This window comes from Megalobrama amblycephala, linkage group LG15 (assembly GCF_018812025.1).
Source record: "Megalobrama amblycephala isolate DHTTF-2021 linkage group LG15, ASM1881202v1, whole genome shotgun sequence".
In the NCBI taxonomy this organism is placed as follows: domain Eukaryota; kingdom Metazoa; phylum Chordata; class Actinopteri; order Cypriniformes; family Xenocyprididae; genus Megalobrama; species Megalobrama amblycephala.
In genome coordinates this window covers 353370-425458 of record NC_063058.1, presented here as the reverse complement: position 1 = coordinate 425458, position 72089 = coordinate 353370, and the positions used below count along the sequence as shown (strand labels likewise).

Sequence of the window (72089 nt, the reverse complement as noted above, 5' to 3'; positions counted from 1 at the left end):
GATAAAGTTAAGTTGATAATAAAGATCAGATTTGGAAGCTCTGTTTGGTGCTTATAACTGATTTGAGTAGAGAATAACGGTGATAAGTGAGCTGCATGCCTTGTAAAAGCATTAGAGGTGGTTATGATTGGACAGGTTTAAGAGTTCGGCTAACAGAGACTGACCACACGATACAGTTTTACTATATTCAAGACACCAGAGGTGTGAATCTCAAGAGGCCTGTAAATTCTGCCTAATGCACACTGTATTCATGTCATTTCCTTCCAGATGTTTGTGTGATACACTGTAAGCATGTTTTCACCTAGACTGGTGATAGATGTGGGGAAAGGGGATCAAACACAAAGAGCAGGGTCAAGCTGGAGAGTTTTGATATGTTCATGAAGGGGTTGCCAAAGCTTGATGGAAATGGTGCTAGGCCGGTGAAGAGAGTACCTCATTTTCTCTAGTTTCATCAAATAAAGAACATCTCTTATCCAGCGAGTGTAAGATGGAGGGTGAGGGCTTTTCCCATTCAATAGAATTAAACGCCTAGCTAAAAGAGTCAGAAAGGCTACAAAATCTGAAAAGTGCAAAGGCAAAGAACCCCAAATAACTGAAATGACTGGACAAAGTAGAATATCTGCAGAGGTAATGGCTGACAATGAGACAAAAATTTGCCTCCAAAAGGAAGACAGGGCAGGACCAGAACATGTGAATTAAAGTGGCTGAACCCGAATTACACCTGTCACACTCCGAGTCAATAGACGGGTTAATGCATGCTAACCTGGTCTCAGACCAGTGGACTCTATGCAACACCTTGCACTGTATGAGCCTGTGATGTGCGCAGAGAGATGAGGAGTAAACCCTGTTCAGGACTGCCCTCATGTCTCCTCGTTAATATCAGTACTGATGTCCTGGGACCAGACAAAGCGTAAATTATCAGATGAAAATTGCAAATGAATAATTATATTCACTAACTTACAAATTGACCCTTTAGTACAAGAATCCACACTCAGAATGGTGTCCAAATCTGAAGGGAGAGGCGCATTTGGAAAGTTTTTTTTCGTACAAAATCTCAAATTTGTAAATATCTGAAAAAAATGGGTTTTTTTGGGAAATATTAAACTGAGCAGTCAACTGTTCAAAAGAGGCAAAAACACCATCGATGTAAAGGTCAGCAATAGAAACCAACCCAAGGTCCTTCCAGGAGGCGCAAGCACTGTCCAAGATGGAGGGGTGAAGCAACGGGTAAGAATGGATTGGGGATAACAGGGGAGTATTATGAAGACCAAAATGCCGCAAAAATTGGGTCCAGATTTGAAGATTTGAATATTTCATTGGGCACAATGCATATAGGAGGCATAAAAGAGCCGCCAGGGAAGAATATTCTCGATATGCAGCCAGAAATCACAGATTTCTTGTTCTTGTTCAGATCTTGTTATTGTATTTATGTATGTATTTTACTGTAAAATATATTGTTGAAATAATTTTACCATTTACTTTTTCTCTCTTTCCTTTTCGATACGGTTCACTCGCATTGCTTCAGATATGCTGATGCTTAAAGGGTTAGTTCACCCAAAAATGAAAATTCTGTCATTTGTTACTTACCCTCATGTCGTTCCACTGTTCAGAATACAAATTAAGATATTTTTGATGAAATCCGATGGCTCCGTGAGGCCTGCATTGGAAGCAATGACATTTCCTCTCTCAAGATCCATTAATGTACTAAAAACATATTTAAAGCAGTTCATGTGAGTACAGTGGTTCAATATTAATATTATAAAGCCATGAGAATATTTTTGGTGTGTCAAAAAAAACAAAATAAAGACTTATTTAGTGATGGCCGATTTCAAAACACTGCTTCAGGAAGATTCGGAGCACAAATGAATCAGTATATTGAATCATGATTCAGATCGCGTGTCAAACTGCCAACGGCTGAAATCACGTGACTTCGGCGCTCCGAATCATGATTCGATACGCTGATTCATAACGCTCCGAATCCTCCTGAAGCAGTGTTTTGAAATCGGCCATCGCTATAATAAGTCGTTATTTTGGTTTTTTTTGGTGCACCAAAAATATTCTCGTCACTTTATAATATTAATATTGAACCACTGTACTCACATGAACTGATTTAAATATGTTTTTAGTACATTAATGGATCTTGAGAGAGGAAATGTCATTGCTGGCTATGGAGGCCTCACTGAGCCATCGGATTTCATCAAAAATATCTTAATTTGTGTTCTGAAGATGAACGAAGGTCTTACGGGTGTGGAACGGCATGAGGGTGAGTAATAAATGACAGAATTTTCATTTTTGGGTGAACTAACCCTTTAAGGGGAAAACTGAGGATTTCTCAGAATCCTGAAGCCTGATTGGTTCACGTCTGTGCAAGTGCAGACAAATAGCGTTTCAGTCTGTCAAAAGGGGCGGGGCTGACTGCCTATATCAGTCACACAGCATCAGATCAGAATCTCCTTCAGCGCAGATTGTCTCGCTGCCCGAAGAAGACTGAAAACACTCCACTCACTTCTTCTCGAACGAGCCTCGCAGCGGATCTGACGACGTTTAGCAAGCAAGCTGATTCAGCGATCTCCTCTGCGGCCATCCAGCGATGTCAGGAATAAAAAATGGCCAGGATTTTTTCCCCAAATAGGCTCCACCACAACTACAAACAGCCTCAGTATTACAGCAGTCAATGTGTCGTATTTATGGCCAATAACATCACAAAACTCATGGTGATTGAATGAATTTTATTATTGTATGAACTAAAATACTAAATACTAAATTAAAAAGTACTGACTTGAGGCTGTAACTGATGCCAAAGGTGCTTCAACAAAGTATTGAGCAAAGGCTGTGAATATGTACGTGATTTTTTTGTTTTATTTTTAATACATTTGCAAAGATTTCAAACAAACTTCTTTCATGTTGTCATTATGGGGTATTGTTTGTTGAATTTTGAGATCAATAATGAATTTAATCCCTTTTGGAATAAAGCTGTAACATAAAATGTGGGAAAAGTGAAGCGCTGTGAACACTTTCCTGGATGCTCTGTAATAATGCATGAATTCATGATAATTCACGTACCCTTATACCGTAAAGTGTTATCCACTTTTTTTGTGTTGGGATTTTATACTAGTAAAATTATTTAATGACAAAATGTTTTAATGAATCTTTGAAAGTTTAAAGGCAGAAGTTATGCTTATTAGTTATTGGCAAGGATTATCATCTTATCAGAAAATAATAGAGTAATCATACATATAATTGCTAGATTAATTGATAATCATAAAAATAATTGATAGATTAATTGATCATCAAAATTATCATCAGTTACAGGCCTAAAAGGGCCTTTAAAGACGTTAGACACTGTACAGTTTCTGTTTCAATACAACTTCCTACAGCTGCTCTGAATCTACAGGTTTTGAGGAAAGCACAACACAAATATCTGCACAATGTGAACTTGAATTAACATTCCTTGGGATGAATGTCATCTGCTGAGGAGTGTAAAAATGTGAGAACACATTATAGATTCATAGATGTTTTTATTGAGCTTTTTGTTTTTGCATACATATACTCAGGGAAAAAATATATTTTAAGCTGCTTTTAATTTTAGAAGCACATTTTTTATTTTTTATGTTAGACAGTTTGTAGTTAGTAAGAGCTCATAGTACAATCTCAATCAAATTTGCCAAGTTCTGCTTTAGTCATAATCATACCACACATTGTAAACCAACTATCACTGACATGATTTGCAACAGTAATCCCAGTTGTCGTCATAATCCGTGTAGCACCACAGGTAATTTTTATCATGGTAGCCACACTTGTGATTAGACCGGCAGGTTTGGCCATTCTGAGCTGAGTAGCAGTCATCAGAAGTACAGCAGTAGTCATAATTTCCTTGTTTATCCGTATAGCACCACATATATCCAGAACCATATGTGGCACAGGCGTGGTCACTGCGGCAGTACTTCCCGTTTATAGCTTTACTCGTCCACAGCGGAGGGCTGCAGTAGCCCCAGCTGCCATCGATGGTACTACACCAGTAGTAGTCCTGACCGTATGTGGCACATGGGTGATCATCCTTGCATCTCTCTCCTGTATACGTGATGAGGGAGTACCGGGGTGAGCACTTGATCAGCGTCTGGCCTGAGTAACACCTGTAGGAATGGAGTTTGTCCTGGAACAGGCAGGGAGTGGAGCAGCAGGGCTTAATTTCTCCTCCTGCTGTGTTGCACTGACAGCCGTCACTAGATTCTGAGACGCTCAAGCACCGTGATCCATCAGCTGCAGTCTTTTGCTTCTCTGGGACCAGCAGGCATTCGACAGCATCTGACACCCCTGATACGTCCCTTACTAGTGTTATAAGACAAGCACTTCCTACAGAAACCTTCAGATCCTCTGCTACATTGTGGTAAGTGCTCATGCTGTCAAAGGCTAATTTTAATGTCATCTCACCCTTGACTTTCTTTTCAGATATGCCATCACTGCCGATGGTGCTTTTTACTGCGAGATACGTGTTTTGTATGGCTGAGATCATTTGGACTCCTTGGTTCACTGGTAGATTGATTAATGTCTGAAATTTGGCCTTAACCTTCTCTAATTTATTATTATTGTCACCAAAACAATCATCCACAAAAACGTTAATTTCTGAGGGCTGACGATAGAGATTTTGTATTTGTCTGTTCAGGTCTGAGACGCTCATCAGGCTTATGTCACCTTCCGGCTTGTTTTCCCCTATATAGCCGAAGGAGAAAGACTTTGTGTCATCTGAGTGTTCATAACAGACAGCTGTCCAGATGTGAGAGGGCACCGTCACTCTTTCAGGGTCGTCAGAGACTTCTCTTTGTGGTATCCGTAGATTCGCATTGGGTACTGTACCTGTGACAATGAAGGCTGTAGCAGCACCACCGTCACTTTTAAGCATGTCTCTTAAAAAACTCCTCAAATTTTTCTCCCACTTTCCCCATTTGTTACGTTTGAAACACGCGTCCATAGGTGCTGCGTTGGTCAGTGTATTTGTTGCCGTACGGCCTTCACCGCACTGGAAGCTGTTCGGGTACAGGTGTCCGCGATCGTATCCGGTGTCGCTGTAGTCATCGCTGATGGCTTGATTTCCTTTATAAGTGTATTTATTATCTTCAGTCTCACGGACCATATAGTATAGCCCATGCCCTTGAGGTTCGGAAATCTACAGAAGAAATATTATGCTAGATGGTTAGTTTGATGTTTTAATATTTGTGAGAAAATACGTTTACTGTTCCGTCATTAATGAATAACTACACAGGAACAAATGAGTAATGCATTATTAACCCTCTAGTAACTACTATTAACTAACAAGTAACTCTGATAAATGAATTAGTAAGTAATAGTGCTCACTTCTTCAGCATGTATTAATCTTTATTAATGTTAATTTCAACATTTACTACTACAATATTAACATCAAAAGCTATGAACAAAAAATGAACAGCTGTATTTTGTTAACAACTACTGTATCAAATGTATTGTCTTACATTGTTTCTCAGTGGACATATTTGAATGTTTGGTAACATTTTATTTTAGGGTCTTTTAACTAGTTGCTTATTAGCATGCATATTACTAGAATATTGGCTATATATTAGTAATTATTAAGCACATATTAATGCCTTATTCTGCATGACCTTATTCTACATTCTTAATCCTACCCAATACCTAAACTTAACAACAACCTTACTAACTATTAATAAGCAGTAAATTAGGAGTTTATTGAGGGAAAAGTCATAATTAATAGTTTATATAAGTGTTACCAAATGTTTATAGTACAGTAGGCTATAATAACATTCCATAAACCATCATCGAATGTATTTTATATATTATTTGTAATGACAAAACAATAGAATGCAGAGCTTAAACTGCAAATGAACGTCTTTTGTTAGACAGTGAAGCACATGGTTACCTGTGGCTCTAAATGCCAGACGTTTATCCTTCCTCTGTCGTCAGAGCATTGTGGGTCAAATTTGTAGGCGCTGTAGAGAGGAATCCTGTGATGAACCGAGTACAGTGTAGCATAAAACGAGCCAAAGCTTTCCATATGCTGACAGATTTTCTTGGCATTCTGATCCATTCCCCCTGGTTCTGTCTTTTTGTAGAAAAATTCTTTACACTCAAAGTCATCGGCTACTCTTGCCTGAGCACCAAGTGCTCTCAGCACAATACAGATGAGCAGAGCCTGAACAAACATGGTGTGAAGCTGCTCTTGTGTGGTAGAACAGAGACAGCAGAAGAGCGGCAGCTTTAGAAACACAATCAGAGATGCTGTTGGGTGTGACTGAAACTAACAAATGAGCAGAAATGAGGAATAAGATGGAAAATTCGCTTCATCATGCTTATGGGACTAATTTTTTGAGCTTTCACATGTATACTAACCTTGACTTTGAACTGTGCTGATAACGACCATAGTTGGCTAATAATGAAAAGAAAATTTCTCTACTTTTTCACTGCAACCTACCTAACTAAAATAAATTAAATGTCCTCCTCCTGTGTTGAGACATTGAGACTGTGATAAAATTTTCATGTTGACACATTATAACTATTTTCCCATGATCCCATACTATGGATTGCACTTCCCCAAACCTAACCCTATGGTTCATGATCTCTTGTTTATAGCATCCAGATTTGTACAATGGACCTATAGCATGTTTGATTTGTACATGTATCTACTTTTCATAAGAACATGTTTGATGCTTTGCATCTTTTTCAACCCATGGTACAAACAATATCCTTCCAACTGTATTAACTGTACATTACAACTGAAACTAATGACTTTCTTTGGGTGCAGTTCTCCACCCCAGTGACAGTGTACTTTTGTTGAAGTTACCACAGTGTTTTTGTGCAACTGAAACTGTTAGGAAATTTTTTGCATGGCAGTGAGGCACACCTGTCGTTTTTGTGCTGCTTCATTTCTGCATCTGTTCTGAGTTTGATCGAAAAGGGGAAAAACTACATGATCTTGCAGCATTTTGCAATTTTGTATTTGTTCTAACTTTCCTTTGTTTGGCTTTCAAATTAGGGTCGGTGTGGGCTAGGTATTAATATTTTCCCTGGCCTGAGGCTCTTGACAGGTGTGTGAGGAAGTGCATTTACATTATTTCTACCAGAAAGACTTGGGAGGCAAGAGCACGTTTGAATAAGATTTATTGGTAACACTTTATTTTTGGGGGTTTTTTAAGTACAACCGGAATTCCGGAAATGTTGGGATTTTTTTTTTTTTATTTAAATAAAATGAAAACTAAAAGACTTTCAAATCACATGAGCCAATATTTTATTCACAATTGAACATAGATAACATAAATGTTTAAACTGAGAAATTTTACATTTTTATCCACTAAATGAGCTCATTTCAAATTTGATGCCTGCTACAGGTCTCAAAAAAGTTGGCACGGGGGCAACAAATGGCTGAAAAAGCAAGAAATTTTGAGAAGATTCAGCTGGGAGAACATCTAGCAACTAATTAAGTTAACTTGATATCAGGTCTGTAACATGATTAGCTATAAAAGGGATGTCTTAGAGAGGCAGAGACTCTCAGAAGTAAAGATGGGCAGAGGCTCTCCAATTTGTGAAAGAGTGCATAAAAAGATTGTGGAATATTTTAACAACAGTGTTACTCAACATCAAATTGCAAAGGATTTGCAAATCTCATCATCTACAGTGCATAACATCATCAAAAGATTCAGAGAAACTGGAGAAATCTCTGTGCATAAGGGACAAGGCCGAAGACCTTTATTGGATGCCCGTGGTCTTCGGGCCCTCAGACGACGCTGCATCACTCATTGGCATGATTGTGTCAATGACATTACTAAATGGGCCCAGGAATACTTCCAGAAACCACTGTCGGTAAACACAATCCGCCGTGCCATCTGCAGATGCCAACTAAAGCTTTATCGTGCAAATAAGAAGCCATATGTGAACATGGTCCAGAAGCGCCGTCGTGTCCTGTGGGTCAAGGCTCATTAAAAATGGACTGTTTTAAAGTGGAAACGTGTTCTATGGTCAGACGAGTCCAAATTTGACATTCTTGTTGGAAATCACAGACGCCGTGTCCTCCAGGCTAAAGAGGAGGGACGCCTTCCAGCCTCTTATCAGCGATCAGTTCAAAAGCCAGCATCTCTGATGGTATGGGGGTGCATAAGTGCATACGGTATGGGCAGCTTGCATGTTTTGGAAAGGCACTATGAATGCTGAAAGGTATATAAAGGTTTTAGAGCAACATATGCTCCCCTCCGGATGACGTCTATTTCAGGGAAGGCCTTGTGTATTTCAGCAGGATAATGCAAAACCACACACTGCAGCTATTACAACAGCATGGCTTCGTCGTAGAAGAGTCCGGGTGCTGAATTGGCCTGCCTGCAGTCCAGATCTTTCACCTATAGAGAAAAATACATCAAAGACGACCACAAACTCTTCAGCAGCTGGAAACCTGTATCAGGCAAGAATGGGACCAAATTCCAACACCAAAACTCTAGAAACTCATAACCTCGATGCCCAGACGTCTTCACACTGTTTTGAAAAGAAGAGGAGATGCTACACCATGGTAAACATACCCCCGTCCCAACTATTCTGAGACCTGTAGCAGGGATCAAATTTGAAATGAGCTCATTTTGTGCATAAAATTGTAATATCTCTCAGTTTAAACATTTGTTATGTTATCTATGTTCTATTGTGAATAAAATATTTGCTCATGTGATTCGGGTTGTACTAGAATATTGGCTATATATTAGTAATTATTAAGCACATATTAATGCCTCATTCTGCATGACCTTATTCTACATTCTTAATCCTACCCAATACCTAAACTTAACAACAACCTTACTAACTATTAATAAGCAGTAAATTAGGAGTTTATTGAGGGAAAAGTCATAGTTATTAGTATATATGTGTTCCCTTTGCTAAAGTGTTACTGATTTATTTAACAGTTAATATGCAAAGAAGTACCATAAAGATGAAATGATAAAGTTCTTTAGCGTAGGCCCCATCCTTAGTCCAAATCCAAAGGGTAGCAGATACTTGCAGTTCCTGCCTGAAGATGAAGGCAAGGGGGGAGTCTACCCCAAAAGAACTGAGAGAGAAAATAGATACCCACCAGTGGAGTATTCCTTGGATGAAGTTTCTAAAATGTTTTGGCAAAGAAAATAGATATTATTGAAATATGCAGACATTGACATAAAATCATTAAACAGAGGGAATCATTAGGCCGTTGCCTAAAGTGTTGTGAGGAATGCTGCGTAGGCTGTGTATACTACCATGATAGGCCGAGGTACGAGAAAGGCCACATAGACCGTGAAAGAGGGCTACGTTAGGCCATGGTGTGGAGAAGACTGCGTTGGTGCACTAGTCAGCCTCAATAGACAGAACGGAAAAGAATGCATAAGCTGTGAAATAAGTATAGGAAACTGCCACCTCAACCAGAAGTTTGTATAGATAGTATATTTACCCCAGGAGATTCAAGTATAAGGATTATATGATATGCTGCAAATGCTTGTTAAGGAACAAAAGTTATCTTGTGTGTTGTGGAATAGGAGGGGAGTAATGTATATGGAAGACCAGCTTGACCAGCTAAGGCAGGCTGGGAGACCAGATTCAACCATCTGAACACCAGCTAACCCAGGCTAGGAGACCAGCTAAAACCATCTACTTCCATCTTAAACCAGCTAAGACCAGCCAACCAGCTTAGGCTGGTTTAAGATGGATTTTTCAGCAGGGCAGGGGGACTTTAAGAACAAATTGTTTCAATAACAACTAGACTTTTAGAATGAGCATGTTTACTATGTGCTGCGCCACAGCAGAATAATCCATTTACACCATGAATCGTTGTTTTCCTGTCTCTACCGCAAAGTTGCTTGAATCAGCGATGCACGTATAGTGTTATACAAAGGCGAGCCAACCAGCATGTATAGCATGTTGCTATACAAAAACTAAAGTGACCCGACCAGCGCGTGCAGCGATCGAGCAAGTTGCCAATGACAACAGGTAAGTAACGCACATTGCCAGTACGATCGCAAAAGCTTAGTACAAACATTTTTTTTTCTGAGAATGACAAGAAGCCTAACCAACATGATAGCCTTAGCAACAGCATGTTGCCAATAACCTGATAGCTTTAAAACAATGAACATTAAAAGGAACTTAGCTTGCTTCTGAAAACATTCAGAGATGAAGGAGAGTGAAATAGCCAGCTGTGACGTGGATGCTTGATCTTCTCTTGATATCCTTCTTCATTATAACGAGCGCAGCACGGCGATCAAGCAGCATATGAATGCTGGAAGGTGTATTTGAAAGATGCGGTCTAATTTGAAATGTATCCCTATTGGATGGCATAGATCAGCTGAATGTCAGCTGACGCGAGCTTGACTGACGTGTCTGCCAGAACTGAAGCTATACGCTTGAAAACGAAGCATGCATTTCTAAAAAGCAAAATACATTACTGCCGTTCTCCACAATAATTGGGTGAGTATCACTATAAAGTGCCTGAGGTGTCCTCATCAGAATCGCTCAGTCGTCATGAATATAATGCAAAATAATGAGGTTTTATTATAAATGGCCAAACATTTACACACAAGAATAATGATAAGTCTCTTGAAATGTGTTTTTCTCATTTTATACCATTTTCTTTGATTGGATGTATGTGGTTTTGGCATGTCCCAGACACTGCTCAGCTAACTTCAGTGAGTGTAAAAAGTGAATAAATGACATACAATTCAAAAACTTTTTGAATGTTCTTATTGTCCTCAACAAGATGTAGTCAGTGACATCATCACCCCCATTTGGTCTTCCTTCAATGTAGATTAACACATCTGCTGCAAGTACACTGAGAATCTACACTTATTTTCCTTATTTTCATCATATTGTGTTTGTAGTTGGATGTTGTCAAGCTTAGCATGTCCACCCTGTCATAGAGAAATATTAATTAATATAAAAACTCTTCAGAAATTCAAAATATATATTTTAAACAGTACACTGTCAGCTTCAACAATGACAATGTCCATTAAATGCTAAATTTTGCCAAAAATGTCCACCCTGTCATTGTCCACCCTGTCATCAAGCCTTGTGCATAGTTTTTGCCACATTCTGATAATGTTTTCACTAGGGCTGTTGATTTAACGTGTTAATTTGGTGCGGTTAATTATGGAAAAAATAACACATTGATATTAACGCATTTAGTGCACCCTGCCCCGGCCCAGACCTGAACACCATCTTACATGGCATGCAGTTGCATAGTGATGTAAGATGATGTAAGACAGCGACTCACTGTGTGATGAAGCCTGTTAGAATGTAGTTAGAATGTGCCTAAATTCAAGATATGAGGATAAAAATGCCCCGAATGGGTTTTTGTTTTATATTTCATATGATATAGTTAAAGGTGACGTAGAACGTCTTTTTAAAAGATGTAATATAAATCTAAGGTGTCCACTGAATGTGTCTGAGAAGTTTCAGCTCAAAATACCACATAGATTTTTTTTAATTCATTTTTTTAACTGCCTATTTTGGGGCATCATTAAATATGCACCCATTCAGGCTGCGCGGCCCCTTTAAATCCTCGCGCTCCTGCCCCCGCCCCCGAGCTCACAACTATAATACAGTGCATTTACAAAGTTCACACAGCTAATATAACCCTCAAATGGATCTTTACAAAATGTTCGTCATGCAGCATGTCTAATCGTGTAAGTATGGTATTTATTTGGATGTTTACATTGATTCTGAATGAGTTTGATAGTGCTCCGTGGCTAAAGCTAACATTACACACTGTTGGAGAGATTTATAAAGAATGAAGTTGTGTTTATGAATTATACAGACTGCAAGTGTTTAAAAATGAAAATAGCGACGGCTCTTGTCTCCGTGAATACAGTAAGAAACAATGGTAACTTTAACCACATTTAACAGTACATTAGCAACATGCTAACGAAACATTTAGAAAGACAATTTACAAATATCACTAAAAATATCATGTAATCATGGATCATGTCAGTTATTATTGCTCCATCTACCATTTTTCGCTGTTGTTCTTGCTTGCTTACCTAGTCTGATGATTCAGCTGTGCACAGATCCAGACGTTCTGCCCTTGTGTAATGCCTTGAACATGGGCTGGCATATGCAAATATTGGGGGCGTACATATTAATGATCCCGACTGTTACGTAACAGTCAGTGTTATGTTGAGATTCGCCTGTTCTTCGGAGGTCTTTTAAACAAATGAGATTTATTTATGAAGGAGGAAACAATGGAGTTTGAGGCTCACTGTATGTCATTTCCATGTACTGAACTCTTGTTATTCAACTATGCCTAGATAAATTCATTTTTTAATTCTAGGGCACCTTTAAGCAATCACATGAGAAAAAGTGCTGTTTTCCTGAATATCTGCTCGATTTGCAAATGTGATATTTATTTTATACAACAGTAAACAGAGACGTGCACAGACGTTTTGGGGGGCAGGGGCTCAAGAGGAAAAAAGGGCACTTCTCATAATTATTTATTTAAAAAAAAATAATAAACAAAACATTAAATGTATTAACACAACTCTGACTTCCCTACCAATATTTTAATTCACACTCACGCAATTGTTTCATACTCCACAGATTTCAACAAAATAATCAGTTCACACAGAGACCATGTTCTTCTTTAGTATTCATAGGTTTATCACAAGAGCAGGGAACAGCGAAGGAAACTATGCCACAATGTGCATGTTTTCTACTACTATTTTCAAGTAGCTATATATATTTAGAATAAATGACTGCATCAAAGAGAGGGACATCATTTCACAATAATTTGTTTATTTTGCAAAATCAATAAATCGTTTTAATTCTTTTAGTGTTATTGGAATTTTTCTTTCATGTTGTGGACAATTTTAAGATTTTGGTCTATTTTTGCTTCCTAGTCTTCTTTTACTCTAATGGAAAGAAAACTTTCAAAATACACATTTAGATGGTGTTTGTTTTAAGCCTACTACTCTCCGTCTGTTTGCATCAGTAGATTTCTTCTAAATTAACCAAAACAAGCTAATCTGCATATTTAAACACATCAAGTGTTTTTTCCCCCTGAAATGTTAGAAGTATATAATATATATTATAACAAATGCCTGTAGAGGGCCCCAAATGCCTGCTGATTGTTGTTGTTACACAGCAAATCCTTGTTTTTGGACAACCAGCATATTTAAAAAATATAATATTAGTTAAATAATAATAAAAATAATATTCGGCCACTTCTTTATGATAGAACTCTACAGCCACTGTAATGTCTTGAACAAGAATATGTGGACATCTAAACATGCACACTCAGAGCGAGGGCTTAAACTTTTATTGATGTATTATCCTGTGTAAGCGTAGATTTAAGAATGATAGCATTATGCAATGCTGTATTACGATTTTTAAATGGTTTCATGGATCCGCGTCTGTGGAAAGCTCCTCTTCTGGTATTGACAGCCCTACAGATATCTTTACCATGGTTCAAAACACAATGCAGAGTACATTAAAATAATTTAAATTATAATATGACATAAACTGCTTTAGTATCAAATCAGGCAGATGCGTTGCTGGTGGACAAATACTCCTACTCCTACGCGGTGTTAAACGTATAGAAATAATTTCACCCTTAAAGCTGCTGTCCGCGAGTTTTGGCCCTCTAGTGGTTAATAAACAGAACTGCACGCGTCTTGTGGAGGAACATTGTAGCCGGAGCTTCTTTTCTCCGTGTATGTCTATGGCGAGTCACGCAGTTACTGTGATACTCTGCGGCGGGTCCTATCAGTCTGGTCTGAAATAGTCCGAATATAAACACTTATTATAAGTGTACCATAATGATTCAGGATAAGACAAAAACACGGTTTGGAAAATGGATTCATGTTGTATATTCTCATTATATAATTTTTGTAAATTTTTAACACGAAAAAAGTTACGGACTGCAGCTTTAAATAGGCAAAACTTTGACATGTTTGTGAACATACATGGCTACCTGAAGAGATGCACGGGTTTCATCTAGGGCTTTTTTCTTTTTGGCTTCTCATCACCAGATAGCTGTTATCTTTTCCCGGGTATAGTTGTCACGAGTTGTCAGCAAGCAGCAAACACGAGGCGGGACGGGACGCGCGTGCGTGCGGGAATGAATGGCGTGTCGCGGAGGGAGGGCTGCTGAACTCGACAAAGCCGACATGATATATATATAGCCTATATATATTTTTTTATTCAGTTAATATATTTGTTTGAGAGGGAAGCTGTGCGCAAACAGGATTATATATTCATTTATTTAACAAAACAAACAAAAAAAACACCCCAGAAAAAAGGGCACTTTCTCTCGAGGAAGAAAAAGGGCAGTTGCTCAAGCCCCCTTTCATGTCTATGTGTGCACGTGCCTGACTTCAACACACCTCTGTGTTTCACGAACAATTCTGCGGCTTCGAATGAATCAAGAGAGTCAATGATTCAAAGATTCATTCACAGCCACTTGCTTCGTTACTGAATGAATTACTCGATGATTCACTCATAAAAACAGTGACTTGCTGCCACCTACTGGCAGTTTTAGTTTAATATTTAAAAGTTTTACTTAGTTTTACCATCATTGCATATTTCTCTATTGAACATTTTTATATATTTATTTTATAACATTATTTATTTTATAAAGTTATTCATAAAGGTAAAAATATGCACTGGAAAATCAATTTAGCGGGCAAATATTGTCCCTTAATGGTAAAGGTGTAACTGCAGTCTAAAGAGAGGGGATACGCAGAAGGATGGTAATCCCTTCATGGGGTACTCCAAGCTAAAAAGTTTGGGAACCACTGTCCTAACCTGTCTGAGTGCCATACAAGCTGTCATGCCTGTATCTCTTGAAGTATTAAAGATATCTTAATTTCCTTCTAGATTCTCATTCTTAATAAACTTTCCTTTTGAAATCTTTATATTTAAGGCCCTATATATTTCATTCCCATTGATATTGGGACCCCAATGTGACTCCATGTTCAAATTGTTGAATTTACCCATTTTCAATGGTCAAGAACAATGTTGGTAACTTTTTAAACAGCTGATAGTTATTGTGTTTAAAGAAGAATGTGTAAAGAACAAATAACACTGAAAATAGAAATGAATCTTGTTTTCCTCTATCAAAACAACTGAATTCATCACACCTGTCTGAGGGCCAAACACACATTTTTCTGAAGTTTACAGGTCTTTAATTCAAGAAGTGTTAAAGATATCTTAATGTCACTTTAGATTCTTGTTCTTATGAAACTTTTCATCTGTAATCTTCATTTTTAAGGCCCTATATGGTTCAATTTCATAGATATAGGGATGTCAATGTGGTAACGTGTACTTACAATACTGCGTATTTGGTAGCTTCAGAAGCTGTTAAAATGAACAAAATCCCATCCACCTAAAAATATATTCTTATAAATACACTTTTGAGAGCAAGTTAATGGGCCTCATTTATAAATCTATGGGTTTCACGTGTGATTCATCAAACATTCGTATGCTGGCAATCCTATCACACGAATGATCGAACAATGGTAAATGTGGCGGCTGAAAACAATCGTCATTTGAATTTCACACCCCTAAAAATTCACATTTTACAAGCCTCTCCCCTAGAGTTTATGACATGGAGAAACATAACCCAGCCAAGAAGAGGAACTAATCTCATGAAATTTAATTTGCCTGTTTCTAGATTACTCTTTTGCCTGTGCTCCCTGCCTTGTTGTTTGTTTGTTTGTTTGTTTGGACTGCCTGCCTGTGTTTGACCTTGCCTGTACTCTGGATAATGTGTCTGGATTGTCCCTATAATTAAAGCTGCGTTTGGATCTCCAACCCTTTAAGTCTCTTATAGCAGTTTTATAACAACATCATATCATCTGAACAAACTTTGCACAGAAAAAACAGGCTACTGACCCATTTCCTGAAAACAAACAATACTGAAATTCAGAGTCAAGAATCACCTACACCCACTCAGAGTGAGAGAGTTACTGTAAACACTGGTTTATGTTTACAAAACCCTTGACCACTTCTAATATGATGTCTGAAAAGATTTTATCATTCAAAACTGTCAAGTAAATCTGTTAAATGAGCAATTAAATTATACTTTTACTTGAGTGTGTGCACCATGATTAAGACTTTACCATGTTTGTTTTTCTGCCAAGGATCATCTTATAATGTTACTAAAAATACAGTTTAACACTGGGATAGATATGCAGATCGGCAGGTGTGACACACAGACAGGAAAAGCTCAAGGTTTATCAAATTTCCTGATATAATATTGTGAGTTTTTTTTTTTTTTGGAATAATGATGTGATGGGATGAGAGAAGTTTCTAACCTCTCAATGAAGTGATTTGTGAAATTTATACTTGTTCATATTTTTCATAATTTGGTTGTTGTCTGTTGATGCTGTTCAGTTAATAATGAAGGACAAAATAAATATTCAAAAGCATGAGGACCTAATTGTAACGAGGCAGCAGACTCAATGGGATCCATATGCAGCTTTAATAAACAATCGTAGTCGTACAGGCAATGGTCAGATAACAGCAACAGGAACAACGTAGAATAAACAGAGACAGGGTCGGTACCAGGCAGAGGGTCAGGACAGGCGGCAGACAGGGCAGAATAGTCCAGAGAACAGGCAGAGGTACAACAAGGCAGGCGGCAATAGGCAAACGAGGTGGTCAGGCAGTCCAAGGTCAAACACGGGATAACAACACACAGGGTAAATGCTCAGAAATGAATGCAGGGCAAATCAAGACTTCGCGAAGCATGATGGGTTATGGGAGTCTTAAATAGTCCAGGGAATGCACTGCAGGTGGGAGGTGTAATCAGTCCAGGTATGTGGGATGGGAGTTGTAGTTCTAGAGACCGGTTAGTACTCCGGTGATGGCGATCGGAGGGGACCACAGAGACCGTTTCTGTGACACTAATGGATATAAATTGCCCTCTTACAGTGTGTCACAAAAAAGCAGAGCTGAGATAAGATTAAAAAAAATGGTAACACTTTAGTTTAGGGTCTAATTCTCACCATTAACTAGTTGCTTATTATGATGCATATGACTACAATATTGGCTGTTTATTAGTACCTATAAAGCACATATTAATGCCTTATTCTGCATGACCATATTCTACATCCCATAATCCTACCGAATACCTAAACTTAACTATCTTACTAACTATTAATAAGCAGTAATTAGGAGTTTATGAGGCAAAAGTCATAGTTAATAGTTAGTTGGTGAGAATTGGACCCTAATCTAAAGTGTGTCAGAAAATTCACAAGATGTCGCCATAATAATCTCATTGGATTCTGAAATGTTGCCATATCATGTAGCTACTACACATTCAACAATTCAACCAGCTCACCATAACTTGTTTTCATCACTTTTATTAATCATATGCATTGAGAATTCATTAGTCAAGTTGGCCAAGTTGGCCAAATTTGGGCTATTGGAAATAATTTTGTCCAGGATAAAGAATGAACATAATAATTTGAAACTTTAGAGTTTTCAAACTTCTTTGTCATGGCTGATGCACTTCATTAACAGTGGAAGGAGTACTCTCCCTCTGACTGGTCACCTGAAAGAAAAAGATTTCACATTCATACAACAATGGAAACCTGTACAGGGAAAAACTCTGAATAAACAATGTGCGTCACATGATCAAAACATTCAACGCTGGCATATTAAATCTTACTTGTTTGGTAGTAATCATACACTTTGACCACAGCTGGCTTGAGATTCTTCACTGGAAGAACCCGTTTCATTTGTATCTGGTAATTCATTGGAATATTTCGTGGGATCTGCAGGAGTAAACAAACTCATCAGTCATGGACATTACAGATAATATGTTGATGAATCAATCTAATGACATAAAGTCATATGAATGTTGCTGTTCTCTCACCTCCTTCAAATAAACTATGAGATGATCATTTTTAGAATCGACCCTTTCCACAAGTGATGCATATATTCTGGAAGAACTTCCAAGCTGTGATGAATCACTCAAACTCACAAGTGATGTCTCAGCTGTGAATCCAGATAAGAGTTTAATATCCACAATGGCCATGTTAGTCCTTTCCTGTAGACCATCATATCTGGAAAAGAGAAAATGAAAAGATATGGTTCTTAAATGATAAATTTACAAATAAGCGAGAACAAAAGCCAGTTTTTGACAGATTAATCCCAGAGGGAGCATATATAAGGAACAAAACAGGGCCGAGATACAAACCTTGAGGAACACCGGAAACAATGGGACGATGTTGTTGCAAAGATACTTACAGTCAATAGAATGTTCAAAAGGAACCATCAAATTAAAGTGTTACCAAAATATTCAGTAAAGATTTATTTGTCAGTAAATATTAAGTTATAATCATGTTCTTGTCTTTTGACGAACACAAATATTCTTACTTGACAGTGAACTTCAAAATGAAATTTTGTCCCAATGTTTTGCAATCTCCCTCAATCTTAGCATCAATGCTCAATGTTTTAGCTTCAGTAGGAGTGGGAATGTTGTAGAACTGGGCCATCTGAGAGAGTCAACACAAACAAATACACATTCATAAATCATCTCACAGCAGAATAACCACACAAGAGAGAAAGTGAGTATGAGTAAATGAAGCTGAACACACTACAGACCTGCACAGACACACAGGTTGAGCCCTTCACTTCAATGCTGTATTTGGCTGGAACGTTCTGCAGCTGCTTCTCCTGGTACAGTAACTTGTTGTCCTGATTGACATCAAAGTGGTGAGTGTCTCCTGCTGACTGTACAGTCACTGTGCTGGAGCTGTCAGAGCTGAACACTTTGGTGGCGTACAAAGACAGAGCCTGAAGAGCCACCACTGTGTCCTGGGAAATAAATGTGTTCAGTAATGTCACTTTCACTCATTCACACCAGCACATTCAGTAACAGTGTGTTTGAGTGGAGAAGTTTGAGTAACCTGTGTGGAGGAGAATCCTCCATAGGCATTCTGCTGCTTCACAAGCCACCTGACAATCCTGTTAGCATAGCCAAGATCAGCTGTGGTGACTGAATCTGCAGTGAGAACGGCTAGCAGCACATATGAGCTGATCTCCACTGCCAGAGACTCGGAGTCATCAGCAGATGCAGACTGAGACCAGTGGAGGAGAGACCCTAAAGGACAAAAGACACACATGTACAATAGTGCAGTCATAAAAGACAACAAAGTCATCAGAAACAAACCTCTTACCGTCTGAAATAGCAACTTCCTCCAGTTTCTTGAAAAGCTGCTGTCGAGTGAGCGTGTCTCTAGCCAGACTGAAAGTGTAGGCGAGCAGAGCAGTGGTGTAAGTGTTTCTGACATCTGCAATGACAGACCTCAAGCATGACAAACCTTTACTGATGACAGGATCCTGTGACAAAAAACAAAAAGAAACAAACATCTTCAAAAACATCTGAAGTTTATACTGTGTTTCCTGTAGATGAACTTACTGTGACTGGAGTTTCCAGTTCAAGCAATGATGCAGTAATGTAGGCAGTCATGGTTGCCTCATCATTGACTCCACCCTGCAATATATGGGAAATAAAGGATAAATAAAGCAACACACTGAAACTATTAAAGGAAAGTGTATCTAGACAAACTTTGATGTTGGCTTGAGAAAGTCTTTGGGCACTATCATTCACCCGGCACAATGCGGCGCCAGGAGCGACGCAAGTATTTTTTGCTAGTTTCAGTCCGGCACAGTTTCAGTCGTTCCTTGACTACATTTCCCAGAATCCTCCCTGCCAATCACCTGCACTCACATTATCTGGACTATTTAAGCCACTCACATCCTCACACACTTTGCGTGGTCTTGTATTCTCCTGTTGCAATTCTGAGCGTTAGCTATCTTGTTTGTCTACCTGTTCCTGATCCTGTCTGTTCCCTTTGTACGATTCTCTGCTGCCTGCCCTTTGGACTATTTGCTCTGCTTTGGATTTACGATTGTTATCTGCCAGCCCTGACCCATTGCCTGTTCTTCGACTACGATTCTGCCTGCTCTCTGCCATACCTGTTTGCCTGGGTCTCCAGCGTGGGAGTCGGATGCTCTAACAAGGAGGCTAAAGGCTGCAACCTCCAGCGTCAGTCGCTAGAGCATCTCTTGAGATCAGAGGAGGTTTATTTATAGATGTTAACAGACCTTCATTCTGTTGTCGAACAGTCTTCCCTGTTGGAGAAAACAGCCGTCTGAATCCCGTCTGTTTATTAACCATTCCTTTGCACTCTGAATAATGTTTGGATCGATAAATATGTATTTCTGTGCTCTGCCAAAGGACCTCAGCACAAAGGCAGTCAACCTGATGGTGTGGAAGATATAATTCAATTCAATTAATCATTCTATTCATCACAAATCTAAACACAAATCATGTGAACTGAGAGACACATTTTTAAATGTGTTTTTGTACGATTTTCTTAGGTTTGTTACTGAAGATTACCTTGATATTATTTCTGTTTAACAAAAGAAATAGTGGAAATATATTTACCATGTATTCCCATCACCATTACCAAATGTGCTGTATGATCCATCAAAATACCTGTAGTTCATTTGTCTCTGGTATCCTGTTTAGTGTGATGATGATTAACACTTCAACAGTTTGTTTGGGTTGACTCAATCAATGTGTCTGATTATTTAACTTTACTGAATGACATTCAGGTGTGTTAAAAATGTGTAATTTGGTATATTAAAAAAACACAATCTCAGTATTTTCTTATTCTTAGTATTTTCTTGACATGGTTTATGTCTCTCACCGCTCTTCAGGAAGCCTGTGGCTGTCTCTCGGATGGCTGAGGTGAGCTGCTCCGTGTTCTCCAGATACTGCAGTATGTAAATATTGGGAGAAAGAACAGCCATGTTTTGTTCTCCACAGCCGTACGGCATCTGTAATAATCCGTGAAGATTCCTCAGCGCCCGACCCAATATGTCTCCTAGAAACCATACCCAAATAAAACTCACTACATTTTATAATCCAAACCCAATCTCCTAATTTCTGCTTGTATTTGTAAATGTTACCAATGACTGAAACAGAGGATCTGACTGATCCCTCTATCACATCTTTAGGGAGAGTCAGAGCCACTTCCTCTGAGAGAGTGTCACCTGTGAAGAGGCAGAAACACATATCAGCGATGATCAGCAGAGTAACGCTATGATGTTAAATATAGTCTGTGGACTTACCCTTTGGACACAGTAACCAGCTGTGAGTCTCAGTCTTTTCAGTTCCTTCCGCCTGCAGCATAAAACAATCACATCAACACATCATACTGACATAAGCAGCATTAAAGCTGTTTGATGTGCGCTGACCTGTACGAGCAGACTTCGTGTGACCGTGTCAATGCGTCCTCTCTCTGGGACGCTCACGATCTCATTGTCACACACAGTCTGGGACGCCTCTGCCTCCGCACTGACAGTGATATTCAAGACTCCTGCAGCACAAGACATGTACATGAAGATGCAGCAGACACAAACACTGAGAAACAACGATTCAGACTGGAAAACCCACCAAGAACAGAAGGACTGAGGATCCATTTAAAGGTTTTTCTTCCAGCAGCACATAGACAGGATGAATACTGATCATCAGAGGAGGCTTTGAGAGTGTAGTCTGATGAAGGAGCTGGAGTCACTTTAACCTGTCAATCAATCACACATGATTAGTGGCATATTGGATATGATTTGATTAGACTGAGTCTGAAATCTCACCATGATGCACTTGGACAGATAGTTGAAGACAGTGGCCTTCAGCTCAAAGATCTCCCCACGGATGATGGAGTAAGGCAGAGAGAGCTCCAGGAAGAAGGGCTGGAAAACTGTCAGCTGAGCAGGAGGAGCCAGACCCAGACCTTCGGAGGACAGACAGAAGGCCTCCGTCTCCCAAGAAGTGATGGTGTCAGGAACCGTGACAGGAATCTGAGCTGATCCAGAGTCCCTGTGGAGGAAATACAACAATAGGCATATTTGATTCTGCCATTGTTTCAACACACAGATGATTAAAAAAACTGATTCAGAATCTGCAAAGCAAGCAATGTATTTTCTGTCCTGTGGTTGTGATGGGAGATGATGTATTAAAGATGAGTAATAAGATAAATGTGATGTTAAATATACGATTACGCTTCACATACCCCACTTCAACAAGTTCCCAGATCCAGGTTTCTGGAAAGACGGACCGAACCGTAACTAAAAAATCTCCAGCACCAAAATCAGGAAGCATTGAAAAAAATGGTGGATCCTCTGGAGCTATCGATGGAAAAAAGTGATATTTTATAGTTTTATATTTTATGTATTTGAACAGCACCAAATAACCAAGTCTATATCAGTCATATATGAACAGCAAATGGAAGTTGGATCATCTTTCTAATATACATTATTTTATTTTCATATACTGAATTATTTTAGTGTTATCAAAGTTTTCTAGTTTCAGTTTATTTAGATTTTAGGGCTGCCAAAGTTAATGTGTTGATTTTATTTTACAAAAGTTAAATAGTTTTTGTTACTAACGATAACTGATTCAAAGTTAATAACCCCAGAAAATCCTTTGTCACATCACTATAATTGAGTACAAATTGAACAAGTCTCACAATTTTATTTTTTGAAATATATTTCATTACTAACACATACATATTTAAACATTAGAGCTTGAATTGTAATACCAGTACATGATGTACCTATAAGGGGTGTGTCAATTATCAAGCCAGGGCATGACAGACACTGAGGGACTCGCAAAAACAAATTTGTTGCCATCTTCAATCCCACTCTCTGTCAAATGGAAAAGATGAACCACAATAAAAGCCAAGAAAATTCAAATTACTTTTAATTGTCACTATAGTCAAGGGGGCGCATGTGCAGTATTTACTCTGCTAATCATCATCTACTGCACCCGTTACCTTTAAGGTTTCATAGGCTTTGCCTGTCGGCACACGTTGATGGGGTCTCATGTGCAGATACTCCTGCTCCTGCTCATCTTCAACAGCGTAAGGAAAATCTGACCTCGACTGCACTGGCAGCAGGTTGAAGATCTGTGACGGGACCACATTCACACACTATCAGTATGATTTCTAAAAATTCTACACTAAATAAATCATGTATTTTCCAACAAAACTTTAAATGCATTCTGGTGAGAAAGAATGAAGATTAATGTTAAATCTGCTGAGAACGGATGTCAGTTTAAACACTGATGGATCAGAGCAGTAATAACTAAAGTCTGATTCACACTGTCACAGTTCAATACTAAGGGCCCCATATTACACCCGGCGCAATGCAACGCAAGGCGCAGCGCAAGTGTGTTTGCTAGTTTGCGTCCGGCGCCGTTCGCGTTTTCCCATTCAGCGCCACGTCCTTAAATTAGTAAATGCATTTGCGCCAGTTAGTGCGCCCATGGGCGTGCTGGTCTAAAAAAGAGGTGTGTTCAGGCGCATTGCTATTTTAAGGAGCTGAAAATAGACTACGCCATAGACCAACTCAAACCTGGTCTAAAGTCTCAAGTCAATGGCGCAATATTTTTTTGTTAGAGCGCGTTGGTAGAAACTGCGCCTCTGGGCGCGTCCACAGTGCGCGTTGACTTTGCTTATTACACACAGGGATGCGCATCACACAAACATGCCAAATATTAAAAACAAAAGGATTACAGTGTAAAAGAATATTATTGTGTAGGCTACATAAATATAAAAATGTAATGATGAATAGTCATTGCGTGTATTAGAATTAGGCTACCTGTTTTCAATTCAGCCTATTACTACTTATAATGATGAACGAAATTGGCTAATTAATTGAACAATCGTGCCAATACACACACATATATATTAACTGACTCATCGCGCGGAGCTATTTGAAAGCCTGCATTTGCAAGCCCGCTTTAACTTCGCGCACGAGCAGATCGGTTTCTTCACTTGAAAAGCGTTCAGCTTTTCTGCCAACAAATTCCGCCATGTAAATAGCAATCCGCTATGGCGCGAGCGCATCTCGCTCTTAAAGGGAATGGGAGATGACACTCTGATTGGTTTATTGAACGTTACGCCCATTACTCATTAAGAGAATAGGGACAACCCATTTCAAAAAATGCGCCCCGGCGCACGGACCGTTTTTCCGTCGTTAAAATAGCAAAAGTGGATTTGGACACGCCCTGAGTGCACCTGCGCCGTGCGCTTTACACTTTGCGTTTAGATCGTTAAAATAGGGCCCTAAATCTTTAGGCATCTGCACCTTGTCAGTATCCAGGCGTTCTCCAGACTTCAGGATCAGGATGCTCTGATCTATAGCACTGAGGCCACACAGCGAACCAGGCTGAGCTGAGAGCTGGAGAGTGTTTTTCTCACCAGGAACTGCTTTAGCAGGAGAAAACTGCAGAGACACCTGTGACATACAGTGAATAGGCTTTATTTTAGAATTGAGTCAGTAATACTGTTTAAAGAGGCTCATTTCTAAAGCTACAATACACACCTTGTTTTTGAAACACTTTTCAGTGTCGAAATTTCTGCTACCAGCAACAACATCTTCACTGGGCAGAACACAGTACGCCAGAATCTGCATTACAGGAGACAGATATCCACCAACAGACAGTTTGAATGACACCGTGCCTCTTGCTACTCCATTAGAAGATTTCACTTCAACCTTCTCATATCCATGATGAACGATCACTCCTCTGGACAAGACCTGAAACAGGCATCCAGTTATCACTGTTAAACAAAAACATCACTGTAAGAATGGACATACTGCGCATGTTCTCACCATATAGACAATGTCAGTTTTGAAGTCTTCAACTGTCTCTCCAAGAAAGGAATACTTGATGGTGGCTGTAAACTCAGAGTCACACTTTAATGGCTGCTCAGTATTCTCTATAATCAGTTCACTTGTTGGATTGTGTGGATATGGAACAGGATGGAGGAGCTGAACTGTTTTTATATCCGCAGAGATGTAAGGCCCGTAGTGGTAATAAAAACGCCCCCCTTGATAGACACTTGCCTGGATAACAAAGAATCACAAATAACTCGTGCAATCGAACACAAAAGAAAAGTGAACACAAACTCTCTTACAATTAGGTCAATATCCTGTTCAGAAAGACTGGATGTATTGAGAGAGAAGCTGGCCAGTCCATCGCTGTCTGTCGTGAGATTTAGGAGCAGTTTTGAAGTCCAATGTTTATCCTCTATAAGATAAACCTGTTTGTTTTGAATTGGTGCGCCTTTTAAATTTGACAGTTTGATCTGTTGAAAATAAGATTTTGAAGGAATAAATGACAGAATAATTCTGTACATATCAATGGTGTTAAAGAGAGACATACTTACTTTTCCTTCTATAACTGATCCATGTTCATATGTTTTGGGAAGGTCAATAAATGTGACGTTTACCAATTTCATGAGTGAGAGATACAAATTTAGATTGTCTCATGGTGATCTCTGTACAGTAACAGTAAAAACACCAAAATAAGTATTTCTTCAAATAAGAGTAAAACATCAAAAATGAGAAATTCAATAAATGTGGGTAATGGGATGTGACCAAATCCAACAGCTCACCTGTTCCTTCTTCCGTCAGCACTGCCTCAACATGAAGGGAATTCTGCAGGACAGCCTTTAGTGTGGTGTTCAGAAAGACTGATGTATCTAAGGTATGGATGGCACAGCCTGTCTTTTTTATCTAATTATAATGAATGAACACAAACATAGCATACTGACTAATTAATTGGAGAAATGGAGGAAAGACAATGCACTATTACTGCGTTTCAACTCATATACCTCAATGGTTTCCTCTAAACACACTGGAGTGAATTGATGGAAGAGGTAAAGAAAATGATGGGACATATCACGGCACACTTTCACCCATGATTTACCAGCTACGGGCTGTCCGTACGTGTATCTATGAAAAAGGTACAAGCAACTGATCTACAGCCCAGGCTTGAGTTAAGCATCTGATATATTAGGATGGGGTTACAGTAAGTAACTGATTTAATTATCAATTAAATCAAGCAACTTAATTGTGCCAAGAATGGACGAACACAATGCTCTCTTAATGCAGGAAATAAAATAAACCACTCACTTTCCGCAAACCTCAATTATCAGTTCCTCTTCTTCAAAATTTAATTTATTCGGGCTTTTTACAGTAACTTCAAACTTAGGCAAAACTAGAAGTCAAAAGGCAGAAATTAGTAGTCAAATTAGATTTTAATATTCAAACATATTATTGAAATTCTTCCCACGCAACAATGCAATCGTTTGTTTTTATGACTTACCATACTTTTTCACCTCAAAACCATGTGAGATCATCCAGTCACTAATAAAAGCCTTCAGTTTGTACATGCCTTCACGGGCCTCGGGGTTTAATTCATAAGAACGCTGCAAAATCCACCTTGGTGAAGAAACATTTGTCCATTGACCAATCCGGTTACCTTTACTGTCCTGTTTAATACCAAAGCCACAGTGCAGAGATTTAGTAACATCCTGACTATCAATGAAGAAATGTTTAATTAGCCTACTGAAAATGCAATAATTGCAAAGGTAATAGAATCAGATTTGAAAGGTGTGTTTGTAATGACTGCACAGACGGTTTTGTGTTCTTACCTCAAGAACCACTCTACTATACTGTAAAAGAGCAAAGAGTAATTAAAGATTAAAAGCTAAAAATGTGTGTTATTTATTAAACGTGTATTCAACAATGCAAGATAAACACATCAGACCTGCTGAACAAGGGGTGCAAAGTTTGTATCCATGGAAACAACTCTGAAGTTTACTGTAAAATAGAAATGTGTATTAAAGAAAACTCCACTTTTGACATCTTCAGCTCTTATGTAAGGGACAGTCAGTCAGTATTTCACTCCTGTAAATGACTGAAATGTGTGTGAACATAACCGTATTAAGGACCAAATACAGGGTTGACAACTGCATTCTGCTGCTGGGTGAACATGTCTTTTGCTCTGTAGGGCAGTGGCTCTCCAGGAACTAAGTTAGACACCCCTGATCTATAGCATCTCTAGATTTCATATAAAATAAAGTCATAGAGATACTGATATCAAGAGATTTACTTCATCAGATATTTGTAATTACAGTATTTAGGCTGAATAATGTGAGGGATTGTTCAAACACACACTAGATGACCAATTCTCATGTTTCCAAAGCTCCTCAAACTTATCTGCTTCCCTTGTCTTTTCTTCTGCTCCTCTTTTCTGTTTAAAAGTGTGAAATACATGTGTACTTCATACTCTTTCACCATCTGCTGGTTTGTGCAACATTTGTCATTTTTGACCTATGGTGCTACATCAGCTCACTGCATGACCATAACGTGCTTTACTTGATGTGTATTAGATGTCAGTGACACCAGCATTATTTACTGAGGTTTAGTCTTTGAAGCATTCACAGCTCACCTGTCTGTCCTGGATTATAGATGGGTTTATCAGTCTGGATAAAGGTCAGAGGATGGATAAAGGTAGAGGCTTGAACATGACTTTTCTCTCTTCGGTCATCTTGAAAGCCTTTCCGTGAAGTTCTACCTTTATATTCTGCACTGATTCTGCTTCGACCAGAGGAGCCTGATGAGAAATTATGTACTGTATTTACAACCTGCCATCACAAAAACTAGATGCATTATGCTGAAACGAACATATTTGATTATATTGTCATCATCTTGGGCACATTTTGTTGATGGCAGACCTTGAAGTTAAAGCAGCGGTGAAACTCTTCCTCTGCTTTCTCCTGCAGCAGTAACGTGCTCTGGTTTCCATGAACAAGATGAATGTTCATGACAAGGCTTTCATTGGGCTTGAGAAGACTTGCACACAGTTTGGCCTCAGATCCCGAATCAATCAGAGCAGGAAATGTCACCATGAAAGATCTGTCCAGACACAATTATCATACAATATTGCCTGTGTAGTTAGATACAATAAGAAATATAACAAAAAATTAAACTGGGAGCAAAAATCAATGATGAATCAATTATGAGTCATGTTATACATGCCTTAAGTTGTGTTTCAAACAGCAAACCTCTACTGTGCAACACAGATCAGTTTAATAAATACAGGAGAAAGCATCAAGACTTATCTGACACAATGACTAAAGGTATACTAATAATTTATCACACTTAGAAAACAAACCATGTCTGCCTTCCTCAGCAGAAATGGTTAAAAACTCACGGCCTTGTTTGTCCATTGACACATATCAGGAGGAAAGAGAGCAGAAGGAGCCCTTTCCAACAGCAGCTCATATTCAGAGCCATGATGACGAGCGATCATCCAGGTCATGTGATCAACTGGACCGTCTCTTTTAAAGGGACTCTCATGCTAAAGGAGGTCCTTCAAAACATCCGTATTGATCATCTGATTAATGATTCAACCATGTAGGCAATGGAGTTCAAAAACCTGTGCTAATATGCAGTTTGTTAGTTTGTCCAAAAATTCATTTGTGATGAGTTTGATAAATACAAACGGGCTCAGTTCAAGTAAAGACATGCAAAAGCTTTACTCCTGACCACATAATTCAGTGTTGAACTTAAAGGTTGAACTTAAAGGTTTCAATGTTGGAATACTCAAGAATGTAAATCTAAATAATCAAAATAATTTTATTTGCAGTCAAATGAGAAGGTATGTTCAATTTTTTGCAGTCAATCACATGCAAGAAATCAGCTTAGATCTTTAAAGTAAATGAAAAGTGTACATGTGATTTCTAAAAACAAACTCTTATCTTCATCTACAGAGAAAAGGACAGCTACTGACCTTTAACTCTGTGTAGACAAATAGTGGCCCAAGACAACTGATATTTAACATCCAGTGGCACATACACCCACTCAAACTGAGGGAGAGTTACTGTAAACTGCTGTTTGCATTTGTCTACACAATATAACTAAACATGGCTACTGAAAGTCACCGAAAATCTGTTGTGTAAAATTAAATATGCAAGACACTTCCTGCTACCTGAGATTATCTAAACAGATGGGCAGTGTCATTTATTTCATATGTATATACAGTGCCACTTGAAAGTTTGTGAACCCCTTACAGAATCTGTGAAAATGTGAAAACATTTGACAAAATAAGAGGGATCATACAAAATGCATATTATTTTTTTTTAATTTAGTACTGTCTTGAGTGAGATATTTTACATAAAAAAAATGTTTGCATTTAGTTCACAAGACAAAAAAAAAGAAAAAAAAAAAAGCTGAATTTATTAAAATAACCCCGTTCAAAAGTGTGTGAACCATCCACGACTGTTTTTGTGTTTTGTGATGGTTGTTCATGAGTCTCTTGTTTGTCCTGAGCAGTTAAACTGAGCTCTGTTCTTCAGAAAAATCCTCCAGCTCCTGCAGATTCTTCAGTTTTCCAGCATCTTCTGTATATTTGAACCCTTTCCAGCAGTGACTGAATGATTTTGAGATCCGTCTTTTCACACTGAGGACGACTGAGGGACTCAAACTCAACTATTAAAAAAAAGGTTCAAACATTCACTGATGCTCCAGAAGGAAACACGTTGCATTAAGAGCCGGGGGGGGTGCCCTAGTGAAAAAAAAAATTATGCTAAGTATACTTGCAGCCAGACTAATTATCAGTATATTTCAAGTGTGTTAATGATTAGTTAAAGTGTGCTATTTTGAAACAACTAATTTTGTGCTAAGTATATTTTAGTTGTAATTACGTTGTATAAAATCACAACTTTAAGTATATTTAGAATACTTTTGGGTGCTAAATTGGAACAACTTCAAGTATGCTTATGTAGTGGGATGAACGGTGTGCATTCTTTAAATTGGCCACAAGTGCACGAATTGTCCAATCATATACTTTCACGGCTATATAAAAGGGGACTTTTAAAGCACTATTTTGTGTTTGCTCACCGCTGTGCATCGCTGTGCGTCACTGCCCGAGGCCCGCCCATTCCGGTTTTTGGCTCTTTCCGTCTGTCAGGTATGTGTTTGCTAACTAGTGAGCATTAGAATGCGTGTCTGAGGTAACTGGTTTTATTTGGGTTGTAGTTTCCGACGAAAATCATTCATAGTGTTTGGTTGGCGGTTGCCCTCTCACTCAACATGCTCCTGCTGTGATTATATCCTTTTGTGGGTTTGATGTCCGAGTGTGCGTGCGGACTGACTCGTGACTATAGCGACAATATGGAGGTATGTGTAACTATCACTAAGGTCTATACTATTTTTACGTGGTAAGTAATTTAATGTTTACATTTTTTTTTTTTTTTTTTGAGGAAGAATAGCTGATTTTAGGATCCATTGCACATCGTGCAGCCTGTGGGGCAACATTCTTTTGATGCTGCTGTTTTGTTTACGTTTGTTTCTGTGATCTGTCTCCGACTATTCAAGGTCACCATCGGCGCGATAGTGCGCTGTTCATCGGTCCTTCTCGTTGGGTCAGCGCTTTTGTGTTTGGTTCATTTGTTTTATTTTTTTCTTTGGATTTGATGTTATTTGGATGTGTTGTAATTGCTCTTTGTGTATTTTGTTGTTCAAGTTTATTTTTCAGTTATTCATTTGTTTACTTGGTTTATTTTGTTGATTATTTGTGTTAATCATTTGTATGTATTTTTTTGTTTTTTTCATTTTGTTGTTTAATATGTATTTTGCTCATGTTTTGTTGATTATATCAGTATGGCACTGGGAGCGAACATCTCCCATTGAGACTGTTCCTAACCTTCATCAGTAGGTCTTGATCTTCTGGTCTCATACTTATAGTCCTATCTGTTTGTGTTACTGCAATTAAAGTATTTTTATTATTATTATTATTATTATTATTATTATTTTCTCTTGTGTTTGAGGTTTTGGGTTAATTTTGCTTCTTGTTGTAGGAACCGAGGCTTCAGGCAGGTCACTGGTTGGCCCTCGTGTGCGGTGGTGGGACTCTGTCACGGAGTGCTGTGTGTTCACGCTTGACGTGTGTGTGTGTGTGTAGTGAGACCTGTGCACCTGGTGGTAAGATCTGTTGCGATTATTGTAGCCGTGTGCTCATCACACTAGTTACCTGCCCTAGGTAAGCCTCGGTTTCCCTTTGGTTGTTTTTGTTTTCTTTGTTTTTTTTTCTTTCTTCATCCATCTCCATATAAAATATGCCCAGCCTGCAGGAATGTTTTAAGATTTGTGCTTGATTATTGTTGAAATAAAGTTTTGTATTTTGTTATCCACGTCTCAGGCCTCCATATTTGAAACCACGTTCTTGTGTGCCCAGTTTAAAGGTGATCAATTTATAAATATCTTTCCCTGGTTGACAGGGTGGCGTAGTCAGTTTATTGAGAGTTTTGTTGAAATACCAAACCGCCAAATTTTTGGCATAGTCGGCAGGGTTGTTTCTCTTTGAGGGGCTGAGACGTGGATGCTTATTGTAATTTAAAGTAAAGATTTTAATTGTGGATGGATTAGTGGGTTTTGTTTCTATGCTTTTGTTGTTGTTGTTGTTGTTGTTGTTGTTTTTCTTTTTCTCTTTTTATAGTGTGTGAAACAAAGCAGCAGTGTCATTTCAGTGGACTTGGAGTATTCCAGTAGCGGGTTCCTTATCTTACCTGACTTATTTCAAGATTGGTTGGTAAGTTTTGGTTGGTAAACAAAACAAAATGGAAGAGGAATTGCAGGGAATTAAGGGATCTTGTTGCTCAGTTAAGGGCAGATAACGAGAAGTTGCGTCCAGGAGCAGGGCCAGGCTGGTCCCTCCAGTCCAATAGCTGGTCCCTCTCGGGAGTCTTTAGTGCCCCCCACTGATCCATCCATGGGTGCTAGTGCCACATTAACTGAACGCCTTGTGTTTATTCCTAGGGATAGAAAATGTCCAATATTCGATGGTAGATCGGGTATTGGCATTAATGAATGGATCGAGGAAGCAAAAACTTGCATGAAGAACTCGTCATTTGTCAGTGTCAGATCAGGCGTTTTTCCTATTCGATCACCTCGGAGGGAATGCACGTAAGGAGGTTAGGCATCGCCCTGTTTCTGAGCGCGGAGACCCAGAGAAAATTTTTTCCATTTTGCAAGAGCTATATGGATGCTCGCAGTCTTATGTTGCCCTGCAGGAAGCCTTTTTCTCTAGTAGGCAACAGGAGGGCGAAACTTTGTTGGAGTTCTCCTTGGCCCTAATGGGCCTCCTAGAGAAAGTAAGACAGAAGTCCCCTACTGCTATGCCAAATGCAGAGATTTTACTGAGAGATCAATTTGTCGAATATGTTTGCGACGCTTCCCTTCGCCGTGAATTGAAGCAATTGGTTCGTCGCCAGCCCATTCTACACTCTTGGAGGTGCATGGCGAAGCTATCCGTTGGGAGCGGGAGGGAATGCCGGGTGGAGCAAGGGGTCGGAGCCTTTCTGTCCCTTTGGCGCATGGGTTTCAGTATGAAGTGCAGGGGCGTTGTAGTTCTGCTGAGAAGTCGGAAATGGGGGAGCTTAGAGAAATGTTAAAGTCACAACAGGAGCAATTAAATCAGCTCACCCGGAGTATTGCCCGTTTGCAGGGCCCCCATTCTCGCCCTCGTACACAATCTTTTCGCAGTGGGCCTATTATATGTAGGCGGTGTCAAAAACCAGGCCATTTTGCACGGGAATGTGAAGGGGAACGGGTCACGTCCGGGTCGCCATTGCAGCCTCGTGTTGATCAAGTAGTTGGTGGTGGGCAGCCGCAAGCTAATAATGTGTCGGAAAACTAGTTCCCGCCATGCTGAAGAGCCACAGCTCGGTTGGGAAAAGGACTGGCTCAGACGGTAAGAAACCCAGTTCAGTTCCAAATTTAATGTCCCCTTGTCCGCATCTAGATGTTTCAATTGGTGGCGTGTCGGTCCCTTGTCTAATTGATACCGGTTCAATGGTATCAACTATTACGGAAAGTTGTTTTGCCCAACATTTTGAGCCATGGGGTCAAGAACGGTTGAGGTCGTGTTCATGGTTGCAGCTAAGGGCTGCCAATGGGCTTTCAATTCCATATATTGGTTATATGGAATTTGATATTGAGCTCTGTGGTAGGATAGTACCGCGATGTGGGGTATTGGTGGTCAGGGATCCTCCTGGTGGCTTACGCTCTTGAGTCCCTGGTGTGTTGGGGATGAATGTACTCGGGCGATGCTACCAGGAGCTCTTTGGACAGCATGGCCCCTCTTTGTTTGACTTTCCTCCGGTTTCTAGTGCGCCACTTTCAGTTTTTCAAGCATTGCAACATTGCCATCAAGGTAATGAGCAACCTCCCATTGAGTGTGAGACTAAGGTAAGGGTGCGCGGTCCTCGGGCATGTCGCGTCACAAGTGGTACTATTAAGCTGGTTGCGGCAACTTGTGCAGAACAGTTGGCAGGTAGTACCGTACTGTTTGAGCCCTCTGAGTCTGGGCTACCTGAAGGGTTGTTAGCCTCCCCTGCCTTGGTGCGAGTGGTTAGAGGCTCAGTTTATGTGCCTGTGGTCAACGTAGGCACGTCTGATGTCCTGCTTTTTCCACGCAGACTATTAGGTACCCTGGTTAGAGTTCATGTGGTAAGTTTGCCAGCAGGTGTTACTGAAGTTACACCCACTACAGGAAATGTCTATTCTCAAGCCACCCTAGCAGCTAGCTCCACTGTTTTAAAGCAGATTGCAGAGGTAGATCTGACTGCATTGCCAGAATTAGAACAAGACCGTGTGAGGGCCTTGCTTAGAAAGTACCAGATGGTGTTTTCTGAACATGATGGCGATCTGGGATGTACAAGTCTCATCTCCCATGATATCCCATTGTTGGATGACGTTCCGGTGCGGCAGCGACATCGCCGTATACCCCCCTCCGAATATGAGGTTGTTAGGGCCCACATTAATCAACTGCTGGAGTCTCAGGTAATTAGGGAAAGTTGCAGTCCGTATGCCTCCCCAATTGTCTTGGTAAAAAAGAAGGATGGTGGTCTACGCTTGTGCGTTGACTACCGCCAGTTAAACGCCAAGACTAGAAGGGATGCGTTTCCCTTGCCTCGGATTGAGGAGTCGCTGGATGCGTTGACAGGGGCCTGTTGGTTTTCCACTATGGATTTAGCTAGTGGTTATAACCAGGTCCCTGTCACAGAGGGGGATAAGCCGAAGACCGCTTTTTGCACCCCATTCGGCTTGTTTGAATGGAATCGAATGCCTTTTGGGTTGTGCAATGCTCCCTCTACCTTCCAGTGACTTATGGAGAGATTATTTGGTGATCAGCAATGCCAGTCTTTACTTTTATATCTAGATGATATTGTGGTGTTCTCTACCTCTATTGCTCAACATTTGGAGAGGTTGGAGGTCGTGTTAGGCCGTCTTGAGCAGGAAGGGTTAAAGGCTAGGCTAGAGAAGTGTGCCTTTCTCCAACAAGAGGTGAAATATCTGGGTCATGTGATCTCCTCGAGGGGAGTGGCAACTGACCCTAGTAAGATCGAGGCTGTGGCCCAGTGGCCTCGCCCCTCTAGTGTCACAGAACTGCGATCCTTCCTGGGTTTTTGCAGCTACTACCGGCGGTTTGTAGAGGGGTTTGCAAAGTTGGCTGCCCCTCTGCATAAGCTGGTAGGAGAATTCGCTGGTGCAAAGGATAAACAGACAGGTAAGAGCTTTAATAGTGCTTGGAGTTGTGACGATTTGCACAGTTATTAATCAATTTAATAATTCATAAGGTTTTATGAATTATTATTATGCACATACCGACCCAAGGGGGAATTAACCATATATGGTGAATTAACTACAACGAATTATAATCAATCACATATATGGTTAGTTCTGTTTTAATAATTATGTAGAGAACTACCGGTCCGTCCAGCACACCGATAAGTTCACAGACTATTACGACAGAAATATTACCCTGTGGCCACAAGGATCAATTTCTAGAATAGCATCCAAACGTAAAGCAAGGATATTAGAATCAGAACGTTAAAGTGACTCGGTTGTGGTTGAAGGAGCAAGTGAATAAAAGCGTGGATATATGTTTAATATACAGAACGGGTAATACAAAGGTTATACGGATAAATGTACACAAGTAGATACAGATACATACAAGTGAAAGTAAAGGCAGAAACGAAAGAGATAATCAAAGTAGGGCAAATTGCAACAGTTCACCTTTAAGAGCCAGCAAGGAAACTCAGCATTTAAAATCGTAAAAAAACGTTATACTTGCATAGGTTCGTTGGGTGCTTAGAGTTTCGGAGCGCTCGGTTTGATAGTTGTTTCTTCTTCGGAGGTTGTTTCGGAGAAGTTTCAAACGAAGGTTTAACTGTTGTAATATGACCGGAAAATAAAGAAGAGAGTCCGTCTTGACGGCAGGAACTCGTGCAGAAAACTTGTGCATCGAAAAGACGTGTGTCATGGTATTTTAAGGACAACAGGCCAGAACGCCTTCTTGATAACGTCCTCCAATGATAGCGTTGCAATTTGGCGGTTTTCCACATCCCTTTGTCCTGTCCAACGAGTTAATTTATGGTATGTTGAATCAGTGCATTTTCTTCATAGTATTATTAAACATTGAACGATGCATTTGACAGAAATGTAACGTACATGAGTGAATAGCTCGGATTCACAGCTTTACGGAGAGATCAAACTCGACAGGTGTCTCTCGTCATATAAAGAAGATACACTTTCTACTCTAATACTATCGTTTAACATGAAAACTAACCTACTACAGTCAATTCTACGATTCTACATTAGCAACACATACATGCAACAAGCACCATAGTGGCAGATACATTCATATTTGCAGGTATAATATTTGTGTATACAGTCTTTATGTAGGGCTTTGTATGTGTGTGTGTGTCTGTGGGTGCGTGCGTGTATTTTCTTTTTATGACCGTTTGGAATTCGGCCCTGTCTCCTCGAAACCTGATCCGTGGTGTTCGCATCTCCTTTGAAGTCACAGAGGAGAGTTTTGGGACTTATCGAAATAGTCATAAAAAGAGTCTCGTGATCCATTAGTGTCTGCCGGGCCGGATGAGATGTAAGATTTACAAACCGAAGTTCCGGGAATTGGGACTTGAACATAGTTTATGGTGGGACCTGCTCATCTTTGAGACTGTGCAGACCCTACAGAATGAAAGATGCCAGGTGAGCTTTGAGGGGTTAAAACGGAAACTTACCACCACACCAGTACTTGCGTATGCGGATTTCTCCAAACCTTTCATCCTGGAGGTGGACGCCAGCCATCAAGGTCTAGGGGCGGTCCTTTCCCAGGAAAATGAAGGTAAGGTAAGACCAGTTGCATATGCCAGTCGTAGTTTAAGGCCCACTGAGCGCAACATGTCCAATTATAGCTCTATGAAGCTGGAGTTTGTTGCGCTCAAGTGGGCCATGACAGAGAAATTCCGCGAATACCTGCTGGGTAATAAGTGCGTGGTATTTACCGATAATAACCCCCTTAGCCACCTGACTTCTGCAAAGCTTGGTGCGACTGAGCAGCTTTGGGCTTCTCAGCTGGCTGCATTCGACTTTGAGATCAAGTATTGTTCAGGTAAGAGTAATAAAAATGCTGATGCGCTTTCACGGAGGGATCCCCTGGAACCTGTGGTTTTGGACAGGTTGGCCCCAGGTACTGCAATTCCTGAGTCTTTGCGGCCATTAACTGGGTTGGATACTGCTGAAATAGTGACCCAATGTGTGGTTTCTACTCTTCCTGGTTATTCAGCTGGTGAGTTGGGTTCATTGCAGGCAGCTGACCCGGTTATTTGGGAAGTGTTGCGATTTTGGAAACAAGGTACTCGCCCAGGCCCTGATGAGCGGCGCCAAATGACCAAGGCAGCCTTAACGTTGCTTCGCCAGTGGGATCGGTTGAGGGAGCTAGATGGTATGCTTTATCGCCTTGTTCACTGCCCTAATGGTAAGGAGGAGGTGTTGCAGTTGGTTTTGCCTGCCGCTTTGAGTTCAGAGGTGTTAAGGCAATTGCACCAACAACATGGACACCAGGGCAGAGAGCGTACACTTGAGTTAGTGCGGCAAAGGTGTTATTGGCCGGGGTTGTCCTCAGATGTGGCAAGTTGGTGTCAAGAGTGTGATCGGTGCCAGGCAGCCAAGGACACCCAGCCACTTACTCAGACGTTCATGGGCGGTTAATGTCATCTAGGCCAAATGATATCCTGGCAGTGGACTTCACCGTGTTAGAGCCCACAAATTCTGGCATTGAAAACATCTTGGTGATGACTGATGTATTCAGTAAGTATACCCTGGCTGTTCCGACAAGGGATCAGCGAGCTGAGACTGTGGCACAAGCTCTTGTGACTGAATGGTTCTACAGGTTTGGTAGAACCAGACCAGGGTAGAAATTTTGAGTCCCTGTTGATCCGCCAGTTATGTGAGCTCTACGGTGTGGTGAAGTCTCGTACTACTCCCTATCACCCGGCCGGTAACGGCCAGTGTGAACGTTTTAATCGCACCTTACACAATCTGTTGCGCACTCTGCCAGTATCCAGGAAACGAGATTGGGTGGCTTGTCTTCCCCAGGTGGTGTTCAGTTATAATAGCACTCCTCATCAGGCCACAGGGGAATCGCCACACTTTTTGATGTTTGGTCAGGAGCCACGATTGCCTGTTGATTTCCTGTTGGGAAGAGAACCACAGGTAAGAGAAGGTAGTGTGCATGACTGGGTCGTGGAGCATCAAATGAGGCTCCAAGTGGCCTTTGCAGGGGCACGTGAATGATTGCAGGTCATGGCTGATAGGCGCAAGGCCAATCATGATCAGTATGTCCGAGATGATCCACTGGTGGAGGGTCAGTTGGTGTACCTCCGCGATTATGGGTAAGGGGCCGCCATAAAATCCAGGACCTGTGGAGCCCAGTGGTTTATCAAGTGATAAGGGCACCCAAGGAGGGTGGTGTAGTTTACACCATTGCGCCTCTAGATGACCTGACCAAGGTAAGGAATGTGCATCGTTCACTGTTAAAGCGTCGAGTCTGTAAAAAGACAGTGGTTGTTAATTATGGCAGTCCTTCACATGACCCAGTTGTGGAAGCATCATTGGTTGAGGAAGAGGATGAGGTAGATTTACTAGCTTTGGTGCAAGAACGGAATCAAGTTGGTGTTGATCCAGAACTTGGTGGGCCGGCATCTGGGGTGGAACTTGGTCCACAGGAGAGGGTGAGTGTTATGGGATCAACTCCTGTTAGTTTGCCAGGATTGCAGGTTCCAGCTAGGGATACAACCAGTTTACAGGAGTCGCAGCCTGAAGGCCTGGTTAGGGCAGAGGAGGGTGCCTTACGCAGGACGACACGTGCAAATGCTGGCCAGCACCCAAACCTGCATCACCTCCCCCGTTCAGTGGGCGAGACTGGTGAGGTTTATTTGCAGCAAATGCATGCCATGGTGTCAGGCATTTTTAGGCCTTGGGATTAGGTAATGCTGACCTTTAGTAGCAGGACCGCCGGGGCGACGATCCATGAGTGGGGGGTAGATTGTAGTGGGATGAACGGTGTGCGTTCTTTAAATTGGCCACAAGTGCACGAATTGTCCAATCATATACTTTCACGGCTATATAAAAGGGGACTTTTAAAGCACTATTTTGTGTTTGCTCACCGCTGTGCATCGCTGTGCGTCACTGCCCGAGGCCCGCCCATTCCGGTTTTTGGCTCTTTCCGTCTGTCAGGTATGTGTTTGCTAACTAGTGAGCATTAGAATGCGTGTCTGAGGTAACTGGTTTTATTTGGGTTGTAGTTTCCGACGAAAATCATTCATAGTGTTTGGTTGGCGGTTGCCCTCTCACTCAACATGCTCCTGCTGTGATTATATCCTTTTGTGGGTTTGATGTCCGAGTGTGCGTGCGGACTGACTCGTGACTATAGCGACAATATGGAGGTATGTGTAACTATCACTAAGGTCTATACTATTTTTACGTGGTAAGTAATTTAATGTTTACATTTTTTTTTTTTTTAGGAAGAATAGCTGATTTTAGGATCCATTGCACATCGTGCAGCCTGTGGGGCAACATTCTTTGATGCTGCTGTTTTGTTTACGTTTGTTTCTGTGATCTGTCTCCGACTATTCAAGGTCACCATCGGCGCGATAGTGCGCTGTTCATCGGTCCTTCTCGTTGGGTCAGCGCTTTGTGTTTGGTTCATTTGTTTTATTTTTTTCTTTGGATTTGATGTTTATTTGGATGTGTTGTAATTGCTCTTTGTGTATTTTGTTGTTCAAGTTTATTTTTCAGTTATTCATTTGTTTACTTGGTTTATTTTGTTGATTATTTGTGTTAATCATTTGTATGTATTTTTTTTGTTTGTTTCATTTTGTTGTTTAATATGTATTTTGCTCATGTTTTGTTGATTATATCAGTATGGCACTGGGAGCGAACATCTCCCATTGAGACTGTTCCTAACCTTCATCAGTAGGTCTTGATCTTCTGGTCTCATACTTATAGTCCTATCTGTTTGTGTTACTGCAATTAAAGTATTTATTATTATTATTATTATTATTATTATTTTCTCTTGTGTTTGAGGTTTTGGGTTAATTTTTGCTTCTTGTTGTAGGAACCGAGGCTTCAGGCAGGTCACTGGTTGGCCCTCGTGTGCGGTGGTGGGACTCTGTCACGGAGTGCTGTGTGTTCACGCTTGACGTGTGTGTGTGTGTGTGTGTGTGTGTGTGTGTGTGTGTGTGTGTGTGTGTGTGTGTAGTGAGACCTGTGCACCTGGTGGTAAGATCTTTTGCGATTATTGTAGCCATGTGCTCATCACACTAGTTACCTGCCCTAGGTAAGCCTCGGTTTCCCTTTGGTTGTTTTTGTTTTCTTTGTTTTTTTTCTTTCTTCATCCATCTCCATATAAAATATGCCCAGCCTGCAGGAATGTTTTAAGATTTGTGCTTGATTATTGTTGAAATAAAGTTTTGTATTTTGTTATCTACGTCTCAGGCCTCCATATTTGAAACCACGTTCTTGTGTGCCCATTTAAAGGTGATCAATTTATAAATATCTTTCCCTGGTTGACAGGGTGGCGTAGTCAGTTTATTGAGAGTTTTGTTGAAATACCAAACCGCCACACTTAGTACACTTTAAGTATATGCCAGACTAATTACATGCTTGATTAGTGATAATAAAGTGTACTTAGTTTGTGTTATAAGTATACTTTATTTGTGGTCAGACTGCCATCATCTCCATCGTCTACATCATTGAGCTCAGTGTTCAGGCCGATCATGCGCTGCGCTTCAGTCTGCCAGCTGTACTCAACCCCAGATACTCACCTGCAGGTGCACAGCTTACCTGATCTCACAACAGAACCACACTAAGAGCTCAAGATCATCATCATATATAGAGCTCAACAGGGACTGTCCATTCTGTCAATTAATTACACAAGAGTTTTTACCACTGTGTCTTTCTACATGCTTTAATGAATCAGTTATGTTTGATTTATGGGATCATCCTTGAGAGCCCAATCACATCTGAGCACATCAGAAAAGGCCAATGAAAACAGACATGTGACATTTCATGTGAAGCTACGCCCCTGGACATACGGGTATATAAGGCCGGCTCATGCCTGAGCACACTAGTGTTGTTTTTCTTTGACACAAACTCAACTGACTGGCTTCTCTCCTGTATGATTTCACATGAGTCTCTTCAGAATTCAGATCTGGACATGCGTCATGAGCTTCTAGAGCCTTTGTCCTCCTAACTGGACTCCTTTCCACAGACTGAACAGTAAATAACAAAAATAAGACACAGGAATGTCCAGAGAAGGTTCTGGTCATGCTCAGTTCATCACAGGCACTGACCGCATGCAGCCCAAAGTAAGATCTGCTGTGGAAACAGAGTACAGTCTGTATATTCTCTCCCCCTTCACTAATCTACCCCTAAACCTTCTCTCAAATATATACTGGACACAGAATCACTGCCAGAAGATCTATAGTCTATCAATAAGTAAAAGAATAAGTAATGTAAATGACATAAATGAATAATAATAATAGAATAATGAATAAATGATAAATGGTGTAAAAATGAATGCTATTGAGAATCTTTAGATCCTTCATCCAGGTACACACACAGCTCAACAGTTCTGGAGTCAGTTTTCAGTACTCCAGATCAATGTCAGCTCTGATAGCGATAATGCACTGACGTACAGCACAACTGTTCCTTCGCTGACCAGAGTTTGAATCCCGTCTCGAGGTCCTTCACCGATCCTGTTCCCCTCTCTCCACCCTACGCTTTTCTGTCCATCTCAACTGTCTGATCCACTAAAGCACAAAATAACAAATTCATCAAATACTGATCGATGAACAAGCTTTATTTATTCTAGCCAGCACTAGTCAGACTAGTATGGAAGCTTGTTTCAGCCACTGAATACACAATAAAAAAGGTCATTGTGACATTTTATCTCACAATTCTGACTTTTTTCTTACAATTCTGTGATATAAAATCACAATTCATACTTTTTTCTCATAATTGTTAGTTTATATCTTATAACTCAAAATTGTTTTTATCAAGCAATTCTGACTTTACACTTCATAATTATGACTTTTCTCAGATTTACAAGTTCTAAACTTACATTTACAAGTTATAAAGTCAGAATTGTGTGATTAAAAACTCATGATCAGAATCACCAGTTTATGTAACACACAGTTGTGAGTTTATATCACACAAATCTGACTTTATAACTCAATTATGACTGTATAACTCGCAGTTGTGAGTTTAAATCTTGCAAATGTGAGAAAAAAGTCATAATTGTGAGCTAAAAAGTCACAGTTATCTTTTTTGTTTTTATTTAAACAAGCTTCATAGTTGAGTCATTAGTGAGCACTAATAAGAAAGATTACTGCAGACATTTAATAAGTGTTAATCTGCAAGTCGGCAAACTTTTTATTTTATTACCAAGATTTATTGTGAAAATCTACAAATTCAAGCTCCAATAATATCCCAGATTACGACTGAGTTTCTGACTCAAGAATAGCTGCAATCACATCAGACCAGTTCATGAATGAATCATTGAAACAATTCATCAGGAAAGATCAACTTGTTCACAATCAGACATCGCTCTTGATCTTCTGCTCTTCTGACCCTCGGCCGATAAAGTTCTGCGTCGTTCTGGAGCAGCTGCAGCTTTTCCTTGATCACAGTCGGTCACTGATACTTCAGCACATTACTACTGTGAAGATTGTCTTAAATCATTTACAGTTTTTGATGGCATCTTCTCCTTGCTTGGCTAATAGTAAATCTGCCCAATATAATTTATTATTGTTGATTTTTTTTCATGTTTTGGCTGTATTAGGACAGTTATAGATGTGACGTGAATCATCTCAAAGAACAGTGGGATCTTTTTTAGATGTGCTCCAGGGTCCAGTAATAAATAATGTACACTTTTCTTTCCTTTTAACCTCTTCTGTGGGTCAGTCCATCTCAGCTGCTCCAGTGGAGGTTGTTTTTACCTGCTTTAACCAGAGTTTCTGTGTTTGTGTCACGGCACTTCTGTTTGAGTGAAATTTTCACAGATCCAAGTCCTCTAGTACAATTTTATTTTTATTATTTGTTACTCATCTTATTACTTGTTATTCTTTTATTTCATCTATTCATTTCTCAAAGAAATTTGGCAGAAATGTCCCCAAATTGCACGAGCAAGATGGCACCAGGTGGTGTTTTGGCATGCCGTCGCTCCGTGTATAGACTGCTTACATTATGTTTTCTGGATTTATTATGCTTCTTAAATCACATTGACTGTCTACGGCTGATGTACGATCAGGTTTATCTACTAAACCTTCGACAGATGGTATCGGATACTAACACTTGCGATTTCCATATAAAACTGTTCGCTGAGCAGAGACGGATACCACACTTACCTTTTATATTGTGTGGTTCACCGGGCTGTGCATGCTGGTTCACTAGACGTCGGAGGAAACGGGGGACGCGTGTGGGAATTATGGTAAAGCGAGAAACTGAGGTCAGATTGTGGATGCAGACGAATTGTGGAGATACGGCCTTCTTTCTCTGTACCTGTGGTCCCTCCTGCATCTTGGCCACCTTTGATCCAGACTATGTGGATGAGGCGGTGGGAAAGCAGAGGGTTGGACTGCGCAAATCTGTGCCACTTGAAACGAGTTGGTTCTGGTGAGCTAGGTGCTCACTCCACGGGCACATGTCTTGCTTCGACTACTGTGAACATGGGTTTAATAAATGCCCGTTCTATTGTAAATAAGACTTGAATGACTTTTATATTACTCATTGCCTGGACTTTCTCTTCATTACTGAGACTTGGCTAAACGATAATGACATGAGTCCTGTAGCTGAGCTTTTACCGCTGGACTGCCAGTTTTTACATACCCTGCGGATAAATCATCGTGGGGGAGGTCTAGCTGCTATTTTTAGTAATTTGTTTAAAACTGCAGTCCGCGATTTTTCCTCTTTGTCGCCATCTCTGTTTGAAACATGCCATTGCAGTCATATGCGGAACAGTTATCGTTGTGACTCGGCACAGCTCGTCAGCGCTGTAGGACTTCGCCTATTTATTAGCTCAATTAATTATAAAGAGGGGTAATTAAGTTACAGGGAATAAGAATCAAATCAACTGTAAATGAGTCACTGTAACTGATTCAGAATTAATATTTAACACACAACCAATTATTCGTCCAGCGAAAAATTGAGGTTACAGTATTTCATCAATTCTGGATAGAATATTATTCTGTGGCCAACAGTTACAATATTTTATTATGATTATTATTATAAACAAGAGGTAACTTTATCTTTAAGTTTAAGACAGTAACTTGATACACAGCACAAGAAACTCGTATATGTGAAAATCAAAACAAAGCTTTATTGACTACTTCTAATGACTACATGAAACTAAGGCTAAACACACACACACACACACACACACACACATACATACATACATACATACATACATGCACACACATTCGCGGAGTTGATATGAGCTATGAAAACTCCCAAGTTCAGTACTAACTTAACTCGTAACCTGAGGAAAATCACAAAAACAGCGCTTTGGCTTGATTCTTTCGGTTTAAAGGAGTTTCACCAGTTTCCAGAGAGAGAGAGAGAAGTTTGGGCGTTGGGTTGCGCAGAAGCTTTGAAGGAAGTTGCCGGCTGGTGAAACGCGCTGTTCTGAGCGTCTGGCTTGAGCGGCTCTCTTCTTTGGAGACTTTGGTCAGATAGTTCACAGAGTGTTTCGGAGTTGGATGTAGTGATAGCGAAATGAAGCTTTGTGAAGCACCGAGGCTTTCCCCTCAAGTGTATCATAAAAAGGTTCATTACTCAAAGCTTTTCAACACAGTGCACACTAACGACATCTTGTGGTCAAAAGGTGGAAAAACTGCCTTTGTGTCCCAGACGACCCAGCTATTTTTGGACTGTTTCATGTAATAAATCAGTTTGTGCTATGAAAAGCGTATAAAACAGTGTAAATTATTATTATACATAAAAAAAAGTCATTTCACTCACACAATTTGAATAAATGAGTCTGAATAAAATTTGGGGGGAGAAATATGCAAGCTTTGGCATATATTATCAAAATAAATGATTGTCATAAAATGAAGTATGAACTGGGAATAAATACGAATTGAACACATGTAAATATTTATTCGTATTATGGCATATTCTTTTGCTAAAAAGCAAATGACACTTCACATCTGCGCAAGGGTTCGTGTTATGTGAATCAGGGGCACGTTCAAGCTCAAACCGGTGCACAACTTTTTGCTACGTTTTCCGGGTTGAACGACACGGTGTGCAACGGGTTTGAGATACGTTTTCTCTTGTTTGGTGGGCATGTCAGAAATGTCAGCCCAATCAGCGGCAAGATGTATATAAACCAGTGGCGTAGCCACGGGGGGGCCTGAGGGGCCTAGGCCCCCTCATTAACATGCAGGCCCCCCCAGATTTCTGAGCGATTTTTTCAATTTTTATGTTTATTTGTTACACTGATGCATATGCTGCGCGGTAAAATGCAACAGCTGTTTTAAGACTTATTGGTTTGATTATTTCACGTGTTGCACGTAGCCTCTGCTGTTATATCTTTGCGCGTGAGAGTTCGTTATTATGCGGTGAGTGGCAATGTGAAGCGGCACCCGAGGCTTCCCGTTTCCAAGACGCGCATGTCAATGCAGTGAAATCCGGTGGGTGCTCGGGCTCCTAACTCTCCATTCATTTTAACCAATAAAAAGTCGTTAGAGAATCAAGAACCTCTGACTGTAGCGCACACAGCTTTCTTCTCGTCATTATACTTAATTTGAGGCAGTTTCCGTGGCGTTATTTGCTCTCGCTCAGATATTGCATGCGCGGCTGTGCGCGCACAAACTTTGTTAGGCCTATATGTAAATCAAACATGCTTTTTCTCTAGAATTGTCTTCTCTCCTGAATTTAATGTTGCTAGAAGCTATTAATCATCAAACTTACATAACTGACTGTTAAAATAACACCTATAAATTGTAAAGAAATTAAGTATCTTTTTATATAATAACTCCATGTACAAATTATATCATTTTCAAACTTAGCCTACTTTAGTCAGCCAGCTATCTAGATATTTTTATTATCTATTTAATATATATTTTTAAAAAGTTAAGTGCTTATTGTAGCCTGAATGCTTATTGAATTATTATATTTAGCGAACCACTACTGATCATCAAATAGTACAATATCAGCATGAGTGTAATCAAAATGGTTATGAGTCTGGATAATCTGTAGTTTTTAGAATAGAAATAACGGTTTTCCACGATTCAAAAAGCAAATTACACAATCAAACAAAACAATATGTAGGGATAATTTACTTTAGGTTATGACAAAACGTTTTATTGTTTAAAATTAATTTATAAATGGTTTATGGTCTGGTCTATGTATCCCTGCCTCTGCTGAATTATTTTTATCCCTGGTGGGGATAAAAAAAATATCCCTCCCGGGTGTCGCTACTCCACAAACCACCAACAGAGCATATAAAATACCAAAAATAAAAATCGTTTTTTTTTAAAACATCGCCAAGTAAAACGCTGTGTTTAACTGTCTCTTTACGACACAACAAATGGGACACTTTTTAGACGCGCATTCCGACTTCGCCTCAGCGCCTGGCGCAAGTCAAACGAGCGCGGAAAAGGTGCAGGTGACGACGAGGGAGCTTCACTTGAACAACAGTGAACTGCGGTCAGATGAGGTGTTGTCAGGCTATGTCGGTAAAACTCAGAAAAATTAACACGACTGTCAAATCAGTCATGCTCGTGGCGCGCACTCAAGAATTGCATGTGCGCACTTTGACAGTAAAAGTTTGTATATGTAGTATGCACTTTGATCAAAAATAAATGGGACCAAGCGCGATTTAATGTAAAGGTTTGTGTCTCGTTATTCTATTAATAACTACCGACTGATTTTGCATTTCTTTTAGAAATTAAGAATTAGTGTCATTGTAGTCATTATTAGTGTCATATATATATATATATATATAAATAAATAAATATATATATATATATATATATATATATATATATATATATATATATATATATATATATAGCGACCCCTCATTTTTAGATGGGCCCCCCAAAAATAAAATTCTGGCTACGCCACTGATATAAACCACGCGGTATTAAAGAGACAGCTTGCACAATGAGTATTAATGTAATATAAAAATACTATACTTATATATTTTGCTGTTGTATTGAGAAGTGACACTTTCATAAACTTTTCTATACTCCTCTGATTATATAATGGTAAATATTACAATATCAAAGCACAACAACAGTGATCAGCAATAATAGAGTACCCCAGGGATGACCTGTTTTTGTAGGCCAACCCGGAAGTTAGCGGCGCACGGGTTCCCTCGACTGAAAGCCTATTCATTTTTCCCATAGACTTTTGGAAAATCACAGAAAAGCTCTGTGTTTAACAAAGGGTTATGACACTTACACGTTTTGTCTATCAAGATAATCTTTACAAGTTAACACAACATTTATAGATTTTGAAGCCTAAATAAAGTCGTCAGATATAAAAGGCTAACAGTAGGCTATAAACGGACTACAGCACACCATGGTCGCGGATCAACGTCACCACCAAACTTCCTCAAACTGCATTTAAAAAACAACTTTATTTAAAAACATGCTCGCTGATTATGATCTGCACTGTCATTAATACTTATCCACTTTTTCATGAGAAATGCTGTCCAAATGTCCCGTTTGTCATGATGACGTCTAAAGACCCCGCCAAAGGAAGTAGTCCCTTTTAGCAATTTGTTAGCAACCGCCGATTTTAAGACACAGTAAAAGTTTAAAAAATCACAAGTGGGTTATAACTGGTGTGTTTTATGTCATAGATCAAAACGTGAAAGTATTTAGAGGCTTTGTTAACCACAGACCTTATTTCAGGCGATTTAGCAAAAACCCATTCAAAAAATCCATAGACTTTATGGCGTTGGAACCGGAAGCCCTAAAATGCTAACTCGCTTCCGGGTTTTGCCTACAAAAACGCGTCATCCCTGGGGCACTCTATTATAAGCCTAATACAAACAATAAAAATAATATAGATCAACACAGTCTAGATCAGCACAGAGGTAAGAAGTGGATTATCCTTCACCTGAAATGTTTGTCTTTTCATCCTGAAATGCAAGGCAAGTGTTGTATCACAATAATTATAAGTTTCCACAAATCCCTTCACTCGATTGGGATGTTCTCTTTTATTCTGGACAGCAAGGGCAGTGGCTGTAACATCGAGCGTATTTTGCAGTATTAAACACCTATTTATACTAACTTCATCAGGCTCCGAAAATTCTTCAAAAAGAACACAAAGAATGGCCTTCTCAGCTGCCATAGTTGCAACTCTTGCGTCATCAGAACAGGGTGTTCAACGCACCACCGTTTCCGTTTAAAAAACATTTTGCAACATTTTGTCAGGGCTGAACGCAGCCCAGAATACGAAGCAGTCATGTGGTTGTGTGCGAAAACGAAGCTTCGGACGTCACCGATCACGTGGTCATGGCAAAACGAATCAAGCTCCGATACAGTGCTTCACTGTGAGATGTGACGGCTGTTGGATGAGAAGTAGGCTATCAGCTGCGCGGCTCGTGGATGAAGATAGTCAGCGACTCGATCTTAGATGGAAAATCAGCCCCGGTCGTTAGATGGGACAAAGCAGCTTAGATGTAAAGTTGTAAAGATGTAAAGTTCAGCCACGGTCAAAGTAGCGGTTCTTCATCTACTTCTTTTCAGCATAACCCAAACAACTTTTCAGCCGTGGTCAAAGTATCGGTGCTTCAACGACTAGCTTGTTCGGACAGCATAGTTTTAAAGGAGCAAGTTGGCTCCATCCTTCAGATGCGATCCTCCAATGAGACGTTGCTATACGGAGCTTAGACACGCCTTGTCTATTGTCTATTGATTACATCGCGTGATATCCGCGGAACATTCTCCTGTTTTATTAACAACTTTATAATGTTTCACAATATCTTTCTAATACTGTATTTCAATGTTTCATGCACACAGAATTAAAGATAATTATAAATCCTGTATTTAGAACTCAAACATGACACACTTCTTACACACACATTACTAGACTGACCTAATTAAAAGAGTGATTACAAGAGAAAGAAAATGCATACGGGAATACAAACATATAATGCATCGAATCCAACATGTTAGTAATCACATCATAGCATTTGTTATTCTGAATATAGTTTAAAATGATCTCTCAGTGATTGTCCATTTGAGATTCAAGATTGAGTCTGTAAGCATAGAGTCATTGAACAGCGACCGGAGTCACAAGTGACCGGGTCAAAATGGACTCCTAATCAGGAGGATGTCTGTGTGGATCCGTTGTTCTTTTCAGGTCCGTTTAATTAGTGTTTCCTGTTCTGTTTGTTTGATACAAAAGGGTTTTGTGAGGGTCTATAATTTTAATGTGATCAGGAAGGCCTCAAAACAGATATTCTCTGTTCTTAAGTCACGTTACCATTTCTCTTAATGCTGACTAGCTGGAATTAGGAGCTATCCAGTGCCCCCGGGGATTTTGGGGTCAGCGAATGGATCCTTGGTCAATTGAAGCTTTGTTTGGTCATGTTCCCTGTTGATAACATCATTTGGTAAGTTCTGTTGAACGAGGCCCTACAGCGCGGATGAATCTAATGCTTGCTGTCAGTCACCGCACCGGTGTGGATGCTGAACTTCAGAATCACAGACTCTACGTCTTGAAAGTATGACCAATATAAGAATTTTCTCTGGAAAATATCAACTGAACAAGTAAGTATCATGTCTGCCACTTTTGTTTTGACCAACTGAGGGAAAAAAGCATCAGGCCTACAATAAATCACGCTGCCAATGATGATTAAATCTAACGATCGCTTAGTTCGGATCACACCAAACCGTGCAAATTATTATTACTGTTATATTGTTCTCAAATTGTTATTGTTAACAACATCAGCATTGTGTGACTGTGTATTTAGTGTGTATTAGTGTTACCTGTAGATTTCAATTTCTGTAGCCACTCCACAGTCCAAGTCGGGACTCCTTCCTTTGTTTACGGACGTGATGTAATGACGCACAGGAACTGCTGCACGCTCAAATTTCCCGCGGAAATCCGCCATGTCGCTCTTATTATAAAACATTATTACAAGCTTACTGTTGTGAATCGAGACAAGATCATTGGATAGTTTTGAACACTGGCTGGTTATGTACTTGCTCAAAAATTGATTTTGGATCATTTTTAACCAAAAAAGTTGCGGACTACAGCTTTAAATGTAAGCAGCTCCCCACTGAGAATCCTTAAATCCTTTTAAAAAGTTCAAGTTATGAAGGTTGACATGTCTACGCCAGTGTATTGCGTATTAGTTTATAGGCCACCTGGTTAGAGTAAGGAATTCCTTAAGGATTTTTAAGGTTTTTATCTGGTGTTATAACACGTGCTGACAAGATTCTGATTATGGGAGATTTTAATATTCATGTTTGTTGCCCAGAAAAACCCATGTCTAAGGATTTTTTAATTTTGATTGACTCTTTCAATCTCACCCAGATTGTAATGGGACATACACATGTCCATGGGCATACACTGGATCTGGTGTTATCTTTGGGTATAAGCCTTGAGAGTATTTGCATTGATGAGATTCCTATTTCGGATCATAAGCCTGTTAGGTTTCTTTTCTTCCAAAAATGTCCAGAGTCATTACAGATCATACACATGATGCTTTTATTGCTGCTTTTATGGCTGCAGAGCTTGTAAATGGTGTCTCTGAAGTGCCTGTAACAGCACCAGATGAAATGGTACACTCTTTTAATCATGTATGTAGTAAGATTCTGGATACTGTTGCACCTTTTAAGGTGAAGAGGCAAAAAGTGAATTAGCGACCATGGCTAAATGAGGTAACACAGGGTTTTAGGCGGGTCTGCAGGCTGGCTGAGCGTCCGTGGGTTAAAAATTAATTACAAATCTCATATGATATTTTTAGGGAATCCTTGAGAAATTATCAAAATGCAGTTAAATCAGAAAGATCATCTTATTTCTCAAGGATTGTATCACAAGGGGTGAGCAACCCTAAAGTGCTGTTTGCGACCATAGATAAAATTGTTAAACCCGCCTAAAAGTGTACTCGTAAGACCATCTCATGACTTATGCCAAGCTTTTTTGAAGTTTTTTGTGGACAAAGTGGATCTGATCAGGTCGAGTATATCAGGAGTAGGGCACACAGTGTTTAATATAATAGAGAGATCTTCTCTCCCAGTTTTGAGTCAGTTTAAGTTGGTTTCCTTGGAACAGTTGTAGGGCATTGTCTTGCATTTAAAATCTACTACATCTATTTATGATGGCCTCCCTACTAAATTGTTAAAAGAGGCAATGTCCTTGGCCTTAGCATTCTTTTAATTATCAACAGTAGCCTACAAGCTGGCATAGTACCACTTGAGTTCAAGCGGGCCATTATTGAGCCAGTGCTAAAAAATACTAACTTGGATAGTCAGGATCTCAAAAATTTTAGGCCGATATCAAAACTCCCCTTTATGAGTAAGATTTTAGAAAAAGTTGTCCACACTCAACTTATAGATTTTTTAACTCACAATAATATAATGGACATTTTCCAATCAGGTTTCAGGAGAAACCATAGTACTGAAACAGCATTAATAAGAGTCGTAATGACATTTTAATGGGAAGAGATTCTGGGAAATGTGTTGCTTTGATGATGCTGGACTTGAGCGCAGCTTTTGATACTGTTGACCATGGTATTTTGTTATCACGTCTTAGAGATGATGTTGGTATTAATGATGTGGCCTTGAAGTGCAGTGCCGGCCCTAGCCTCTTTGGCGCCCTAGGCAAGATTTTTTTTGGCGCCCCCTTATATTGCGATTTATCCAAAGGGGCGAATCTAGAATATTATTTATAGGGTGGCAAAGGGGTGGCATGAGGTCTATGAGGGGTGGCAATACCAAAGCAAGCGCTCATGCATAGTTTTTGGAGATTTATAGCCTTACATACACAATTGTGTTCACAAACATTGCATTACCAGAAAGTATCTATATACTGTTTAAAATTAATAAATAACAAAATTGCAATATCCATCTTGGCATTAAGTAAATAAACTATATGAAAAACTTCTAAATGAGTCTGAACTTGTATCACTAAAGGAGATGAGCAGTTTTATCAATATTACACAGGTTACTTCGATGGTATAAATCACATTTTAGTGTAAGTTAAAGAGCAACAGAACAATTTTTGAGTTTCTGTTGAGGTGGGAATGTCTGTGTGTGTTCACCCAGAACACCCTATCAACCACATACTCTAGCAACACCCCAGCAACTGCATAGCAAGAGCCTAGCAACTATCCAGAATCTCCTAGCAACCACCTAGCAACACTTTAGCAATCACCCAGAACATCTATATTCTGGACTAACTGACCAAAGTTCTTACATTTTTTAAACAAGACTTGAAGTTGGGTTTATGACAAGCCAAAATAAATTTGTCCTTAAAACTTTTCAGTCTCTATTGTTTTTCTTGATTGCTAATGCACAATTCATGAAACAATTCAACATTTTCTCACAGCAAAATACAATATCAAAACTATACACCAACTTGCACAAACCTCAAACGTCCAGGTCAAAATAAAATGTTCTAGTCAAAAACTTATTCTTGTCTGACAAAATCAAACTTTGGCATCAGATGACACATAAAACATAACAGATACACAGACTACTGCACTGCCCAGTGAACACTAAAATACCTTTTCATTTTACTATTATAAATTGATCTTGCAGTAGATGAAAAGCATGAGAAAAATAAGTATGAACTTGGTATGCACCAAAATACAGTATACTGTCAATTGCAGTAAAACTAAATTCAGCATCCTCTGCACATTTGGCTAAATTTCAATACAGTATACAGTACTATAGCAGTGTATTGGTCTTCTGACAACTATATCCCTAGGCAATCATTTCTCAGCGCTGCAAAAAATACAGTACACATATAACAAATGGTTACAAAGAAAGTTGACAATCACAACATTGAGGGTGTACAACGTGAAATTTCCCTCATCTAAAGTAGCCTACATGGTACTGTTTTAAGTTTAAAACCCATGTAAATTATTCATTCACTAATATTATTACCTAATATGCTAAACAAGATGGACAAATCACAAATAATTTTACTGTAACTATTCTATAACTAAAGGCTATTCTAATATTATGTGTTATGTATGACCTTGGGGGCTATGACTAATATTCACAGAATATTATCGAAGTATTGATCTGATGAAAACAACTGAATTGAGCTGAATAATTGAATCTTGAGTTGCTTTATAGCTGATAAGCTTTTTTTTAATAATTCATGCTTCTTGAAACATTATATTCTTTCTGTTGTGAAGCTGATTTGAAACAATTTGTAGCCTATATAAAGTGCTATAAATGTGATATATTTTGCCCTCTTGTTCCACGTAGTTACAGGGTAACTACATCACCTGCGGGCCGTAAATTAAAGTGGTGCTTCTTACCCTCTTGTTCCACGTAGTTACAGGGTAACTACATCATCTGCGGGCCGTAAATTAAAGTGGTGCTTCTTACCCTCTTGTTCCACGTAGTTACAGGGTAACTACATCATCTGCGGGCCGTAAATTAAAGTGGTGCTTGTTACCCCCTTGTTCCACGTAGTTACAGGGTAACTACATCATCTGCGGGCCGTAAATTAAAGTGGTGCTTGTTACCCTCTTGTTCCACGTAGTTACAGGGTAACTACATCATCTGCGGGCCGTAAATTAAAGTGGTGCTTGTTACCCCCTTGTTCCACGTAGTTACAGGGTAACTACATCATCTGCGGGCCGTAAATTAAAGTGGTGCTTGTTACCCTCTTGTTCCACGTAGTTACAGGGTACGTAGGTGCAACAAATTTACATACACAAAATGGCATATCCTTTATGTCAAAACATTTATTTTAATATTATTTTAATAACAGTAATAATTATGAATAACAATAATAGTAATATAAATTAAACAACTTATTTCAAAAAAGATTATCAATTATTATTTTAATGATGTTAACATGACAACAAATTATCATTATTTTTCCTCCTTTTTTGTGTCTCTTGCTTGGCTTCTTAATTTTCTTCTTCTTTATCTTCTTTTTCACTTGGGACTCTGATGCTGAGGAGCTGATGGAATCCCAGGAGTCTTGCTGTTCTGCAATATATATAAATAAAAACACACTGTTTAGTCCAGAAACAGAATGCAACTGCATGTGTATGTGGCTAATCTCCTCGTTGTCTCTTTTTTTCTTCAATAAAATCTGAGTTTCTCTGTCTCTTCCTGTTGACCCTGATGAATCAGTCTCTAAGTCCATATCAAACCAGATATGCAATAACATTGAGTTAAATTTTTGGTTTGATAATAGAATAGCCTATTGGTTTGTTAGTACAACAGTGATACAATAAGTAAATGAGTACAAACAGTCGTCCTGCACTGAAACATTTAGGGCCATCATAATCATTGTAAATTATTTTTTTCTTGTGTTAAGTATACTCCAAGCTCTTTCGCTACTTCTTTTATGAAGGAGAAATGGCCTGTCATGTTCAGTGTAGACAGCTGTTCAGCATGACACAAAAATGGTTGTCCAGTTCAAACATGTGTAACAGTAGTCACTAGTTCTAGTGTGCTGATATTTGCGTGCAGCCTAACTTGCTCATTCTTCACCTTCCAACACATTCACTGACATTACATTCAACTGCCCTACAGATCTTTTGAGGGGATGTCAAAACCCGTGATCATAATAATATTTTACTTAAAGGTACAATATGTAATAATTTTGTCCGCTAGAGGCCTATTCAAAACAAAGTCGTAGCATGATGACGCCAAGACATGTGGTCTTCATATCACAGCCGGTGGAAAAGAATAGGGATAGGACTCAGGCAGAAATCATGTCATAAACAAGATTGCTGCCCAAATCCTATCCCTATTCTTTTCACTGGATGAGATTATTAACGTTACTGTAGTATGAAGCAGAGCAGGAGCGAGTGTTGTGGGAGCTGAACGAGGAGCTGGAGCGATTGAGCAACATACGCATCACAAGCAGCAGGACTTTATTATGACACAGCTTCCGCTTTTCCAGTCATGAATATGAGGAAACACAGCTCTGTTTATCATATTAGATACATTTGAGAGTGTTGAAAATGATGTTATAACGTTACTCTGAGCGTTCGCTCGGAGGCTGCTGTGAAACACTGTTACACACTGCAGTAAGATAAATCGATTTTACAATATCATATTAAATGCTGGATGGCTTGTGTTGATAAATGGCATGAAATTAATTTTAAAAACGTATTGTATGATGGAGAAAATGCTGTATGACTGTTACTAAAATAAAGATGCATCTGATTATGCTATGTTAGCACATTCACCAAATAGTGTTTTTCTCTGAGGCGTGGTAAAGCATGGTACTCGCAAAAAAATCAAGAAAATTATATTTAAACAATAAGACTGAGCTATATAACAATAATTAGTTTCCTGTCTATAAACATAACCAAACCAATGTCCCATTGCCTATTAAAACATGCAAATATTAAAGCATCTTTGGTGTTTCCATGGTTTCTACAAAATAAAAGCGTAAACCGAGAGTAACGCAGATATGACGCAATTGACAGGCGACTCCTCACACGTCCCGAAGCCTTGGTTAAAATTGCAATTTTCTCACGATTTACAAATTGTTGGAAACATTTGGGATATTGTAAGTACTCAAGTGAACAAAATATATAACACTGGTCTAGTGGTTTTTGGATATTTTTACTGCAAAAATATTACATATTACACCTTTAAATTGTTAATATGTCTTAACACAATACAGCCACTGACACTGGAGCAATGTTCTTATACCTAGTTTCTCAAAAATCATTTTATAATTAATCAATGGTAATTACATGAAGTCACTGTGCATTGTATCAGGAACACATTTTTCCCCACTTCTTAAAAAAAACAGCGCCTACCTTGTAGGTATCACGCAAGAGCAGAAAGGAGTCGAAATGTTAGCCATTACAATAAGTTAGCATGTTAGGTGGTCACAAAGCTAGGATGTTTACTTAAAGTTAGCTAATTAATTAATGTCAAAACAGCAATAAAGTAAAAGGTAGGTTCTTACACTTAATCCCAGCAGCATCTTTGGCTGACACGTTGGCGGTGCTTTTCGCGCGGCTCCCACATACGACCTCTGAGTTTTCATCCACCGTTATGTATTTGGATGGTTTTGTAATCTTCTTTTGGAGCGATTCATCCTTGACCAAAAAAAAGAGAGTGACCACAAACAAACACTTATGTAACTATAAATGTAATCAAAATAGTACCTACTGTATTATCTTCCATGCACTGCCGTCTCGCTCCGTGCACATGTGTGAGGTAGGGCTTGCGAAACGATTCAAAAAATACAAAATGATTCGCAATTCAGAGACAAATGAATCGAGAAGCCGTTCGTTTGAGATGCATCGGCGCTGTGCAGACCGATCAGCCAATGACATCAAAGTACCGCGAGAGCGATTAATAAGGAGTAGTATGCTTTCCAGTCACTCTACTCTACTCTACTTTGATCACACCAAGCAGTCTGTGCAGCACCGATGTATCTCGGAGGTCTGCCAACCGCCATTAACTCCAGAAGAAGAAGAAGAAGAAGATGTATCTCGGAACAAGCCTAATATTCACAACTGTCAGGTGCTTCGGCGCGGCCTTTTTCCTTTATCTCACCAGGTGTGCAGGTAAACAGTACTTTAACTTTCATCCATTCCTAATAAAAAGGCAGGCGAAACTTCTTTCACATCTACGGTGAACGGGAGGGGACATGTTCGGTTCACTTAGTTTTGTCGTGTCCACAAGATATAAACTCGTGGGAACGTGATAATATGTCGTGGCCACGAGATCGTTTTGTCGAGGTAACGACATCCTTATGTCGTGGCCACATGATCATATGTTGAGGGAACGACATCTGTTTCTCATGGCCACGAGTTAAATGTGTAAACAACCTGCGTGACCATAGCAACCTGGAAACTTATGATAAAATAAGTTCGGAATTAAGAAAATATTATTATTTGAATGCTGTCTATATAGTCAACATCGCAGGAATGTAATAAGCTATAATAGTCTATAGCATATTAGCATTCAAATGAAATTTGTTATCAATTTGATAACCAACTTTATTTAATGGCCTTTTAATCTGATCCTGTCTTTAAAATAATAATAATAGCCTAATAATAATAATAATAATAATAATAATAAAATAAAATGAATAAAATGATGAACAAAATTAAGTTTTTTTTCTAGGCTATATCAGTGAATGGATTTTTTTTTAGCTTAAATATTCTTTTAACATATAACCAATTAATAATAATACATTATTTGAACTTCATTCAAATGCTGTCATGGGCACGATGGGCTACAAATGATAACAGACGCTCATTTATCCTTTCTTCAAGGTTACAGTCAATACAGTCATAAAGTCACATTTTATTATCATGATCTGACATTTAAAGTATTTACAAAATATAGCTAACAACATGATATAGGCCTACAGAAAGGATACACTAATGAGGGGAAAATAAAGCAAATAGGGCTACATAACAATGAATAAAAAACATTTAACCAATAATCATAGCCTAATAATAATAATAATAAATAATGTAAAAATATGAAATAAAAGACTTTAAAAGACTGTTGGATGTGATAAAAATATACACGGCATATTCTAATATTTATTGATAAACTTCATTCGAATGCTGTAGGCATCATACACAACACAATAGGCAACATGTTAATAATCACTTCTTAATTCCGCGCTTTTTCTTAATTAAAAATTAATATTATTATAATCTTATCCATTTCTGATAGTTCCAGGTTGCTATGGTAGTGCAGATTGTTTGCACAGGTAACTCGTGGCCATGAGAAATAGATGTCGTTCCCTCACCATATGATCTCGAGGCCAAGAATTTACATCGCGTGGCCACGACAACATACAAATTATATTTAACTGAAATGCTTGTGGTTAAATATTTCACCCATTTAAAGGATTAGTCGACTTTTAAATAAACTTTTGCTGATAATTTACTCACCCCCATGTCATCCAAGATGTTCATGTATTTCTTTCTTCAGTCAAAAAGAAATTAAGGTTTTTGATGAAAACATTCCAGGATTATTCTCCATATAATGGACTTCATTGGGAACCAAACGGTTCAAGGTCCAAATGACAGTTTCAGTGCAGCTTCAAATGGCTTTTAACAAGTGAATAAGGGTCTTATCTAGCGCAACGATCGGTCATTTAAAAAAATATATAAAAAAGTGTACGTTTTATAAGCACAAATGCTTCACGCGTTCCGTGATGTCAGATAATACGCAATTACATTGAAAAGGTCACGCTTGACATAGGCGGAAGTACATGCAAATACTAAGTCAAACGCCATTTACAAAGGTAAAGCAAGGCGAGCATTTGTGCTTATAAAACAAACTTTTTAATAAATTTTTTTAAATGACCGATCGTTTCTCTAGGTAAGACCCTTATTCATTGTCTGGTATCGTTTAAAGCCCTTTGAAGCTGCACTGAAACTGTCATTTAGACCTTCAGCCGTTTGGAGTCCACTGAAGTCCATTATATGGAGAAAAATCCCATGTTTTCATCAAAAAACTTAATTTCTTTTCAACTGAAGAAAGAGAGACATGAACATCTTGGATGACATGGGGGTGAGTAAATTATCAGGAAAAGTTTATTTAAAAGTGGACTAATCCTTTAATATTCCACCAATGATAATATTTTGGTATAGGCTGTTGGTATATATTATGCAAATCTGGCAACCCTTCCTTTACTATGTTTAATTATTGTGTAGAGGATCAGGAAGTTTCAGCAAAGGATAAAATGATTTCTAGCCCTTGCATTAGTTTTACTACTAGATATATTTATGGAGATAAGATATAAAAACCAACCTGTACAGCTATGATCAGCTGTTCGGCTGAGATTTTGATGTTTTGTTACGAAAAGACCACAGCTGATCGGTTGGTCAGAACTTGCTGAACTAGAGAGCAGATTGAATCACACCCCTAATATGCGGCTTCTCTCACTGCCACCTCCATGTTGCAGAGTCTGTCACGTTGAACCATACTCAGACCACCTCTGGTCTGGGTAAGGTTCGCTTTTGAGTCTGAGATCACTTGGTTTGTTCACATATACACACTGAACCACTCCGAGAGTTTTTGGAGGACTCAAACAAATGTTACTACCCATGTACAAAATTAACTGATGAAAGACAATGGAATTCCAAAGCTGCCATAGTAATACTGCACTGCCACCCCCTCCCTCACACAAAATTATTTATTATCTGTTACCCCATACAAGTAAGTATTGTACTAGTGCAAAACATTGATTGACATCTTGCTAAATATATATTTCTCTCTGAGTTACAGGTCAAAATTGCACGAGGAAGATGTGGCCTCCCTATACTGCAGGGACAACCTTGCAGTCATATGCAAACAATTTGATGCTCTTTGTTTCATCCTGCCCCCAGCTGAAACTGAAAATTTAAAAAATAAAGGCAGCAAACAAGCTATTGCCTATAAAAAATAAAAGTAGAAGTTAATTTTTTAAATACTTAAATTGATGTTCTTTTGTTGAATTGATCATTATTTATTGAATTGTTCATTACTTTTTACAGTTTCTTGTTTTTTAAAAAATTGTTAGTATGTTATAGTTCTGTTAAAGATTTCTTTTTAAATAAACTTGGATTATTGGGTTCAATTAAAGTCTTTTTAATGTGCTTTTACAATTTGTAATTCAGTTCATTCTTTAACTTTTGCTGAAGTTGAGTTTATCTGTTCCAACATAATTTAAATTGTTTAATGATGTACTTACCCTGTAACTACGTGGAACAAGAAGGTAACAAGCACCACTTTAATTTACGGCCCGCAGATGATGTAGTTACCCTGTAACTACGCGGAACAAGGGGATAAGAAGCACCACTTTAATTTACGGCCCGCAGGTGATGTAGTTACCCTGTAACTACGCGGAACAAGGGGATAAGAAGCACCACTTTAATTTACGGCCCGCAGGTGATGTAGTTACCCTGTAACTACGTGGAACAAGAGGGTGGAACAAGATGACAAAACTGAGTCAGGAGCCCTTTTCTAGTGAAATATATAAATTATAGGGTACTGTATGTAGTAAAATGCAGGTGTTGTATTATGTTATATTTTATTTTCGGGGAATAGCTGGAAAGAGGAAAGCTTATGTTCCACTGCACTGCACCTCGATGGACTACGATGCCATTTAAACAACAATTATCTGTAACACTTTTATCAGGTAATAAGCCTTCATTTAAATTTCTAAAAATCATCACTAAAACCCACATGTATTCTTTAGTGATATGTACCACATAGTCTAAAGAAGTCAAATCACATTTATAGCGCTTTATATAGGCTACAAATTGTTTCAAATCAGCTTCACAACAGAAAAAAAAAAATGTTTCAAGAAGAATAAATTATTAAAAAAGCTTATCAGCTATAAAGCAACTCAAGAGGGTAATTATTCAGCTCAATTTTCATCAGATCAATACTTCAATAATATTCTGTGAATATTAGTCATAGCCCCCCAAGGTCATACATAACACGTAATATTAGAATAGCCTTTAGTAGAATAGTTACAGTAAAATTATTTGTGATTTGTCCATGTTGTTTAGCATATTAGTTAATAAAATTAGAATAGCTAGCCGTTAGTTATGAAATTGTTACTGTATAATTATTTGTAATTTTTCATGTTGTTAGCATATTAGGTCACATACCACGTTATATTACAATATTTAGCCCTTAGTTATAAAATACGTACAGTATAACTATTTGTAATTTCCAATGTTGTTTAGCATATACCACATAACATTAAAATAGTTAACCCTTATTTAAAAAATAATTACAGTATAATTATTTTTAATTTTATTGGTTGTTACCTTTTTATTAACCAAAATTTACATATTGTTACCCTATATCTACATATAGGTTCTTTATAGGTACAAAATAATTACAGATAGTTACGCTGTAAATTCGTTGTAATTACGCAGTACTTTCCGGGCTGTAATCTAAAGCGTTACCAAAGTTTGCACCAAAGGGACTGATTCCCAGAGTTGTACCCGTGAGTAAAACGGTACATATATATTTATGAAAGAATCCGCTGAGGTTCTATAGTTGCAATCGTGACCGTGCAGTTAAAACAGCGTAAGGGTCAGAACTCCACAAGCGTTCGTTTTTATATCACGAATTAAAGAAAGAGGATGCAGTAACTCTGACCCGACGCCAGAGGGCAGTCTGCTCAGGTGTGGCACCCCTCCCTACTTATTGGTTGTGTGGACTCATTGACGCCACCGCGTGGACGTTCTGAGTTAAAGCCGCTCCATACTTTGAACTGAAATTATCTCCAAATTATCTTTTGCTTCTCTATACTGCAGGGAGTTGTAAAAGTAATTTGCTTTTGGTGGCTAAGCTTTCCAATCATTGTTGGAATGTGGTTTACTGATTTAAATTTAATTTAAACACGTTTAAATTTTTAATTTAAATTAAGTTTCCCTTCCAACAAAGGAATTCACTTTCTGAGAGTGCGCCCCGTGGTGGACACTGCCAGATAAGTCAATTCTCTTTTCCTTGTATTCTTTTCCTGTGTACACAGATCTACTCTATTTTATTTTATTTTATTTTATTCGACTTTGTTTTATTTCATCTATTCCCTTTTTGTCTTTTCTCTCTCTTTCTCTCCAGTTATTTCTTTATTTTTACTTTGGAAATTCATTCCTTTTTATTACTTAATGTTTTATTTTATTCACTCTTAGTTCTGGGTCCTGTTTGTTATTGGCTGGCAATAACATTCACGCACACCCAAGCCTCCCTTATTTCATACACTTATTTTAAATTTAATTAAATAAAATTTTCTTTGAATTTTAAAATTAAGTAGTGTCAATCAGTTGGCATTTTGCTCATAAAGAAGCAATTCTCTTCAAGGAAACTTACAAATAGGGAAGGCTTTCTCCTCTCTTTTCCCATTCTGCTATTCTGCGCACTCGTTTAATGCAAATTTGAATCAAGTGCATCTGAACTATTTTGTTTTTCTTTACCCCCTTTTGCTCATTTCAGTTCTAGTTTAACTAGTTAATTCTGACTGTCATTTTAGGCTCATTTTCTTTCGTCATACACATACACACAGATTTAAACTGAGATTTAAATTTACAATTAAGCTGTGTTTGTGTGACCACTTGTGTATCTGCAGATAAGGCCCTTCACCGCCTGGTGGTGAGTTGACGGTCGCCCCAGTGAGTTCCAGTGAGTGGAGCTGCCTGGCCTGGTGGTTCTTGCACTAACTGTGTGTGAATCGGGGACATTCTGACCTCGTATCACGGGCAACACGCAAGGACATCAGCGAGTTGTGTATCAGGTACAGGGAGGCAACGAGACCAGATTGACAACAAACGGCAATTTTGTTTAATTTCCCTGCTCAGGCTTCTGCACGACAGAACCGCCCGTTTGGAGTAACTGCCCGTAAAGGGGACGGACTCTGAGTTTAGGGAAAACTCAATTTTGACCGGTCACCCTGGCCGTTGGCGCAAATACCTTGCCAAAGTGCGCAATTGTGCTGGTGTTCCCTGTTTGAGAGGTTGCACCGTGGTACAAAGGGGACAGGTTGCCACGGACACCGCAGTCGAGTGTTTGAACGTCTAGGAAAGGTTGCCTGCCATTGAGTTCTTATCTGAGCACCCACGATTCACCCAGGCCTAAATTAGTGACATACAGTCACTTCACCTAATTGAAAGCCACAGAATATTACATATTCTTCAATTATTCAGGTGCGGGCCAACCCTTATACTCTCGATCCATACCATCCCTCTAGGTTTTATGACGCAACAGTGCACTCGCCTGACACCGTCATAAACCCAGTTGGAATAGGAAGTTAAGTTTCACTTCTCCCCTCTAGCCCTTCTGTTTTAGTTTATGGCTATTCTATTTTTATTCCTTCCTATTTGTTTACTGCTCTATTTCTCATTTAATTGCATCCACCCTGTTCTGTTTTGCTTTTCTACTGTGTTTGTTTCTTTCAGTTCATGTAAAAGCAGAGCCTGTGAGAGCCATCACGGAAAACTGAGTAATAGATAGACGACCGAGCAGCGAGAGTCATCAAAGGACTCTTAGGGCTACCGCCTGTCGAAATCTTTATTCAAATCCGGCACTCACCCACACAAATTGACCCGCGTGGTCCTTTTGGCTATCGACAATTAAGTGTCTAGCCAACATTCCACTAACTGTCTGCACCAGTTAACTGGAACCAAACCAAAGAATTATATAATCATGCATTATTATAAGTCGTTAGCCCTGCGCGTGCTTGCATTGGTTCTGTTTGTGCTGTCTTTCTCTCGCCAACAGCAAGCTAACGTGTTCAGAGCAGCCAGCCCCAGCACCCATGGGGACAGACCCAAGACCGGGTTGGGCTCCCTGACCAGCACGATCCTGCCCAACGACGCTGTGGATCCCCAGCACCTAAGCAACGAGCAGCTGGACGACAACCTGAATCGACTAATGGCCCACGATCCGACGCCGAGCTACAAAGAATGGGCGAAAGTCATCCGAGCCATCGCCCACAACCTCAAGCTCCAGGCGGAGGATGCCCGGAGGAATCAGGCCCAGATTCATCGTCACCACGATCAGCGACTCGCCAAGACCCAGGACCAGCGTTGGACAGTGGACGAATCCAAATCCGAGCTGCAGCTGCAAAGACTTCAAAAAGCCCTTGCAGAGCTCCACCTGGAGGTGGAGCGTAGAGAACTGACTGGAAAACTCCAACACAGCGAAGCTCCCCTAGCCAAAGCAGAGACTAAGCTGAAAGACAGACACACCAAAGCCCTGACCTGTGAAAATCATCTTAAACAGGCCCAGAAAGGAGTTATGGCTCCGAAACAACAAAGAAACTATGTGAATGAACTTGACACTGGTTACAGAGAACTGAAAAATGGCATGGGAGGGGAGACACACATCACCGGGTTTCCCCTAACCAGTAAAGAAGCCCTAATTCCAAATGGGGTTAAAAGTCTACTGCCCAAAATGTCCAGCGGCCAAGAACCTTCGCCAGCAGCTGTCACATCCACCTGCCAGCACCTGTGACAGGCTCTGATCCAAAAGCTTTCTGACCCTGCATCAGATCAAGGGCTCCCTGCTGCCATGGACCTAAAACGGGGCAGACTGAAAAACCCATACACTTGCTACAGCCGACTGCAAATGGCCTACTTCACAGCACGTGGTCAGCCAGCAATGGAGGAAGATTTCATCTTCAACACCCTGCAACACCCAGAGCTGCACCCTGCGGTCAGTGATCACCTGGCAGCCTTGGCCTGCTCACGCAGTATGTCTACTCAGCAGCTGCAAAACTTGGTCGACGAAGCTCACTCCAAGCAGAACACTGCTCCTGAAAAGAAAAATCAAACCAGTTACACAGTCTCCGATCACTGCCCAGAAACCTGTCCTTACCTTTTTGAAAGACTGAGAAACGAAGCTGAAAGACAAAATCAGACTCTCAAGTCACAAAGATGTGAGCTGAATGTGCAGTCGCACAGTCCAAATGAGGTCCACCTTGAACACACAGCTCCCACGCACCACACCATTGGTCGAGTGAGCCTGGTACCTCCTGTGTGCGTAGCGCAAATGGACACGTTTCTCTGTTTCACCCACAAAGACCTGCTAGACTGTTTTGAGCCCTTATTGAATGCCAGACCGCTGAAAATCTGGGCTCAAGTGTGTGAACTTCTGCCTTCCCAGTCACCCAGACCACCTGAGCCAGACGGTCAGGTCACAGAGGTCGCGGGAAATCTCCCAGCTAACCGCGGGAACCCCGTCTCAGAGCACAGTTCAAGTTCGCTACCCGGCGTACTTCAACTCACCATAGACTGTAACTCCCGCTGCTCCAAGGTCACGACAGACTCATTCCCAAGGTTTGAGCCTAAAGGCCAACAGATCCAGAAAGATGCAAGTGCCCTAAAGAATGACGCAGACTGTCAAAGACTGAGAAACGTCTTGAACAAATTCAAAGTGACATTTGACAAAGACCTTTTATGCTGTGGTCTCACTAAACTTCACACAGTGCATGGTGCAACACACCCAAATGCTCCTCCCACCTTCATCAGGCAGTACAAAGGTCACATCGCCTCACATGAACCAGTGCAGGAGTTTGGTCATTCAACAGAAGGAAAAGGTGTTATCTGCCCATGCAACAGCACCTATTCAGTCCCTACCTGGTCCATTGTCAAACCAGACAGCAAGTGGCGACCCACCAGCGACTTCAGGAAGCTGAACCAGCAAGTGCCACTGCCACGATGTGCCAGAAAGCACAAGTATGCACGGAGCAGAGACTCAGTTGCCTGCCAAAACTGCTATAACAGCACACCAGCGTTGACACGTAAGATAAAGGTGCCCCAACAACAGCAACCAACCTGTCACAGGTACCACAAAGAGAATGCGTGCCAAGGAATGCCCACGGCCTACGTCGATGGACGTTCCTACATCCATGAGGGCATCCTACAGGCAAGTGCAGGGGTACGGTGGTTAAACAACCAACGCTGCCAACCACAGAACAGCAGGTGGGGTTCCCAGTCATGTCAGTATGGTGAAGCAGCAGCTACCCTCAAAACCCGTCACGTCTCCTCAGCCCATAACATCAGAGAACTCATGTGCACAGACTCACACCATGCTAGACGTGGTTTCACATGCCATCTTCCGAGCTGGAAACAGACTGGTTTCAAAACTGAACACAACATGCCGGTGAAACATCAACACATGTTCCAGACACGTGATCACCTCACTCAAGCACACGACATGATCGTTTACTGGGAAAACGTGAAAAGATGCTTAAAGCAACCAGGGCGTGACAAAGGTGTGAACGACCAAATTAATGCCTTTGCCAAGACTGGCACACTGCATAACAAGCTATGGTCACACCCACCCCATTCACCCACCCTCAGTGTGGCAACAACAACCCGCAGCCAGCGGACTGTTCCTGCAACATTTCCCACCTTACTGCCACTGCCACTGACAACCAAACTTTCCAACATTTCCATTGGAAATGTTTTGTACCACCACTCAGACCCCTCCAACCTCCCGTTCACGGCATCTGGTCCCATGACGGCCCCTGGCCACAAACGACTACATGAGACCAACCACATGCTGCGTGTGGGAGTGAACTTTCTAAAATATGTCCCTGATGCCCTCACAGCGCCAAAGCTTGTACTGCCACAGGGCCAAAAGGGGGGTGAACTGATGTACGCCCACAACACACCATGTGCCAAACACCATGGCACCAGAATCACTCATGAGACATTAAAACAAGTGGCGTACTGGCCCAGCATGCAGCAAGATGTGGCAGAGCACGCCAGAGGATGTCAAGTTTGCTGTCACGTCCGGACTGCAAACGCAAAGCATCGAGCCCCACTGCAAAACCGAGGAGTCACGTTTCCACGGTCAGTCGACCAGAAAGACTGGACTGTAAAACCTCATCTGATGCTCATGGCCATCACAGACACCATACAGGAGTCAACTCAGGTGTTCCCCACGGAACTACTTGTAACCCCTTTGAATTGTACATTCATATTTTCTTTATTTTATTTTATTTTTTTTTTGTTCTACAGTAAATCTATTTTTAACTACTTTTGATTTGTATACTACAAAAGGAAACCGGTATCTTTGGTGCAGTACTGTGATTAACCACTAGAGGGCGGTTAACTCCGCAGCATGTTGAGAGTCGATTTATATTAAATTCAGACGAAGAAGCCAGCTGAACATGCACGCATGAGGTTACTAATTCATCCTGTTACTGTGGAAAAAAAACGGTCAATGCTTTTGATTACTGGTTTTTCTTTTACGAGAACTCTGATTGGTTTTTTTTGCATGCTGATTCTGATTGAGTGATTTACCTTTGAACGGCGAGCCAGACCCTGATCTACGATTCAAAAGAATCATTGTGATTCAACACGGATCCGAACTGAAAGCTAAGCACATATACACTACCCGGGCAGAAAAACACAAAAAGACCTTTATACACAATGGACATTTGAGTATTTTACACACACGCACATACATACAAGGGATCCAGAAGGACTATTGAGACTTTGTTTTTGTTTTATTTTATTGTTTCCTTGACTTCACATTCTTGTTGAGTGGAAACTGGACAATTGTGATTTCATGTACATTGTGAAGAATTGTTCACTTAAAGTTTTTTTGAGTTTTTTTTTTTTTTGTAATAAAATTGCCGGCTGTTAATTGCTTGAATTTGAATTTGGCCCAAACTTCTCATTTAAATCCTCCCAGAGCCGAACCTAGGCCTTATTTAACCCCTGTTACATCCCTTTTTGTGGCGAGCCAGCCAGGAGGATTTTTCTAAATAGCCGGTTGCAAGTACATTGAGACAGTGGTAAAATTCCAAGCTTTATTATCTGAAGTAATTTTATTTTGTGATTGAGCGCAATGAGTATGTCTGATATTGAGAAGTGTTACAATGTGAAAGCACGACATTCATTATGTGTGTTGGGCATTACTGATAATGACACAGATGATGACATTATTGCGACTTTTGAGAATTATGGGGTCATTGTGAAAGTAGTGAGAGTAGCCCCCTCTACTGAGCAGACAGGACAGCCCATCATCATAGTTGAGTTTGATGCACACACTCCTGTCACACGTCTTGAGCCTAATTTCCCCCTAGAAATTAAGAGTGTGCGAAACCCAGCAGTTGCATGGTATGCAGATAACATCAAAGTGCTAGCACAGCCCTCATCACAGCCCCCTGCCCAAGCACAGAGTTTATCCATTGAGTCAAGTGATGACAGTGATAATGCTGTTTCTGAAGAGGTTTCTTCTGACAACAGTGTTTATATTCCAAAGAGATGCATAAAAAGACAACCACTGAAGCAGCCAAAATCAAAGTCATGTGCCCTTAGCTCAGACAGCAAGCCTGATCCTGCTGTCAGGAAAAAAACACCAAGGCCTGCCTTTAACACACTTACCAATGACGATCTAAACCCTCCTGAGATCCAGCGCATAGTAGTTGAGCATGTCATCAAAAATGATGCTTTTTCTGCACAGACCCACTCCAAATGGCTGTGTTCCTTCTCAGGAAAAGTACCTAAGCCCCCAGGTGAAGCTGACTTTGATACTTGGTGTCTTCATGTTGACCTTCTGTTACAGGATTCTCTTCCAATAGATGTCCAGCGAAGGAAAATCTTAGAAAGCCTCTTGCCACCAGCTTCTGATGTGGTTAAACAGCTTGGTTCTACAGCTCCTCCTAGAGACTACGTGAAGCTTCTAGACTCTGCATACGGCTTGGTTGAAGATGGTGACGAAATCTTCGCCCGTTTCCTGAACACCAACCAAGATCCTGGTGAGAAAGCATCCGATTACTTACAAAGATTACAAACACTGCTCAGTACTGCGGTGAGGAGAAATGGTGTAAAGCAGTCATCTGCAGATCGTCAGTTGCTGAAACAATTTCAGCGTGGCTGCTGGGATCACTCGTTAATACTTACCCTTCAGCTGGAAGCCAAAGCCAAGACACCACCTGACTTTGCAGAGCTCTTGTTGCTGCTTAGGACTGAGGAAGACAGACGTTCAGCAAAACTGGACAGAATGCAACGACACTTAGGCAGTTCAAAGCACAAGGCTACAATTCACAAACAATCTGTTGTTGACGTCTCCTTACAGTGACTCAAGTGTGTTGCAGACCTACATTTCAGAAACAAAGGCTTTGAGAAAACAGGTGGCTGATCTCCAGATGCAGCTTAGATCCTCCAAATCTGAGAAAAAGAAAAAAACATGAGTCCAAATTGACAGAATACCCAAGCATGGTGACACCTAAAGTGGAGATGCAAGCTCAACAAGTGACCGCTAAACCACCAAAACCCTGGTTTTGTTTTAGATGTGGTGAAGATGGCCACATAGCTCGGACATGTGAAGGTTCCATCAACAAAGCGCTTGTGGACCAAAAGTACAAGGAGCTCAAAGCGAAACAAGATGAATGGAAAGTGAAAAATGGAGTGCCGTTAAACTGGACGAGGTTTCAGTAATGGGACATACTGGGGCCCATTGTAGCAAAGAATGTCCCAATGAACTGAACCAAAAAGAAGCAAGGTGTCAAGCTCACTCACGTCTTCCTTCTCATGAAAGTGAGTTAATATCTAGCATAATTGGTCCTAAATGCACAGCTGAAATCATCATTGAAGGGCAGGTTTGCAACTCTCTTCTTGATTCGGGGTCACAGGTGAACACTGTGTCCAAGTCCTTTTATGAGACACATCTGTCATCCTCTCCAATCCTCTCTCTTGATGATCTTATTGAAGTTGAAGGAGCTGGGGGGCAGACTGTACCATACTTGGGCTATACTGAAGTTAGCATACATTTCCCAGAGAAAATTGTTGGAAAAGCTGAAACTGTTTCCACCCTTGCACTTGTCATACCTGACTACAAATTCAATGCTGAAGTCCCAGTACTGGTTGGTACCAACACCCTTGACACATTGTTTAAATCTTGTGTTGCAAACAACAACAGTTATGCTGCTCCCAAGGACAAATTCCAACATGCACCCCTTTTGAAAATTTTGTTGCGCAGATACCTCCTGGGACAAAGCGATGGTAAAGTGGGCCAAGTCAAACTACAGGGTCAGAAATGCGTCACCATTCCAGCGGGTCAAAAGATGGTCCTGGATGGGTATGCTAGGAATGTGGCAACGGTTGCTGATGCTCCACTTGTAGTAGAGCCATCCACTCACTCCAGCCTCCCTGGTGGTCTGCTTTTGTGCAACTACGTCCTGACCAGTCCCAGACGGACCTCATTTAAAGTCCCCATTATCCTCCAGAATGAAACGACACACAAAATCACACTTCCAGCTAATCGTTGTCTAGCTGAGCTCTATGCTCCATCAGCTCTGTCCTCATTAAGGAATACCTCAGCTAAAGAGGAGAAGCCAAGTGTTGTGTCTTCCACTACTAAAGTCGGGTGCAATGCGGTATGTTCCACAAATCCTGAAAATAAGATCACATTTGACTTCACAGACTCCTCTCTCTATGAAGAGTGGAAAGATAGAATTACAACAAAGCTCAACTCCATTCCTGAAGTATTTGCAATGGGTGACCTTGACTATGGGCACACTTCAGCTGTCAAGCACAGAATTCGGCTTTCAGATCCAACTCCTTTTAAACAGAGAGTGAGGCCCATCCATCCCTCAGATTATGAAGCTGTCAGGCTTCATCTTCAGGAGCTTAAAGATGCAAACATAATTCGTGAGTCAGAAAGCCCCTTCGCTACACCAATAGTCATCGTAAAAAAAAAAACGGTGCTATCCGCCTGTGCATAGACTACAGAAAACTAAATAATCAGACGATCAAAGATGCCTACGCACTGCCTAACATTGAGGAAACATTTTCTGCATTGACAGGATCCAAATGGTTTTCTGTCATGGATCTTAAGTCCGGTTACTATCAGGTGGAGGTTGAAGAGGAGGATAAGTACAAGACGGCATTCGTAACACCTATGGGATTCTGGGAATTTAATAGGATGCCACAGGGAGTGACTAACGCACCTAGTACATTTCAGCGTGTCATGGAAAAGTGCATGGGCACCTTGCATCTCAAAGAAGTCCTCGTCTTCCTCGACGATCTTATCGTTTTCTCGAAAAGCCTGGAGGAGCACGAAGAGCGCCTCATGAAAGTCCTGAACCAGCTGAAGGAGTTTGGTCTAAAACTATCTCCAAGCAAATGCCACTTTTTCATGAAATCTGTGAATTATCTGGGACATATTGTTTCGGAGAAAGGCATAGAAACAGACCCTGAGAAAATCTCTGCACTCACCACCTGGCCAAAGCCGACAAATATCAGTGAGCTGAAGTCCTTTTTGGGTTTCACTGGGTATTATAGGAGGTTCGTAAGAGACTACTCCAAAATTGCCAAACCATTAAATGCACTAACAGTTGGCTATTGTCCACCTCGAAGGAATGCAAAGAGTTTTAAGCCTGTCTCCAATTCTGATTTCAAGAAACCTTTTGGTGGTAGATGGACGCCTGAGTGTGACACTGCATTCCAGGCACTAATTCAGAAGTTGACCACAGCCCCGGTGTTGGGATTTGCGAATCCAAAACTGCCGTACATCTTACATACCGATGCTAGTCTCCATGGTCTTGGCGCTGCCTTGTACCAGGAACAAGATGGTCACATGAGGGTGATTTCATTTGCCAGCAGAGGATTGTCAAACTGTGAAAAACGTTATCCCACCCACAAGCTGGAATTTTTACCCTTAAAGTGGGCAGTGACGGATAAGTTTTATGACTATCTGTATGGGGCTGAGTTCACCATCATGACTGATAATAACCCCCTCACATATATATTAACATCTGCCAAGCTTGACGCTGCAGGACACCGGTGGCTTGCGGCCCTGTCTACTTTCAACTTCAGCATCCAATACAGAGCTGGGAAGAAAAATCAAGATGCTGATGGTCTCTCCAGGCGACCACATGATCAGGTAGACACTGATAACAGTTCCCAGGTTGAAGATGACCGCATTAGTCAGTTCATCTCCCGGTTTCTGGATGAAGAAAATAGAATTTCTTTTCCTGAGGAAGCAGTGCGAGCCATTTGTCAAAAGCATCAACTGTACAGAAGCGCTGTGGCAGCCAAAGATTCCAGTTTACCTGCTGCTCTGGAATGTCTTGCCATTGATGCTAACGCCATCCCAGTTGAATTCTCCCAAGCTGATTTTCTTCCTGGTTCCAGCACCCTTCCCAGGATGTCGCAACATGATTGGGCTGCGGAGCAAGCAAATGATCCTGTCATAAGCAGAGTGACTCACCTCTTGAACACTGGAAAACGTCTTTCTTACTGTGTCAGACAGCAAGAAACCAGAGAAGTCCAACTTATGCTTCGACTGATTCACCAACTTGTAGTTCTTGATGGAGTCCTTTACAGGAAGCGAATGAATAGAGGAGAGCCCTTCTATCAGTTAGTTCTACCGCAGAAGTATAAGGCAATTGTCTTAGAAGCTTTACATGACTCAGTAGGTCATATGGGAGTGGAGCGGACTTTGGATTTAGTTCGTACACGTTTCTATTGGCCAAGGATGTCATTGGATGTCGAGACCAAGGTCAGTACCTGTGAGAGGTGTATAAGAAGGAAGGCAAAAGCGGAAAAAACATCTCCCCTTGTTAACATCGAGACCAGTCGACCTTTAGAACTAGTCTGCATGGACTTTCTTTCTCTTGAGCCAGATGGTAAAGGTACTAAGAACATTTTGGTGATCACTGATCATTTTACTAAGTATGCTGTAGCCATTCCAACAGCTGATCAAAAAGCAAGGACAGTTGCTAAAGCACTTTGGAGTAACTTCTTCATTCATTATGGCATACCAGAACGCCTGCACAGTGATCAGGGTCGAGATTTCGAATCTGCTGTGATCAAAGACCTTTGTCTTTTACTGGGTATAAAGAAGACTAGGACTTCCCCTTACCATCCACGTGGAAATCCCGTGGAGCGGTTTAACCGAACTCTTCTCCAAATGCTCGGAACTCTTCAAGAAGAAGACAAGATCAAATGGCGTGATTTTGTGCAGCCTCTGGTACATGCCTATAACTGTACGAAAAATGACACCACCGGGTTTTCTCCTTATCAGCTAATGTTCGGGAGACAGCCAAGCCTTCCCATAGATGTAGCCTTTGGTATCAAGCCTGAAGGGAAAAAGAGAGTTAGTCATGCCGATTATGTCAAAAAGCTTCAAGAGAGCCTGCAAGAAAGCTACAAAATTGCTATTGAATACAGTAAGAAGACAGCTCTTCGCAACAAGCAACGATATGACCTGAAGGTG

The 72089-nt window shown here is 40.1% G+C and overlaps 1 protein-coding gene, 2 long non-coding RNA genes and 1 pseudogene across 3 annotated transcripts; 1 reads left to right on the top strand and 3 right to left on the bottom strand.

Moving 5' to 3' along the window:
• Positions 1–3621: 3621 nt before the first annotated feature.
• LOC125247165 lies at positions 3622–6254 on the bottom strand. Its single transcript, XM_048158383.1, has 2 exons — positions 5909–6254; positions 3622–5164 (listed from the first exon to the last, which is right to left on the bottom strand). Exons 1-2 carry the CDS (start codon positions 6191–6193, stop codon positions 3713–3715), a joined length of 1737 nt encoding a protein of 578 aa, XP_048014340.1. The 5' UTR covers positions 6194–6254; the 3' UTR covers positions 3622–3712.
• An 11072-nt stretch (positions 6255–17326) lies between these two features.
• On the bottom strand, positions 17327–28194 carry LOC125247163 (annotated as a pseudogene).
• Positions 28195–52760: 24566 nt separating this feature from the next.
• On the bottom strand, positions 52761–55705 carry LOC125247168. Its single transcript, XR_007180025.1, has 3 exons — positions 55554–55705; positions 55348–55480; positions 52761–53399 (listed from the first exon to the last, which is right to left on the bottom strand). It is a non-coding gene; the product is annotated as an uncharacterized LOC125247168 (long non-coding RNA).
• An 80-nt stretch (positions 55706–55785) lies between these two features.
• Positions 55786–58999, top strand: LOC125247173. The gene is made up of 2 exons (XR_007180030.1): positions 55786–55954; positions 58644–58999. It is a non-coding gene; the product is annotated as an uncharacterized LOC125247173 (long non-coding RNA).
• The last annotated feature ends 13090 nt before the right edge of the window (positions 59000–72089 follow it).

Coding starts and splice junctions, on each gene's coding strand:
- LOC125247165 (XM_048158383.1), bottom strand. CDS start 6,193: ATGTTTGTTCAGGCTCTGCTCATCTGTATTGTGCTGAGAGCACTTGGT. Junction 5,165..5,908: donor TCTGGCATTTAGAGCCACAG/GTAACCATGTGC, acceptor TTTCTTCTGTAG/ATTTCCGAACCTCAAGGGCA.